Source organism: Rattus norvegicus, chromosome 8, assembly GCF_036323735.1.
Source record: "Rattus norvegicus strain BN/NHsdMcwi chromosome 8, GRCr8, whole genome shotgun sequence".
Classification (NCBI taxonomy): Eukaryota; Metazoa; Chordata; class Mammalia; order Rodentia; family Muridae; genus Rattus; species Rattus norvegicus.
In genome coordinates this window covers 22,227,775-22,299,863 of record NC_086026.1, presented here as the reverse complement: position 1 = coordinate 22,299,863, position 72,089 = coordinate 22,227,775, and the positions used below count along the sequence as shown (strand labels likewise).

Below are 72,089 nucleotides of genomic sequence, written 5' to 3'. Positions count from 1 at the left end.
AACTGGTCTACAAAATCCATTTACCAAGTTGAGACAAGGCCCATAGCCACATGGTGTCACTATTGAATGCATTCCTCCAGCTTCTCACCTAGTGGTTGGCAAAGTCTGCAGCTCTGGTTTCCTGGCCTGGTTCCCACACAGGTTGTCATTGTCCTTTAAAAGGTATACATTTTGCTCCTCTAGCTTGTTTACCTACAGTTCTCTTTGCTGCATTCTCCAGGCTATGATGTTAAGTACCCATCTTAACTACACCCATCTTCCTTGCAGACACTGGATGAGATCAGTGTGACCAGCTTATCTTTAGGTGCTTCCAGGATTCTCCCTCCTTTCTGGGAAATGAACCAGGACACACTTGGCTGCCTCCTTTACCAGCTCTAGAAAATAAAGGCAAGTGACTCTTTTTTTCATTCAAGCATCAGATTGCTCCACATCTTCCTTCAAGGGAGTCGTGGGATGTTTTTCAATTTAATCAATTTCTTCCCTGGAACACTGAAACATTTACCCTTTGTTCAAAGGAGTTGATAATGCACAACACAATGTATTCTTGGAAAGGCAGGAGACCTCACATTCTTCTCTCTCTCTCTCTCTCTCTCTCTCTCTCTCTCTTTCTCACATACACACACAGATGTGTGTGTGTGTGTGTGTGAGTGTATGCACATATATGTGCGTGTGTGAGTGGGTATGAGACAGGCGAAGGAGAGGGGGATGGAGAGGGAGAGGAAGAAGGAGAGAGTTAAGGCATGATTTAAAAATGATATTGCCAAAGGGGCTTCTTGCCACCTTTCCAGATTGGCAGAAAAAAATTTTTTTACATGAAAAGCTAGACATAAACTGCTGTGAACTGGCTTTTCTGAGATGAACATTTTGACATATGAACAAAGTATGTCCTACAGGAATAAGACAAGGTTATGCTAAGTATATCACACTGATTGACTTTCTATAGTACATCTGTGATTCTTTTACATGAATTCCTCTTTAAAGATATTTGTTTAAAATAAAGGGTAAAAGTAAAAATGGTACCAAAGCAGTAGAAAGGAAGTTCAAAGAATTTTCAACTGGAAAAGAGATCTCTGATCTCCATTGTGTCCAATAGTGTGGCTTTCCTATATGCATTAAACGTGTTTTGAGTCATGACAGGTGTTTTTCATACTTACACAGTTATGTATCTTATAAATTATTGTGTTGCCAAACATAAGTATGTAAAGAATGCACATAGATATATTTTACACAGCATCATTTTGACATTTTGAAGTGGTTTAGAAGCAGATAACAGTGTGTAAACTCACAAGAAAGAGAGTTTTACCTGGTGAAAGAGGAACACTCCTCCATTGCTCCTGTGATTGCAGACTGGTACAACCACTCTGGAAATCAACCTTATGGTTCCTCAGAAAATTGGAAATAGTGTTACCTGAAGGTCTAGCTATAGCACTTAGGCATATACACAAACGATGTTCCAACATATAACAAGGACACATGTTCCACTATGTTCATATCAGCCTTATTTAGAATAGCCAGAAGCCGGAAGGAACCCAGATGCCCTTCAACAGAAGAATGCATATAGAAAACGTGATTCATTTACACAATAAAATATTGCTCACCTACAAAAAACTAGGACATCATGAATTTTGCAGGCAAATGAATGAAACTAAAAAATATCATTCAGAGTGAGATATCCCAGGCCTAAAAGAAGATACAAGATATGTATTCATGTATAAGTGGATATTAGCCAAAAAGTACATAACACCCAGAATACAACCCACAATCTGTAGGAAGTTTAACAATCAGAAAAGGCCAAGTGATGGTGCTTCAATCCCACTTAGAAGGAGGAACAAAATAATCACACGAGGCAGAGGGAGGGAGGGACCTGGATGGGACCGAGGATGGGGAAGTGAAAAGAACAGGATCAGCTATTGAAGGGTAACATTAGAGAAGACCAGAATGCCAGAAGAATGAATGAAAATATGCAGCCTTGAGGTGGGATGCGGTAACTCTAGAAAGTTCCAGAGGCCTGGGATGTAAGAGGCCTTCACTACTCATTGGGAGTGATCTTAGCCAAAATGCTCAACAGTAGAGAGAGGGAAGTCAGAGTCTGCCTCTAGTAGATGCACAGGGCCTCAAGTGGAAGAACGGGGTTACCAACCTATATTCAAAATTTCTAACCCAGAATTTTTTCTGTCTAAAAGATCTGTAGGAACAAGAAGGGAGAAGAGACTGAAGAAAAAGCAGTCCAGTGATGGGCCCAACTTGGGATCCATCTCATGAGGGTGAGGGACACCAAGGTCTGACACCATTACTGATACTATGATGTGGTTACAGACAGGAGCCTACCATGACTATCTTCTGAGATGCCCTACCAGTAACTGACTGAGACAAACACAGATACTTACAGGCAATAATTGGACTGAAATTGGTGATCCCTATGAAGGAATTAGGGAAAGAGTTGAATAAAAATAGTATGTTACTGTTGGGGGTGAGTTTTGAGGTCCCTTAAGGTCAAGCTCAGATTCAGTACCTCACAATCACAGGAAGACAGATGTATAACTCATAGCCCCTTCCCTAGGACCATGACTACCTGCACACTGCCATGCTTCCTGCCATGCCATTTAAGGACTAAACCTCTGAAACTCTAAGCTGGCCCTAATACATATTTTCTTCCATAAGAGTTGCTATGGTTATGGTGTCTCTTCACAGCAATGAAACCCAGACTAAGACACTAGATTAGAACCTAATGCATTTTTGTAGAGTAAATTTTACAAAACAATGAAATGTGGCAAAATCTTGGGAAGATTATATAGCATTTTATATTTCCTTAAAAGCAAAGACTAACAGATCAACTTTTAGGTGTTGGATAGCATTCACAGATTCTTGAATGTTCCAATTCAGGGTTAAAGATTTCTCTAGTTGTTAACCTCTTAGACATATTACCTCCAGCTGCAACAGTATTGTGGCATCACCACCCACCTTCATTTCTCATGCAATGAAATTCCTAGTGGGCCTCGGATTAGAATTATTGCACAGATCTGTGATTAAATCCTTGCCCATTGCATGTCAGAGGTCTTACAGGCTGTATATGTAAGAGCTGTGAATTTTAACATAATGGTGGCATTATGAAGTTTGATAGAGCAATGTAGTCTCACTATAGTTATTAATGATGCGAATTCCATCGCAGCCTCTGGTTCACTGTGCAAAATAGACATGACTTGCTTTGTCTAGTACTATATGCATTTCTTCTCGTCTACAAATAGAAATCTGTTAACCACTTCCACATTATTTTGTTTCTAGGACTATAGGTCTAACCCCTAGCAATTGTTAGAACCTCAGGGAAATTGGTTTACTATTTTTGTTGTTATATAGTTGAAAACCCTCAAAATAATTACTTCAATGCCAAGATATATACACAGTCTGTATAGTTTATAGGGGATCTAGAAATAGACTACAGGTGTCACAGAAAATTCAAATATTTAATCAGAAAATGAGTTCATGACCTTTCACAGCCATATATAAAATGAGTTCATAAAATCTATAAATAAAGACTGACAATGTCTCTGTCTCTGCTATTGTTTATTCAAAAGGTCATTTCATGAGAATCACATGAGTGGCTCCTCTGACAAGGGGCACATCTTGTACCAAATTACTGTCTTAATCATAACCTTTCTATGGGGATTATTATGACTTGTTTTCAAAGTCATATTACTAAAGTCATGTTCTTTCATTACCTGCTATGCACTTATGTATTTGTTAAGACGAATTAACTCCTTTTGATAAGAAATGAAAACCCTTCACAATTACTTTCAGCAAACAGACATATCCATGACAGGATGGGAAACTGATGAATATTGCCAGTTCAAACTACCTGTCAGAGTTTAGCTATGGCCACAGTAAAGCTATTAAAGATCTCTATTCTCACCCTCAAACTTTAGGAAATTAAGCATTAGCCTAGAGCCATTTAGCTCTCTCACTCAATGTATTAACATATTCAAAGATTACCGCTTTTCATCTCTGCCTCCAGGTCCTAAAATAGCATTCCAACCCGCAGAGAAAAAATTATTTTCTTTCATTTAGTTTTCCTCCTACTAGGATAATCACTTTAAATAGATTATTATAAAATTATTTTCTGAATGACTAGATTGTAATAAAATAACATTTCTAGTATCTGAAACCCCTCCTGAGGAACTATATTTCAACATATTTTGAAAGTAATTTCACCTTTGTAAAGATTCTTAATCTTTTGGCCTTCTCACTTAGCTAAAGGTTTGGAACCTTGTTTTATCTTCAAGGCACATTCCACCCAGCTGCCACTGCAGAGCTGCGTTCCATCAGAGTAGCGCATCCTATCTCGCTGCTGTCTTAATGGGACTTTGGAACATTTTGGCACACCTCTGATAAATAAATTGTTATTACAAAACATTTGTGTGAGTTTAGCCCACAATCCTGCTTTCTTCGTCCAGTCTCTGTCAGAATCTCCCCTGATGTCTCAAGTGTGGGCAGCATGAGCCTCTATTACTGGTTTTGCCTGTTAATGCTCTTTAGTTTTCTTCAGTCTCTATCACATGGCTCCTTGATCTCCTGGGATTTTCTTTTCCAGATTTTTCACATTAGTTATTTAAAGTCATTATCTGCAAACACAAAAACCCAAGTTTGGATCTTTAACACCTACCAAAACCAAGGACATGCACCATGGTATACCATTGCTTAGAAGGTGTGAACACGAGGATCCCTGAGGCTCATTGGACAGTCAGTCTAGCTGAAACAGTGAGCTCTAGGATCAATGAGAGACTAAATATAAGGTGGACGGGGCAGAAGAGGAAGATACTATATGCAGCCTGTGGTGTTCACATGAATGTGTGTGTATGTGCATTGTGTGTACATGAAGACACATGCAAAGAGTGCACACGTTCAAAAACAGAAACACATGCAAAGAGAGAGAAGCACACATAAACTAAAAAACGGGGGGGGGAGATAAAAGGATTCTCAGATTTTAAATTTTTATTTTCTTTATTGTTTGTGGCTGACAGCAGAGAAAATGGGGTTAAAAATTAAAATGACATCTTTCTGCTGGGCATCCCTCCTTGTGTGTCCCCCTCCTACTCTGTCCTCTCATGCCTCCTCTCCATTGTTGAAATTCATATTCATAAGTCTTCAGAAGCATCACATAGCATTTTATTTATGCCTGAAAGTATAGCATTGTAGTAGAAAAATGGATGATTAATGGATTTGTCTACCTGACATGTTAAGATTAATTACACAAAATGCAAATCTATTTCCAAACAGAGCTTTTCCAGCAGTGGTCTACTTTATATTGGGCTAGAAAATAATACTATTGTTTTAGACCTTTTTAGAATGTACTGTAAACACACAGGGAAAATAATTACTATACTCAATCAAGGGGAAATCTCCTCCAAGCATCATTCTAATATTCTTTTTCCCCACAAAATCCTCTAGTCCTGACTTGTAAACTCTGTTTTTAAACATTTTTGGCTACTTTCTGTCTGGCAATGTTCTCAGAAGTATGTGAGGACAGCACTTAAGTAGACCTCTTCCCACTTCCTCCTGTTTCAATCTCAATCTTGTTATAAGGATAGTAGTCTCAATAAATACCGTTTGTCTGGAGGATGGTAGCTCTAACAAAATAAGCCGTGCTCTTGAATTTCCAAATTTATAACATTCACATTTAATTTTGACTTTTAAAATATGTTTCTCTGATGAGACTGTGATAGTACAGTCTTAAGGTGATGCTGCCAATCTACTCAGATGGATGTTACACTGGATATTGAAATATCTCAGGGAACTTGCTTGCTGACCATCCATCAGTCCATCCATCCATGTGCCAAATTGGCAGAACATGGTCCAGTGAACGTCAGAAAGGATACCTGCTGCCCTGTTTCTTGCCACATTTGCTATATTCTGGGGCAAGCTCCCAGCAGTCTGTAGAACTCTGATCCTAAGAGTGTGCCTAAGAGAAAGATATATAAAGGATTTCATCAGTAAGTAGAAGCTATATGGGATTGCCACCAGTTGGTTTTTGTCACTCATGAAGGAAAACAATATATCAATGTCAAAATAACTGGACAATGCTCTTCAAGTAACATTATGAAGACCAAGTAGGTTGTACTCAAATAATATATTTATATATTTAATTAATTTATATATAGCTATTCTTATATGTAATCTCATACAAATTTATATATAATTATATTATATGACTATATATTGCTATATATAGATATCAGTAATTAAGGCATTTTAAAGAGAGTCTTGCTCTCTGCCATTCTGCACTGAAAGTAACCTTTGAAATACAAGAACCAGCGGTCATGCCTCTGCTCCAATTAGACGTGCAGATGAAAGTAATGTGATGCCCACGAATTAAAACAGCAAAGAGACACATGTGGGAGCATTTGATTGGAGGCAAGAGTAGGGACAAATGACATAACTAGAGAATAGTCTCAAAGAATTAACAAATTTAAACAATTAAGTTTATAAAAGACAGCAGAAATCTGAAAATCTCCAGAGACAAGAGAAAATTATATGCACAGTGCAATGCTTGAACAAAAAAGATGGTCCTTAATTTAAACTCTGATGAAATCATAAAGTTATAGCATAAATTATTTACTGTTTCAGGTGACAGTACAATGTTTACCTAAGGTCTTAATATCTCAAAATATAATATTAATAAATATAATAAGATTTTATTCATCTTGTATAAGTCAAATTTTTACACAGCATGTAAAGCAAATGTATTTTTATCTCAAGTCTCTTTCCCTGAAATAGATATTTCTCAAAATTATCATGATATGTAATCATCTTTAGTCCCTTTGTGTTATTTAAAAGCCAAACACAGCAATAGAAACTTTTACTTTCTTCTATATATAAATGCTTAATTTTCAAAACAGTACATAGAAATCGATTTAGAAAAATCATAATTCTTTTATATTTTAGAGTCTATTAAAATATAAATTCACACAGATAAACTGAGGAATGTGGAGTTGGTATTTTAAGGATATTTTATTTGATACATCAGACCCCTTGAGCGTCACTCAGCATCATGGAGGTGCATTGGTAGTGACCAGACAGCTGGCTGAGGGCTCTTTCTCAAGCTGCAGGGCATGTCCTCTGGTGGCAGCTCTCAATGTGAATGGGTTACAAAGGATTCTCATTTCTCAATATGCCCCAGTAATACAGTTGCTAATTAATCCCCCAGACTCTCAAGTCAGCACAAATCTAACCAGGGCTCTTGAGAGCCACTTAGACTGCAGAGGTGTGATCCTCTATTCAGATGTAACTACTATGTAGAGAGCAGACAGAAAGTAATTTAGGTTTGAAAGTGAAGGATCTTTGTTGCTAATCTTGCCCTCTGCTATCCTACACTGAAAGAAAGCAACCACAGAGAACAAGAAGCAGTGGTCATACTCCTGCTTTAGTGAGACTTGTGGGTGAAAATAATGGCAATGTGCAGTTCTGCCCTCGAGGTACAGTTAGCCAACCCCCACTCCAGTTTCTTTCATTCAACAAATTCCTCGCTATGAACACTAGTAGCTAAGGGTATGTATTAGTTGATTCCATTGCTGTTGTCATCTTGGAATAACTAATAAAATAAGTTATAAAAAATTAGTTTCGGCTCACCATTTAAAGGGTATAGGCTCTTTTGGTGGAGAAGGCAGAGTGGAGTTCAAAACGGCAGAAGTGTATGACTGGGTCCATTGTGTATCAGTAAACTAGGCAGCAGGGAGCAGTGTCTAGATTAGAATCTAGGCCTGGCTGTAACTCACGAGGCCTGCCTCTCTATGACCTTTTCTCCAACTCGTCCCACTTCTAAGGGTTCTACAGGTTTCGCTAAAAGTACTACTTCTCAGAAGACAGTTATGCTAAGCTCCTGCCTGCGAACATAAGAGAGTATTATTAATAGTGTCAGGAGAAAGCAGTCAGTCATCTCTAAGACAGTTCAATAGGACAACTGAAATGTACTACGGTTTACATTAACCATGTTTCTAAATATAGAGAGAGGAGACAGACTATTACGTGAAGAAATTACAGCTAAAATACTTTAAATTTTTATGAAAATTATAAAGCCACAGACTCAAGATTCTCCACCAACATAATCCATAGTAAAAATAAAAGAAAATGATAGGGAAAGGTACAATCACCAAATTGTTTAAAGTCAGAGATTGAAAAGTTCCTTTAAATGTAACTTTTGCTTTAATGAAAGACATAACATATTTTTTTTCCTTTCCTTTTCTTTTTTTTTCTTTGTAGTCTTTTTTCCGACATGCTGGCCAGAGCCTAAGACTGTTTTCTCTGGTGCTGGGAGTTCCCTTACTCTTTTTATTTTTTTTTAATTGAAATTGAGTGGTTTTTTTTTTCATACAATATATTCTGATTATATTCTCCCCACTTTCCTACTCCTCCCCCTTCCTCCTTACCTTTCCTCCCATGTGGATCCACATCCTAAGGAATAATAATAAAATAAAGTAAGTTAAAAAAAAACAAACAAACAATACAAAATTTGACAAAACAACCAAATGTGACAAACAGCCAAGGGGACACAGGAAATGCATGTAGACATAGACACATGTTTGCACATAAAGGATTCCCATAAACATTGCAAACCTGAGGGCTTTCCTTCCCTTTCTCTGAAGCTTCCTGCTTGGATTTGAAGCTGCTTGTCTGCCCTTTGGCTATTTTGAACAAGGTAATTGCCTCCGTCCTTGCTTGCTTACTTGCTTGCTTGCTTGCTTGCTTGCTTTGACTTTTGTTGGGTTTTTTTTGTTGTTGTTGTTGTTGTTTTCTTTGTTTTGTTTTTCTTTTCTTCTACATCTTCCTCTGAAAAGCTGCTGAGATTTCTAGCTTCAAAATGTTCTGGAATTTTTATTTTAAAAATATAAAGTCTAGGGGACTGGGGAAAAAAATGTAAAATCTAACCAAATTGTCCTCATCGTAAACAAAACAAACAAACAAACAAACAAACAAAAAAAGGAACACCCACAGTCTCTGCAGATAGAATTTCAATGTCAGCTCCAAGCAGAAGGAAGCTGGCACCAGGTGATAACGGGACCTTGACATACACACAGGCATGTGGGCACAAGTAGAATACTTTGAGAGGGTTACATTGAGATGTCTCTCCTTTCTCATACATCTTCGCACTGCTTTCCACCTAAGAATAGAACACTGAGCATCTCTCGAACTAATTCAGTGATTACGGAATGAGAAGAATATTTGGTCTCTGATGCATGAATGGGATTTCTTACCTTAATGTACCACAGGGGTGTCAATCCTATGATGAATACCTGCCTGGTTGTTCTCTTTCCAATAAGCCCAATTAGTCTACACTTGTCTTGTTAGATTACTTTAGGTTCATGCATTTCTTTAGAGAGGACCTTTAGCGCCATGTCTTTATTACTATTGGGGCTGACTACATACATGTGTTAAATTACAGAAAGGGAAACTAATTAATATTCTCCTTGCATTTCTTGTGTTGCTGATAATTGAGGTAGTCATATTGAACCAGACAGAATACTGGACTTTTCTCTGTGCTACCCACACCAGGGCTTTTTAATCTTTATCATTTTTCTTTTCACATCCAGAAGTTACTCTGATAGCTCTCTCACAGCTTCCTTGGGAAGCAGTCTAGATTTTACACTTAGCATTCCATTTGAAAAATTAGGGGAAAAATACAAGGTTTTTAGGTGAATAAGATACAAAATCAAAGATGTGAACTGATTTCTAAAAAGACAACATAATAGGGTCATGGAAACATTTAGAATTCCTCTAATTGCCTGAGATGTAAACTCTCTGTACTCAGCAGAGTACATAGTATCAGGGAGAATCACTGAGCACAGTATCCACAAGATCCATGTGTACATCCATTCAGAGGTAGTTTTGGGAGAAATACTTGTTTTCCTTTATCAATCAGTTAATGAAGCACTATGGACACAAACTAAGCAAGAGTCTTTGTGCTAACACAGCAAATTCAAGCATGAATGAGAAGTGAATTTTGTCCTAATGAAAACACAATTTTAAAATTGATATACATGGTCCATTTACTCATTGATTGGTCTGACAAATGCTTTTTATGGAATTACAGATTGAATTATAACCCTCTAAATTTCATATCCAATTCCAATGCTTTGTATCTGAAAATGTGACCATACTTGAAAATACTTTTACAGATTTAATTAAGTAACGGTGTGTACATTAGGGTACACCTTAACATCACATGACTACTGTTATTTTAGAAAGGGAAATTTGAATGCCAGGCATGCACAGAGTGAAGACAGTAAAAAGATTCCTAGATGACCATCTGTGAAAATGAAGATGGAGAGTTACAAACTAAGTAGTAAGAACTTAGGCTGATTCTGTTCTGTTCTCAACTGAATGAACCTAACAGGATGTGGATATAGTTGTTGCCACATTCCAGAACTGAGAGGAATACACTTCTTCATCCAACTGTCAAATGTAGAGATGTGTTCTGGCAGTCTGGGAAATTGTATATGCAAACAGGCACTGCACCGTGCCTAAATTGAGAGCTTTGGATAAAATACTTTGCCTTCAGGGTATCAGATGAAATGATTAAAACAGTTGGATAAAGGGTCACAGTGGGGAAAATATCTATAAAAATAAAATCAGACAGTGATTGACACGATCAAGTAAATGAAATCACATGATATCTTGAGAAAGATAACAAAAACCAATTAGGTTCAAGTAGAAAAGGAAGGAATGGCCCGGTGAAACATGAGCAGGATTGAGCTCTGCACACACAGAGGCCCAGTAGGTGTCTTTAACTTCCTTCTGTTGACATCCTTTAAAAGAGTTTTTAGCATGTAAGTATATGATACTACATTATTCCTGAACTCCCCAAATGAAATGAATGAGTTCTACATATGTTTATGTAGGTAATTGTCATACTTTTCTATCATATATGGTTTTGAGAAAGCCTACTAGAAGTAAACTGCAAAGCAACCTGGTAGAAATACACTTCTCTGAAAACCCCTGTTTCGATTTTTAGAAATACTCCTTAGTGATTGTCTTGTTACTTAATTGAGTGAAACTTCTTTAGTTAAGTCACAAAGCAGAAAGACACAGGGGATAGTTAAGAAAATGGAGCTCTTCCTTGGCTTCAGCTACACACAGCTCTCTACTAATAATGCACGTGGCAACTGGGAACTGCAGAGTACACTTGTGATTGCATGCATACCTCTCCCAAAACAATGTATTTAACATCCTATTAGGAAGGACCCCACATTCATTGAGTTGAAAGCTCACATGTCTCTGAATAATGGATAAGTTTCCCCTGAATGATAGCAAACTTAGTTTCTAGTTAAACATATTTCAGAACATGTCTGTGAATAGAAGTTAGGAAGTTAGTCTGGCTTTAACTGGTTTTGAGAACATGTGCAATTTGCAAGATGTCAAACTGTGCCCTCTAAATGAACTTTTATTAAGAGTCACCTATTTGCCCTCTAAGCTTGTGATTAATTGAGAATTAGATACAGTATGTGAAGGGACATACTCAGTAGAGGAAATGGCTATATAAATTAATCTATTTATCTAAACAACTACTGAAACTCTGCCACTTAGCAATCAGTGAAAGAAATCCCATGAGAGGAAAGCCCAAAAAGTTATTGGTAGCCTTAAGTATCTTTTCTCTTACAACTGTCAATCTTCTCAGCATGATACTATTTAATCTAGACTTCATCTTGCTATGATAAACTGATTGATTGCCACTTTGCAATCAGTATGTATCTTTACCTCATCCGTGACTAATAGTCCAACTACATGGACACACCCAACCAAAGCCTGAACACTGGTTATGGTACTGTTTCTGAATTAGTCCATCTAATACAGTGATCATAACCTTAGAGAGTTTAAAATAATAACTCACCAGCAGCACATGCAAGTCATTTGTTGTCTAGTTCGTCCCTCAGACAGAGTTGGAGACATAACAGAGAGTGCAAGCATATATACAGAGATACAGGCAGAAAGAAATGTGCACCTTGTCTGTTGATACAGTGGCTTGTCCCTCAAACTCAATTTCACACTTCTTGAAGTCTTCTCTGATTATATTTCTCAGGCTATTTTGGTCTGGACTAAGCCCATCTCTATTTGCAGTTGGTGGTAACTGATGCATATGTGAGCATTTTTGTTCTCTATTTTTTATCATAAATAACACAAACTTTTTTGTTCTTCCCCATAATTCTTTCTCAAGTCCTAGAGTAATTTTTGATTACTCATTAAAGGCCACATGAAATGTTTGGATCACTTTAACTCTTGTTTCTGTTGTTGATGTTTGTTTGTTTATATATTTGTTTGCTTTCAGTTTATGAGACAGGATTCTTAAGTGTAGCCAGGATGGCCTCATATGCATTGAGATCCTCCTGTCTCTGCCTCCCAACTGCTAGTATTAAAGGCAATCTCTACCATGTGTGGCTTTTTTACCATCTAAAACTATCATGAACAAAATATATGTAAATAATTTGTAACAGCGTGATCCCAGTTCAACCTGTAGGTCAAGATAAGATCACTGTAAAATATGACTTTTACTTTCTTAAGATAACAGGATTCTAATGCCATTGTATTTTGTATGTGAAATGTATCAATTCTCATGATATTTTATGAAGAACGCAATAAACCCTGCTATAAAGGAGTCTATCTCCAAAAAAAAATTTTTTTTCATATGTGTCAATTTGGAGACTTCTGAAAATACATTGTTATTTTAGTTTAAATTCATGGCAGAACTGCATGAAAAAAAAACAATAACAGACATAATTTGCATGAGATGTTTAGAGGGCATTTGCTCAAATTGTCTGTGATTGATAAAAATAATGACTAGATTCAGTATAACAAAGAATCCGGAATAGCATGTTGACATAATTATAACAGGAATATTTAAAAATCCCTGGAAAGAAAACAATAAACAGAATCGTTTTCAGTTTTCTCTGGCTCCTGCGTGTTAACATGAGACATGTCTGCATACTTTTGTTATTTCAATTCAATGTCTCAAATAAAAAGTATGTTCTATTCCACAGTGCCAACCTGCCTCCATGACTGATCTATTGTTCCTTCACTGCATTCTAGTGGTGCTGATAAGTATGAGAAGAGCAAAACCAAACTGAGTGTGGAAGAGGAGGAAAGAATTTTACACAATGACATGATTTTGCTTTGGTGCACTGTGAGGAGCTGTCCGAGGAGCTGTCCTCACAGATGTGAGGAGCTGTCCGAGGAGCTGTCCTCACATATGTGAGGAGCTGTCCTCACAAACTCCATTACAAGATGGCACCGGCATCCGGCAGAACGCACCTAGTAAAAAGGGCAATACGCAGGCGCCTGGTAACTTCCCTACTCAAAGGGACACGTACGTTTTGGTACGTCATCTGGCATAATTGGCAGCAACCAGTCAGAGAGTGACACATCCTAGGCGAGGATAGTTTCCTATATAAGGGACGGATATTCCTCACTCGGCGTCTCCGCATTGTAAGCTTATGCTCTCCCTCTCAAGACGCATTAAAGCTTTTCTGCAGTAGGATCCTGTGTGTGCCGCGTCGTTCCTGCTGGCGAGACGTAGCGCGGGACATCTGGTACCAAAAACCTGGGAAAGACCTCGCCATCGTCAGCACCTTCAGAGATCCCTTGGCGACAAGGAGGATTCAGAACTGCAGGTAGATACGTTCGGAGAGGCAGCCCTCTCTTGGACTTTGGTCTGGGGTTGTCACCGCCTTGGGAAGGATTTGTTGAGGCTATAGTATTTGTCCTGGGAGCCACCCTACTCTTTATGTTCTGTTTTCACCGTTTTCGCTGTTAAAAGGACGATCACAGCAGCTGAAGGCGCGTCTCAGTCTCTCGTATATAAGTGAGCTTCGCGCAGCTCCCTTTTACCTTCGATTTTGACTGTTGAGGAGCAAGGACATGATAAGGCCGACGTAGATAAGCGGCACCGTCCAGGGAGGCGCGTGTAAGACTCCCGTACATAAGAGAGCAGCGTGTCCGTCTCTACCCTTTCACCTCACGCCTTGTCAGACGGACGTAGATAAGCCGCCGGCGTTCCTGGCCCATCATGGGATCCTCACAGTCTGTGTGGTCACGGCCTTGGAAACAGTGTTAAAGCAGAGGGACATCAAACTTGGAGGAGGAACACTTAAAAACTTTGTGAAGGAGGTGGAGAGGGTGGCGCCTTGGTTTGCCTGTTCAGGCTCGTTTACGATTGCCTCATGGAACAAACTTGGAAAAGACCTTGACAGAAAATTGGCGGAAGAGGATCTGCGCCTAGGGACCAAAGCTATATGGAAGCTGGTTAAGAATTGTTTAAAGGATGAATTATGTAAGGCAGCAGTAGTAGAAGGACAGGCCACTCTCGAGGTAGTCCGGAAAAGTCTGTCAGAAACCGAACGTAGTGAGAGGTTGGGCGCGCGCAAGAAAAAAAGACATCCTAAGAAAGAAAAAGTGCCCTCCCGGTAAGTCTGCAGACAAGGGAGCGTTGAAATTTTCAGATTCCAGCACTTCCTCCTCTACACATAAACCAGGAGGGGGAGCCAGCCTATACCCTGTGAAAGAGCTAGAAGCGCTGAACCTCGACAGTTCTGAAAGCTCTGAAAATAAAACCTTAGACTCAGAAGAGGAGGCCGAGCTAGTGCTGTTAGTATTCGTGAAACCGCCGGTATAATTAAAACCACTAGTAAGGTGGCAGATATTTTCCGAAAAATCCAAATTATCCTATTAAATAGAAGATTCCCTGTATACATTACTCATATACGGGCCCATTCTGGACTCCCTGGCCCAATGAGTTCAGAGAATGATTTGGCTGACAAAGCCACAAAAATGATAGCTGTGGCCCTGGCCTCTCCTTTAGAGGCCGCTAAAGCCTTTCATGGCAATTTCCATGTCACCTCAGAAACTTTACGCCGCCGCTTCTCTATAACTAGAAAAGAGGCACGTGATATAGTCACCCAATGCCAACAGTGCTGCCAGTTCCTCCCAGTTCCTCACATCGGGGTCAACCCGAGAGGAATACAGCCATTGCAAATCTGGCAAATGGATGTTACTCATAATTCTACTTTTGGAAAATTACAGTATGTGCATGTATCTATAGACACATGTTCTGTCATTCTACATGCCACCCCACTTACAGGAGAAAAAAACAACACGTGTCATTCAGCACTGCCTTGAAGCATGGAGTGCTTGGGGAAAGCCAAAATGTGTAAAAACTGACAGTGGCCCCGCCTACACATCTCAAAAATTCCGTCAGTTTTGTGCTCAGATGCAGGTTACCCACCTGACGGGCCTGCCCTACAACCCTCAAGGACAGGGAATCATAGAGCGTGCTCATCGGACGCTCAAATCATATTTAATAAAACAAAGAAGGGGAATTATGATAGAACTCCCCCCAACACCCCGAGTGGCCACTGCTCTGGCCCTTTTTACCTTAAATTTTTTAAATCTTGATGAAGCTGGCAAATAGCGGCTGAGTGACATTGCTCAGAGCCCAAGAGGACAAAAGAATTAGTCAAATGGAAGGATGTATTAACAAATGAATGGAAAGGCCCGGATCCTGTTTTAATAAGATCCAGGGGAGCTGTCTGTGTTTTTCCACAGGACAATGAAAATCCCATATGGATCCCAGGACGACTTACTCGGAGCATCACAGCAAGTGATCAAGAAGGGACTGGGACTCCTGCACCTCCTCACTCTTCTTCCATGGATGCCAGCAACGGTGCAGGGCGAGCTACGATGGGGAATAATGTCAACCTTTCCACTCCTGATGCCGGTGATGTACCACTAACAGGGATTTAGGGTTGGCCCATTTACCTAAGGATCCACAGGTTGAACGACTAAAAGAAAATAGGACTATTCCCCTTAAGGGCAGCCTTTGTTTTGGCATATTCAACAAAACATCTTTTGATCTCCCTTGCATTATCAATCTTCTGCTTGGTTAAGGGAGGCCACATGGGGAACTTGTGAGGAGGACATTGTGGCTAACGCCACAGTTCTCTATGGTGGTGGCCTTACATTGCGTTAATGGTAGCTGCACTGATCTTACGCCCATGGCGATGCTACTTGGAGGAAAGGGCGAAAAGGGACGGTTGTCATTTTCCTGGATGGGGAACATCAAACCTGCTGCCTCTGTCTGGACAGCTACTCATATAAAATATCGCAGTAGTTACCCGCATGCCTCGCTTTATCCCGATCCCTGTTGATACCCCGGGGACCATGACCTTATTTAGAGGAAAAAGAGATTTTGGTACTTCTGCAATTATTGCTGGCATTATTGCTACGACAGCAGTCGCTGCCTCGGTTACTGCCTCGGCATTGGCCTTGTCAAATTCAGTACAGACAACCCAAACTATCAATGATTTATCGGCCACCATCTCTGTGGCTCGGGACAGACAGGCCTCGGCCAATACTCAGACATAGGGAGGCCTTATGCTTGTCAACCAACGTATAGATCTGGTCCGAGAGCAATTAGACATTCTATGGCAACTGGCCCAGCTTGGCTGTGAGCAAAAACTCCCAGGCCTTTGTGTCACCTCCATATAATATGACAAATTTACCCAAGCTGCTAATCTGTCTAAGAGTCTTTCACAGCATCTGTTACAGAATTGGACCTCGGAGTTTGAACAGACACTTCGAGAGCTGAGAGCGACCATCATTCAAGTAAATTCTACCCGACTGGACCTGTCTTTGATGGAGGGATTGTCGTCCTGGATCACCTCAGCAGTCTCTTATTTCAAGGAATGGGTGGGAGTGGGACTTTTTGGAGTGATCCTCTGCTGTGGATTAGTGTTACTCCTCTGGTTGCTTTGCAAATTGAGATCTCAAACAAGAAAGGACAAAGTAGTGATTGCCCAGGCACTTGTAGCCCTTGAACAAGGAGCGTCAGCCGATATCTGGTTGACCATGCTCAAGCAACAGGTCGCCGGCTGGACAGCTCTTGCACTCCTAGAACCTCGGTTCTTTGCACAGGATTAGAGTGTCCGGCTTGAGCAGCCCATGAGGGGTGACGAGCTTAGCATCGCACAGGGAAGTTCTACCAAATACGCTCCCTGGAAGGCATGTCATATTACATGAGGGTTTCTGCCCCAGTTTTCCCTCCCTCGAAAAATGGCAGTGCGACGGGTCGGGAGTGCCCTGGGTCCCAACAACAGCCTAAGGGTATCTCTCTTGTACAGGTTCGCCAACTTTGTACGAGGATATGACCTCTGTCTTCGCCCTCCTATATCTGGGTGTCCTCTTTGCTTAAAAAAACAGAAAAGGGGGAGATGTGAGGAGCTGTCCGAGGAGCTGTCCTCACATATGTGAGGAGCTGTCCTCACAAACTCCATTACAAGATGGCACCAGCATCCAGCAGAACGCACCTAGTAAAAAGGGCAATACGCAGGCGCCTGGTAACTTCCCTACTCAAAGGGACACGTACGTTTTGGTACGTCATCTGGCATAATTGGCAGCAACCAGTCAGAGAGTGACACGTCCTAGTCGAGGATAGTTTCCTATATAAGGGACAGTTATTCCTCACTCAGCGTCTCCGCATTGTAAGCTTATGCTCTCCCTCTCAAGATGCATTAAAGCTTTTCTGCAGTAGGATCCTGTGTGTGCCACGTCGTTCCGGCTGGCGAGACGTAGCGCGGGACAGTGCACTGACTTGCATCCACAGCAGTGATTAAGTACTCAGAGTCTGATACAAATTTATTAATGGTGGAAAGACAGCCACAAGTCTCTCAATAGAGTAGCGGATTGACAAGACTGTTGGATTTCAAACGTCTATTCCCTTTTTTTTTAAAAAAAAAGTTCATTATTGGTAGTGGCGGCAGTGGTATTGTATGTGTGCATGTGTACATGCATGTGTGCATGCGTGTGTTTGAGTGTGTGTGCTATACACATATACCTGGTTGTTTGAATACAGAGTGCTTAGAGACCAGAAGAAGGTATCTGGAGCTAGAATCACAGCTTTAATCTGGCTTTTTGGAACTTAATTCAAGCCTTTTACAAAAATATCAAATGCTTTAAACCACTGAGCCGTCTCCCCAACTCCCAAATCTCTATTCCTGTAATAATTAGTTGTTATTATTAATACCAGCTTTTCCTTTGTTACATTTGCCATGGTCCATCGTATCTTAGATACATACATATATACATATATTTATACATACATGAGCATATGGATAACTATTAAGTTTTTCCTCTAAATATACATTTTCAGATGCATATAGTAACTATTATTAGCAGGTAACTTCATTTTTATAATTGAAATCAGCAAGTTTTATCTTTTCAAGATCTATGTCTTTTCAATTACATCACATATTTTTAAATATTATTTTATTTACTTGACATCTTGATCACTGACCCTCTCCCTTTACTTTCTTTAACAATTCTGCCATCCCCTGTCCCCCATAACCCTTCCCTTCTGCTCTGAGGGGGTGGGGTATCCCCCATCCAGGCATATCAAGTCTCTGTGAGGCTAGGCACATCCTTACCCACTGAGGCCACACAAGGCTAACTGGAACACATCCCACATCAGGCAACAGATTTTGGGATAGCCCTGCTCCAGGTGTTTGCGATCCACACAAAAAACACAATTTTCCTATACATATTTTTGATGGTGAGCCTAGCCTTTCAGGACTGAGCCACCTCTCCCACCCATGTTACTCAATCTCAATCTATCACCATGTTACGTTGCTGTCATTTTTATGGCATCAGAATTTTCCTGTCTTTTAGCAAGTCAATATGTTTGTTACCTAGACAGTTTCTTAATACTGATTACATGGACACTGTTCAGGATCCAGTGACAATGTATCACAAGGACATAAGAACTTTTACACAGATAGATTTTTGTTTATTTTTCATTATTGTTATAGGTTGCTTTCAGAAAGTTGGTGTTACTGTATAAAGATCTTTTGATTTTGTCACATGCATCATGAACTGTCAAATTTCTCATTTAAATATTGTACCAATTTGCAGTGCCATTAGCAGGGTAGAGATTACTTTTTTAATTGGATATTTTCTTTATTTACATTTCAAATGTTATCCCCTTTTCTGGCTTTCCCTCCAGAAAGCCGCTGCTTTTATGAGGGTAATCCCCCACCCACCCAACCTCTCCCTTATGAATCCCTGTCTTGGCATTCCCCTACACTGTGGCATCCAGCCTTGACACGATCAAGTGTCTTTCCTCCCAGTGATGCCCCACAAGGCCTTCCTCTGCTACATATGCACCTGGAGCCATGGCTTGCTTCATGCATACTCTTCAGTTGTTAGTTTAGTCCCCGGAAGCTCTGGGATGTTTGGTTGGTTGATACTGAGATTCTTCCTACTGGGTTGCAAATCCCTTCAACTGCTTCAGTCCTGTCTCTAACTCCCCCATTGAGGACCTCATTATCAGTCCAATGGTTGGCTGGGAGCATCCACCTCTGTATTTGACAAGCTCTGGCAGAGCCTCTCAGAATACAGCTATATCTGACTCATGTCAGTATGCAATTGTTGCCAGTGTCTGGGTTTCATGACTATATGTGGGATATATGCCCAGGTGGGGGAGTTTTTGGATGGCCTTTCTTTAACTCCCTGCTCCACACTTTATCTCTGTATTTCTTCTTATGAGTATTTTGTTCCCCCAGGACTCAAGCATCCATGCTTTGGTCTTCCTTCTTGAACTTCAAGTGGTCTGTAAATTGTTGTATCTTGTGTGTCCCAAGCTTTTGGGCTAATATACAATTATCAGTGAGTACATATCATATGTTCTTTTGTGTTTTGGTTACCTCACTTAGAATGATATGTTCTAGTTCCATCCATTTGCCTAAGAATTTCATGAAGCCATTGTTTTTAAGAGCTGAGTAGTACTCCACTATGTAAATGTACCAAATTTTCTGTATCCATTCCTCTGTTGAAGGACATCTGGGTTATTTCCAGCTTCTGACTATTATAAATAAGGCTGCTGTGAACATAGTGGAGCATGTGTCCTGGTTATATGTTGGGGCATTTTTGAGTATATACCCAGGAGTAGTATAGCTGGGTACTCAGGTAGCACTATGGTCCAATTTTCTGAGGAACCACCAGACTGATATCCAGAGTGGTTGTACTATCTTACAATCCCACCAACAATGGAGGAGTGTTCCTCTTTCTCCACATCCTTGTCAGCTTATGCTGTCACCTGAGTTTTTGATCTTAGCCATTCTGACTGGTGTGATGTGGAATCTCAGGTGTGTTTTGATTTGCATTTCCCTAATGACTATGGATGCTGAACATTTCTTTAGGTGCTTCTCAGACATTCAGTATTTCTAAGTAGCACATTATTTGTTTAGCTCTTTACTCCATTTTTAATAGGATTATTTGATTCTCTGGAGTCTAACTTCTTGAGTTATTTGTATATATTAGATACTAGGCCTCTATCTGATGTAGGATTGGTGAAAATCTTTTCCCAATCGGTTGGTTGCCATTTTGTCCTATTGAGAGTGTCCATTGACTTACAGAAGCTTTGCAATTTAATGAGGTTCTATTTGCCTATTGCTGACGTTGCTATAAATTGTTATAAGGAGCTTTTGTTTAAAAGCTAGACCTAGTACATAGTAAGTTGTTTTCCAGAAATGTTGTTCTAATTTATGATTCATACTTTAGTTCTTATGTGAGCATGCTGACTAGTCCTAAGTTTATCTCTGGAATTTCAAACAGCTTAGGAATATAAAAAGCTATCACACTGATGTTTCAATTTGACCTTAGCTCTTGTTATTAAGATCAACTTTTCTTCACGAATCACATACACTTTTAGGCAACTAATGGATCTGTGTCATCAATATTCTTTTTTAAAACACATTTTTAAAACAATTTTAATAATTTTACTTCAATTGTCCTTATGATGTTATATCTGATTGCTTTAACTACTAATAAATTAAAACCAATCAATATTTCCTTGTGTTCATAAAAGTGGCTTATACTTTCAATGTCTTATTCCATTTAAAAGTGATTCACATGAACTTCCTTTTTCCTTTTACCTAAATATATTTTTCTCACATAATAGATCCTGATTATAATTTCTCATCTATCTATTCCTTCTAGTTCCTTCCCTCTTCCCCTCCCACTCAGACTCACACTTTGCCTTTCATTAGAAAAATAAACAGACTTCTAAGTGAAACTACAATAAGAAATAATACAATATAATATAATATGTAAAACAAAAACTAATTTATTTTGGAATTGAGCAAAAGAAACATAAAGAGACTGAGAGAAGACACAACAAACAAAGACTTACTTGTGCACATTTCAGAAATCCCATAAAAACAATGAACTGGAAGCTATAATATATACATCAGGAATCTGGTGTAGACAAATGGCAGCTCTGTGCATATGGCTCAGTCTATCTGAATTCCTATGTGTGTTAATTCTCTTTACTTAGAGTTCCTGTTTCTTGGTGTCTCCACCCCATCTTCTCCTTACATTTTTTTATGTATTTATTTCCATCTGATGCAGGAGGAAGTTTTTTATATTCTCTATAGGAGAATATAATAGTCAACTTATTGACATATTTTTTTCTTAGAACAGTAGTGTTTTGTTTTGCCCTCGGTCCCTGGACTAGTAGTCTCAGGATTTTAGTCGCTCAAGAAATATGGGTGCCATCTTCTATAGTAGGCCTTGGTTGATTACTTATATGAGCTTTCTGTACACTAACATATCTTGTAGGCAAAGTACCATTTTAGATCAAAGGATTTATGAATGAGAGTAGTTGACTTTCTATATAAAAAAAGTGGAACATCAGAGTTAAAAAGGCTCTCTCTCTCTCTCTCTCTCTCTCTGTCTCTCTCTATCACTCTCAGAGCTACTTGACATCTCCATCAACTTACCATGTAGATGCTGTCTTCAGTGCTCATGCCTTACTTTCAGTTTACACAGAACAACTGGCAAAAGACTGAATTGTTTGGGGATTCTTATAGGACCTCTGTGTACATCAATTATATTAGATGCAACCCAATCCAAGTACTGGAATCTTCATTTGGTATTAAAAAAGAATGACAAAATATAAGCAGAGCATTCTCAAAAGAGGAGACTTAATGACTGAGAATCACTTAAAAGGGATATCCAATATTTGTAGTTATCAAGGAAATTCAAATCAAAACGACTTTGAGATTCCATCTTTAACCTGTTAGGATGTCTACAATTAATAATACAAGTGACAGCTTATGCTGGTGAAGATGCGGAGCAATGAGAAATACACCTCCATTCATGGTGGGAGTGCAAAGTTATATTGCTGTGGAAATCAATATGGAGGTTCTTCAGAAAGTTGAGAAATAATCTTTCTGAACACCCAGGTATACCACTCTTGGGTACATGACCAAACAGTACTATTACAGAGACAATTACTTAAACATGTTCATTGTTTTTCTATTCATAGTAGCAAGAAATTGGAAACAACCTAGATAAACTTTAACAAAAGTATGCATATGGAAAATGTGGAACATTTGCACAATGGAGAAATATTTAGCTGTTAAAAACAATGAAATCATAAAATTCATAGTTAAATAGATGGAACCAGAAGAAAAATAGCTTTCTGAAGGAGGTGACACAGATCCAGAAAAATAAATATGGTAGATATCTGCTATTAAGTCAATGATATCTAAGCTACAATCCATAGTAAGACTATATCTGGCAGATTCTTAGCTATTCTAACCTGACAATACTGGCCGGGCTTACTTCCCATTATTTTCTATCTTAGTTTCTGGTATATCCTTCTTTATTTATGTCCTGATGATACTTCACCTGTTACCCCTCAAAGGCTTTCTAACTCTCAGGGCAAAGAAGTCCCATCTTTCCGTTCTTGAGCAGCTATAGGCTATTCAAATATTAATTTAACTAATGAGGAGGTGACAAAGAACAATGTTTTACAAAATACTGAGTCATACCAATGACTGGACTGCAAACAGATCTCTGGGTACAGAAATCATCTAAGAATACAAAATACACAAAATATCACTCCCAAATCTTCCCCTTTTAGTCCAATACTATGTTCTTTCTTTTACATTAATAAACTTAATACCCATAAGAACAATTTTGAAATCTATCAGCTAACAATTATATTTGCAATGCCAAGTCCATTTATACATGGCAACCTTGGAGAAAGTACTCCATTATCCATCTTATCTTGGTGAGTTTAAAGTTCTGTATTTTATCACTTTCTATTATAACTTGTACTTATCAACTTATAAATATCATTTTTTATTTTAAAATATTTTCTTAAATCCTTAACAATTTAAGATTAATTGTGAGACTATAAACATCTACCCTTCAACCCTATCAGAGACCTGAGAAAGATATATATTACAGGAATAAACAGGAAGTGCAAACAAGCAGCTTCCAAAACTGTAGAAATGACAGGTAGAGCTGGCTGCCTGGACAGTCACTCAGAATTTTCTCTGTAACATTGGACTAGTAAATCTGACAGATTTTTCTGTGAACCAGAAGCTGTCAATTGTATGCCTAGAGAGAAGGAAAGGGTCTCATGTGGAAGGATAAGAGCATCAGTAGACTGAAAAGGAAGTGCCTTGGCAAGACCAAAATGGACGGTAACAGGGCATGTGGTTAGGAGGTAGGCTGGTAGGTGGGTCAGGCCAGTATTGTCAGGTTTGAATATGTCCTGCTTAGTAACTAAAGCTTTTAATCAATATAAATGTCTCCATATCATTACCTAAAGCAAGAACACTAATAGAAAAGCCCTTAAGGTCCTTTCATCTGTTATCACCTGGAGAGTTAACCCAACTGTACTCTTTCCGGTGTTAGGACCCAATAGTATGTCTTTCATCAGACACACTGCCAGCATTTTCTCTGGACTTTCTATCCTTTGAATCTGTGAAACATGAATGTTTGCCTTTTATAAGATTCCTAGAATCTAATAGTTTTCTACAGTAGCATAGAATACAATTAATGTTGTTCTTAAAAACATTTGAAAGACAAGCAAAACAAAGATTTTAAATCTAATTAGCAACAAGGTTATGACATCCATAGAAGATGTCTGGATACACTCAAACTAATAGAAGAAAAACTAGGGCAGCATCTCGAACACATGGGCACTGGAAAAATTTCCTGAACAAAACATCAATGGCTTATGCTCTAAGATCAAGAATCAACAAATGGGATCTCATAAAACTACAAAGCTTCTGAAAGGCAAAGGACACTGTGGTTAGGACAAAACGGCAACCAACAGATTGGGAAAAGATCTTTACCAATCCTACAACAGATAGAGGCCTTATATCCAAAATATACAAAGAACTCAAGAAGTTAGACTGCACGGAGTCAAATAACCCTATTAAAAAATGGGGTTCAGAACTAAACAAAGAAGCCACAGCTGAGGAATGCCGAATGGCTGAGAAACACCTAAAGAAATGTTCAACATCTTTAGTCATAAGGGAAATGCAAATCAAAACAACCCTGAGATTTCACCTCACACCAGTAAGAATGGCTAAGATCAAAAACTCAGGTGACAAAAAAATGCTGGCGAGGATGTGGAGAAAGAGGAACACTCCTCCATTGTTGGTGGAATTGCAGACTGGTAAAACCATTCTGGAAATCAGTCTGGAGGTTCCTCAGAAAATTGGACAGAGAACCACCTGAGGATCCAACTATACCTCTCTAGGGCATATACCCACAAGTTGCCCCAACATATAAAAAAGAAACGTGCTCCACTATGTTCATAGCAGCCTTATTTATAATAGCCAGAAGCTAGAATGAACCCAGATGCCCTTCAACAGAGGAATGGATACAGAAAATGTGGTACATCTACACAATGGAATATTACTCAGCTATCAGAAACAATGACTTTATGAAATTCATAGACAAATGGTTGGAACTGGAAAATATCATCCTGAGTGAGGTAACCCAATCACAGAAAAACACACATGGTATGCACTCATTGATAAGTGGCTATTAGCCCAAATGCTTAAATTACCCTAGATGCACAGAACACATGAAACTCAAGGATGACCAAAATTTGAATGCTTCACTCCTTCTTTAAAAGGGAGAACAAGAATACCCTTGGCAGGGAATAGAGAGGCAAAGATTAAAACAGACACAGAAGGAACACCCATTCAGAGCCTGCCCCACATGTGTCCTATACATATACAGCCACCCAATTAGACAAGATGGATGAAGCAAAGAAGTGCAGACTGACAGGAGCCGGATGTAGATCGCTCTTTCGAGACACAGCCAGAATACAGCAAATACAGAGGCAAATGCCAGCAGCAAAACACTGAACTGAGAATAGGACCCCCGTTGAAGGAATCAGAGAAAGAACTGGAAGAGCTTGAAGGGGCTTGAGACCCCTTATGAACAACAATGCCAAGCAACTAGAGCTTCCAGGGACTAAGCCACTACCTAAAGACTATACATGGACTGACCCTGGACTCTGACCTCATAGGTAGCAATGAATATCCTAGTAAGATCACCAGTGTAAGGGGAAGCCCTTGGTCCTGCTAAGACTGAACCCCCAGTGAATGTGATTGTTGGGGGGAGGGCGGCAATGGGGGGAGGGTAGGGAGGGGAACACCCATAAAGAAGGGGAGGGGGAGGGATTAGGGGGATGTTTGCCCTGAAATTGGGAAAGGGAATAACACTCGAAATGTAAATAAGAAATACTCAAGTTAATACAAAAAATAAAAGAAAAAAAGAAATTAATTTTCAAATGTAAAAAAAAGAAGATGATGTCTGGAATAATTCTGGGTAAATATTCTCTAAAGTATAAGTACAGCTTCAAACATATGCTATTTATACATAAAAGATAAATTTTTGGCTACACAAGTACTTAGTTTCTTCTTATTTTATTTTAGATGTTTCACTAAGTACTAAAACCAGTGATAGAATGAACATGGACTGTGCTCATAAGATTTTTTTCTACAAATTTAATAATAAAAATATTGCATAATATTTGTTACACATTTCTATTATTGGAGCCAAGATGAAGAAGAACACATCAAGTAAAATGACTGGCAGACTAGATTCCCCACATGTTCAGGATATATGTTCTGTGGTTAAGTTCTGAAGCATGGGGAAAATATAGTTATCTCTAAACCGTGATGGGAAAAATCAAAAAATAAGAATATTAAAAACTTTTATGAACAGTCACTGTGGAAAACTGACTCATCTACTGAGGGATGTCCTACAAACTCAACTCTTTCACAATCATAAATAACCAGTTACCTCAAGAGTTTCTTTCACTATTCAATAAATAAAAATATCACATAACAAAAAATCTTTGCTTTAAAAAATTTAAGAAAGATTTTTTCTTTTAAATAATATATGGGTTCAACTTGATATGCAAAATAAATCATGAATTTGCAGGTCCCCAAACCATGTATCTAATATACCACATTTCTGAACGTTGGAGTTGGTAATGTCTGGTCTTCTAAACTGTCTTCAAGAACACTGTGTTTTTACTATTTTCTTCTCTTCATGTCACAGAGTTAGAGTAGTCTATTCCAGACAAAGGGTCTTAAAAGACACTCTTTTAGACAAGTACGCTTGAGCAAAAAAAGTAGTATTTGGCCAACTCAAACAACACAAGATAGATTTAAAAAAATAGTACTTGAAAATTCCATACATTTATACAATGTCTACTGATGTCATCAAGCCCCTATTCCCTGTTTCCAACCTCCTACGGCTACTCTTTCTCCTTACTGACTTCATGCCATTGTCTATTGTTGTTGTGATTATTATTCTACTAAGCTCCATCAGTTTTGATCATGTGCACATGGGTGTGGGCCCATGCAGAGGGTAATGGGAAACTTATTAATAGCCAAGTTCCTGAAGAAGTGTGACCACCTTTAAGCATTCACACTTTCCAACAGCTCCTTGGCTAGGTGTTGGACCCTGAGAACGTATCCACAGTTTATGCTTGAATTTTGACAGTACTGGCTTAGTCTCAAGAAGGTTATATAGAAGCAGCCAACCTATTATGAGTTGGTGTATGTGCCAGCTGTGTCACGAACAGGACATAACATTTCACAGCTCGAAGTGTTTAAACACAAGACACAAGTTTGTTCATGCTCTACTTCTGTTCAGTAAGTTTTTTGAAGTCTTACCTAAGGTAATAAAACAAGAGAATGAAATAAAGAGGGCACAACAATAAAAGTAACTCTAATTGTTGATATATGATTTTTCAGACATTTAAGACTCTAGAGTTTCCACCATAAAAACTCTTAAAGCTGAGAAACACATTCACGAAAGAGACAGGCTATAAAATTATTGCATGGAAATAAAAAGCCTTCTCATATATTAGGAAGATTTTGTTTAATTTTAAGAAAAACATTTCCTATGACTTAAGGCACTGGACCACATCACAGAAACACTGTAAATTATACAGAAGTTGTGCTAAAACAATTTTGAAGCATTCAGTATTATATTCTTGTGTGCTGTGATTCACAGGCAATTGACATTACCATAAACACATGTAAGATTTCTTCAATTATTTGGGAACTGGAAGCATATCATCAATGACCTGGATATCTAGAATTTCTACTTCAAGGTTTAATATTATACCCTATAAATAAAAATTATTTGGCCTTTGGAAAAGATTACTTGCTTCTAAGAGTCAAATGCTTAGCTGTGGCATTTCTTAAATTGACTTATTTTTTTGTAAGAAGTGGCTGTGGAGACAATTGAGTATGATAGGTATTTTACCTCCATAGTTTAGAATTATACAAACTCCTGATAGAAAAAAGTTATGATGATTCACTCTAATGATTCATGAGACCCAAGGGCTTGTGCATGGCTCTGGGTTTACCAGAATGTTTACAAGTAACTGTCAAGTAAAGGAAGAATGGGCTCATTCAGAAATACATCTCACATAGTGATTGCCTTTCAAATACACACTGCCTGAACACGGCACCTGAGACATTGGAAATTAAAACACTTCTAGGGTAATATATTAAAAAATAGCAAGGTGGTGCTATGACTATGCAAGAAACAGATATGATCCCATGCACCAATTATTGTATTCAAAATATTAGGCAATAGTAGAGCTTCATCTTTCCTTCTATTCCTCTAGTACCAATACTCCTGTCTCATTCCCAACTTTGTGGCAAAATATCTGCCACAAAGAGGTTTTACTTTCCTCTTTGATCTCATCCCCAGTGGAACACAATGATCTTCTCCTCCAATCTTTCATTCTCCAGCTCACCCCTATGTCCAAGCTACCAACACCAGAAAGCAATCAGTGTGAATGCATCAGCTGAGTAGAACAGGAAAACTCTCCCAAATACAACAGGCATTCCCTGTTAACCCACTGACAGGAAATCAAAAAGGTAGACTGTCATCCATCTCTCTCTCTCTCTCTCTCTCTCTCTCTCTCTCTGTCCCCTCCCTCCCTCCCTCTCTCTCTCCCTCCCTCACTCCAGATCCAATCCCTCAGTCTCATCCCCAGTTCTGCAACAGAATACCTATTGCAGGCTTTCCTAACCTCTGCCTTCATCTCCTGTGGATCCCACGGATCTTCCTCTCTTATACTCCTTTTTGTTTTTACTTTCTGACTTAGTGTGTGTCAAAAGCAGCCCTCTGCTTCAGACACTAAAGTCTACTACATCAGAAATAGTCAATCCCTATAAATATAGAAAATAAGATATTCTATGATACGGCCAAATTTATACAATTCTTATCTAGAAATCTACTCCTAGAAGGTGGTAGAAGAAAAATTCCAAACTAAGGAGGTTAAGGAAACCAACAAAAGCACAGGATAGAATAATTTCAGACCAGAAAATCAAAATAAGAGAAACAATGCATATGCACACTCACATTCATATATGCCATCAACACCAACAGAATGACAGGAATCAATAGTCACTGGTCATTGATATTTTTCCATGTCAATGCTCTCAATTCCCAGTTAAAAAACAAACAAAACAAAAAGCACAGAACAAAAAAAAAAACAAACTAACAAAATGGATGTGAAAATTAGAGTCACCTTTCTCCTGCATCCAAGAAACAAACCTCAACATACAGGATAAATTCTCCCTCAAGATAAAGGGTGGAAAAATATTCCAAGCAAATAAGGACCAAGCTGGTACAACCATTGTGAAATTTAACAAAATAGATTGCAACCTATAAGTGGTCAAACGGATAGGAAAAGGCACAAAACACTCATCAAGCAAAAAGTCAATCACTTTGATATTTTCATAATATCTAATCCCCCAAATAATGGGACACCCAAGTTCTAAAACACTACAAAAGAAAATTTAATTCACATATTGACACTCAAATGATGAAAGTAGGAAATTTTAAAGCCCCATTCTAATAAAAGGACAGATAATCCAGATGAAATCTCAGCAGAGAAATGCAGAAGCTAACAGAAACAATAAAACAAATGGACATAACAGATATTTACAGAACAGTTCATCCAAACACAAAGAATATATCTTCTCCAAAACAGATCACATACTGGGATGCAAAGCAAGTTTCAACAAATAAAAACATTGAAATTAATCCTTTGATTCTACCAGACAACCATGAATTAAAGCTCAATACTGACAAAGAAAGCATCACAAATTCATAGAAACTGACTCTACTAAATGAAAAATTAGTCAAGACATAAAGAGAGAAATAAAAAACATACTAGAATAGTATGGATATTAATACACAACATTTCTAAACTTATAGGACAAAATGAAAGTGGTTCTAAGGTAAAGTTCATAGCACTAAGTGCCTACATTAAAAAAACAGGAGAGATTTCATAAAAGTAACTTAACATTGTACCTTAAAGTTCTAGAAAAAGGAAAAACATCAGCAAAACCAAGAGGAGTAGACTACAAGGAATAATCAAAATCCAGATTGAAATGAAAAAGAGAGAAAAAAGAGATTAATATAAGCAATCAATGAAAAAAAGGATTGGTTACTTTAGAAAATCAACAACTTAGAAAAATTTTATCAAAAATAAACAAAAAGCAAAGAAGAAATATTCAAAATATTAAATCAGAAATGAAAAGAGGAACATGAAAACAAACACCTAGAAAACCCAGAAAATAATGGTACACTTAAAAAATTGGTTCTCAGTTTAGAATTCGCTCTTTAGCTCTGTACCCCATTTCTAAAAAGGTTATTTGCTTCTCTGGAGTCTAACTTCTCAAGTTCTGTGTATATTTTCGATACAAACCCTCTATCAGATGTAAGGTTGGTAAACATGTTTTCTCAATCTGTGGATTGCCATGTTTTCCTATTGACAATTTCCTTTGCCTTACAGAAGCTTCTCAATTTTATGAGATCGCATTTTGTTGATTGTTGATCTTAGAGCATAGGCCATTGGTATGCTATTCGGCAAGCTTTGCTCTATGCCCATGTGTTTGAGGCTCTTTCCCATTTTCTCTTCTATTAGATTTAGTGTAGCTGGTTTTATGTGGAGGTCCTTGATCCAGTTGACCTTGAGCTTTGTACAAGGAGATAAGAATGGATCAATTTGGCACCTGGAACTGACCTGGTTCCTACAGCTATCTGTACCTAGATCCCATCAGGGAGAGAGCTGGACTCTCAGAAGTGCAGACAATCCTGAGAGTTCAGAGGAGACAATTACTACTGCTCACATACCTGACCCAAGAGGAACCTCCTAGTGCCCTCCGTGCCCTCTGGCCACAGGAACCTAGGAGTGGTCAGGGACAGGAAACTTCTGGTTTTTGCCTTCATCCAAAAATTAAAGCCAGTCATCAGGAATGCTGACACACCTGAGAGCAGAGGTAAGACCAACTCTTCTTCTACAAGAGAGGCTTCAGACACACAAACTTAGGAGCAGCTCTCTGTTCCCAGATCCAGATGAAATCAAACAGGTCTACAGGAGTGTTGACACACAGGCCTATAAGAGGGTCAAGCCACTGTCAGAGAAAGCAAGACAAGCTAACACCAGAGACAATCTGAAGGGGAAAGGCAAGCACAAGAACTTAAGCAACAGAAACCAAGTCTACTTGACATCATCAGAGCCCAGTTCTCCCACCAAAGCAAATACTGAATATCCAAACACACTAGGATATCCAAACAAACCAAGAAAGCAAGATTTGGATTTAAAATCACATCTTGTGATGATGATAGAAGACTTTAAGGAGGATATAGATAACTCCCTTAAAAACATACAGGACAACACAGGTAATCAAGTAGAAACCCTTAAAGAGGAAACACAAGAATCCCTTAGAGAATTACAGGAAAAGACAATGAAACAGGTGAAGGAATTGAACAAAACCATCCAGAATCTAAAAATGGAAAAGAAACTATAAAGAAATCACAAAGGGAGAAAACCCTGGACATAGAAAACCTAGGAAAGAGATCAGGAGTCATAGATACAAGCATCACCAACATAATTCAAGAGATAGAAGAAAGAATTTCAGGGGCAGAAGATACCATAGAAAACTTTGACACCACTTTCAGGGGAAATGCAAAATGCACAATGCCTCTAACTCAAAACATCCAGGAAATCCAGGACTAAATAAAAAGATCAAACCTAAGGATAATAGGTTTGATAAGCAAAGATTCCCAACTTAAAGGGCCAGTACATATCTTCAGCAAAATTATAGAAGAAAACTTTTCTACCATAGAGAAAGAAATTTCCATAAATATGCAAGAAGCCTACAGAACTCCAAATGGACTGAACCAGAAAGGAAATTCCTCCCATCACATAATACTCAAAACACCAAATGCACAAAACAAAGAGTATTAAAAGTAGTAAAAGGGAAAAGGTCAAGTGACAAATAAAGGCAGAACTACCAGAATTACACCAGACTTCTCGCTAGAGAATGTGAAAGCCAGAAGAACCTAGACAGATATCATAGAGACCCTAAGGGAATAGAAATGTCAACCCGGGCTCTTATATGAGCAAAACTCTAAGGAAACATAGATAGAGAAATCAAGATATTCCATGAGAAAACCAAATTTACACAATATTTTTCCACAAATCCAGTCCTACAAAGAATAATTGATGGAAAACTCCAACACAAGGAGGAAAACTTCACCCTAGAGAAAGCAAGAAAGTAACCTTCTTGCAGCAAATCCAAAAGAAGAAAGCCACACAACCATAATTTCACCTCTAACAACACAAATAACAGGAAACAACAATTACTATTCCCTAATATTACTTAATATCAATGAACTCAATTCCCCAATAAAAAGACATAGACTAACAGACTGGATACATAAAGAGGACCCAGAATTTTGCTGCCTACAGGAAACACACCTCAGTGACAAAGACAGACACTACCACAGAGTATTGTCAATTTTCCAACCAAATGATTCCAAGACCAAACTAGAGTATCCATTCTAAATAAAATCTATTCTAATAAAATCGACTTTCATCCAAAAGTTATCAAAAGAGGTAAGGAACGTCACTTCATATTCATCAAATGAAAAATCCACTACGATGATGATGAACTCTCAATCCTGAATATCTATCCTAAATTCAGGGGCACCTACATTCATAAAAGAAACCTTACTAAAGCTCAAAGCACCTCAAAGATTAATAGGGGGGAGATTTCAATACGCTCATCAATGGACAGACCATGGAAAAAGAAACTAAACAAAGACATGCAGAAACTATCAGAAGTTATGAATGAAATGGATTCAAAAGGTATTTATAGAACATTTCATCCCAAAACAAAAGAATATACCTTCTTCTTAGAACCTTATGGTACCGTCTCCAAAATTGACCTTAAAATCAGTAACAAAACAGGTCTCAACAGATATAAGAAGATTGAAATATTCCCATGTATACTATCAGATCACCACAGATTAAGGGTGGTTTTCAATAACAACAAAAACAACATAAATTCCACATATACATGGAAATTGAACAGCACTCTACTCAACGATAGTTTGGCCAAGGAAGAAATAAAGAAATTAAAGATATTTTAGAATTAAATGACAATGAAGTCACAACATACTTATGGGATATAATGATAGTAATGTTAAGAGGAAAACTCATAACTGTAAGTACCTCAAAAAAAGAAAATGGAGAGAGCAAACACTAGCAGCTTGACAGAACACCTAGAAGAAAAAGAAACAAATACAGCCAAGAGGAGTAGACAGGAGGGAATAATCAAGCACAGGACTGAAATCACCCAACTAGAAACGAAAAGAACTGTACAAAGAATCAACAAAACCAGGAGCTAGTTCTTTGAGAAAAATCAACAAGGTAGATAACCTCTTAGCCTGACTAATCAGAGGGCACAGAGAGATTATCCAAATTAACAAAATCAGAAACAAACAGGAACAACAGAAACTGAGGAATTTCAAAATATCATCATATCCTATTACAAAAGCCTATATTCAACAAAATTGGAAAATCTGGATGAAATGAACAATTTTTTTTTCTTTTTCTTTTTTCTTTTTTTTTCGGAGCTGGGGACCGAACCCAGGGCCTTCCGCTTGCTAGGCAAGCGCTCTACCACTGAGCTAAATCCCCAACCCCATGAACAATTTTTTGAGACAGATACCAGGTATTAAATTAAATCAGGATCAGGTAAACCATTTAAACATTCCCATATCACCTAACAGCACAGAAGCAGTTATTAAAAGTCTCCCAAGCAAAAAAAGCCCAGGACCAAATGGGTTTAGGGCAGAAATATATCAGAACTTGATAGAAGATCTAATACCAATACTGTACAAACTATTTCACAGATAGAAACAGAAGTAACACTACCTAATTCCTTCTATGAAGCCACAATTACTCATATCTAAATCACACAAAAACCCAACTAAGAAAGAGAACTTCATACCAATTTCCCTTATAAATATTGAAACAAAGATACTCAATAAAATTCTGACAAACAGAATCCAAGAATTCATAAAAATGATCATCCATCATGATCAAATAGTCTTCATCCCAGGGATGTCGGGATGGTTCAATATACAAAAATTCATCAATGTAATTTACTATATAAACAAACTCAAAGAAAAATCCACATGATTGCCTCATTCCATTCTGAGAAAGCATTTAGCAAAATCTAACACCCCTTATAATAAAAGTCTTGGAAAGACCAGGAATTTAAGGCTCATTCCATAAATAGTAAAAGCAATATACAACAAATGTGTAGTTAACCTTAAACTAAATAGAGAGAAACTTGAAGAAATCCCACTAAAATCTGGGACTAGACAAGGCTACCTAATCTCTCCCTACTTATTCACAGTAAAGTACTCGAAGTCCTAGCCAGAGCAATCAGACAACAAAATGATGTCAAAGGGATACAAATTGGAAAGGAAGAAGTCAATATATCACTGTTCGCAGATGGTATGAGAGTAAAATTAAGTGACCCAAAATACTTCCACTAGAGAATTACTAACCCTGATACACAACTTCAGCAAAATGGCTGGATAGAAAATTAACTCACACAAATCAGTAGCCTTCCTCTAGTCAAAGGATAAACAGGCTGAGAAAGAAATTAGGGAAATGACACCCTTCACAGTAATCACAAATAATATAAAATACCCTAGTGTGATTCTAACCAAGTGAGTGAAAGATCTATATGACAAGAACTTCAAATCTCTGAAGAAAGAAATGAAGAAAGAAAAAGGTGGAAAGATCTCCCATGCTCATGGATAGGCAGGATTAGTATTGTAAAAATGGCTATCTTGACAAACGTAATCTATAGGTTCAAATCAATCCCTATCAAAATTCCAACTCTATTCTTCATTGAGTTAGAAAGAGCAATTTGCAAATTCATTTGGAAAAACAAAAATCCCAGGATAGCAAAAAATATTCTCAACAGTAAAAGAACTTCTGGGGGAATCACCATCCCTGACCTCAAGCTGTATTACAGAGCAATAGTCATAAAAACTGTATGGTTTTGGTATTGAGACAAGCACATACATCAGTTGAATAGAATTGAAGACCCAGGAATGAAGCCACACACATTTGATCACTTGATCTTTTATGAAGGAGCTAAACCCACTCAGTGGATAAAAAGACAGCATTTTCAACAAATGGTGCTGGTTTAACTGGAGGTCAGCATGTAGAACAATAAATTAATCCATCTTATTACCCCTTAGAAAGTTCAAGTTCAAGGCAATCAAGCACATCTACATAAAACAAGAAACACTCAAAAAAGTAGGAGGAAATATGAGGAAGAGCCTCAAACACATGGGCACAGGGGAAAATTTCTTGAGTGGAATACCCATGGTTTATGCTCTAAGATCAAGAATGGACAAATGTGACTTCATAAAATTGCATAGCTTCTGTAAGGCACAGGATACAGTCATTAGAAGAAAATGGCAACCAACAGATTGGGAAAAGACCTTTGCCCATCTGATAGAGGTCTAATATCCAAAATATACAAAAAACTCAAGAAGTTAGACTCCAGAAAGCCAAATAACCATACTAAAATTGGGGAACAGAGCTAAACAAAGAATTCTCAGCTGAGAAACATCGAATGGCTGAGAAATACCTAAAGAAATATTCAACATCCTTACTCATTAGGGAAGTGCAAATCAAAACAACCCTGATATTCCACCTCACACCAGTCAGAATGACTAAGATCAAAAACTTGGGTGACAACAGATGCTGGCAAGGATGTAGAGAAAGAGGAACTCTCCTCCATTGTTGGTGGGATTGCAAACTGGTACAACTCCTATGGAAATCAGTCTGGAGGTTCCTCAGAAAATGAGGATCCACCTATACCACTTCTGGGTATATACCCAAAAGATGCTCCAACATGTAACAAGGACACATGCTGCACTATGTGCATAGCAGCCTAGAATCTGGAAAGAACCCAGATTTCCTTAAGCAGAGGAATGGATGCAGAAAATGTGGTATATTTATAAAATGGAGTACTACTCAGGTCTTAAAAACAATGACTTCATGAAATTCTTAGGCAAATGGATGTAACCAGAAAATATCATCCTTACTGAGGTAACTCAATCACAAAAAGTATACATGGTATGTGCACTCACTGATAAGTGGATATTAGCTCAAATGCTCACAATGCTAATGATACAACCCACAGAACAAAGAAGCTTACAAGGAAAGACCAGTGGGTGGATGCTTCAGTCCTGCGTTGAAGGGAGAAGAGGATGATTGCAGAGGAAGGGGGGACCTGGGAGGGAGAGAGGAGTGGGAAGAAATAAGGGGTTTCAGTATCCGGTACTGAAGAGGACACGAGAGAGGTACAGAGGGTCAGGGAATAGAAAAAATATATGTAGCAATGGAGGATGAGAAACGGGACAGTCACTGGAAGGTCCCAGACACTAGGTAAACAAGAGGCTGCCAGGACCCAAAGGGGATGACCTTAGCCAAAATGTGTTGTGAAGGGGAGATAAAACCTGTAGAAACTACCTCCAGTAGATGGGCAAGCCCCCCATTGATGAATGGGTCTACCCACTCATCTCAAAGTTTATAACCCAGAGATTTTCATGTTCACAGGAGAACAGAGACAAAAATAAAGCAGAGACTGAAGGAAGGGCTATCTGGGGATTGCCCCACCTGGGGATTCATCCTTTCTGCACACACCAAACCTGGACACTTTTTTTGTTCCAAGAGGTGCTTGCTGAAAGGAACTTGGTTCCTTGGGAGGTTCGGCCAGCAACTGACGAATTCCGATGTGGATTCTTGGAGCCAATCATCAGATTGGGCTTAGGGACCCTGGTGGGGATCCAGAGGAAGAACTGCTGGAGTTGGGTAGGGGGGTGTGTTGCAACCCCATAGGAAGAACAATATCAGCCAGACCACCCAGCGCTTCCAGGGACTAGACCACCAACCAAAGAGTTTACCGGGAAGGGTTCATGACTCCACATACACGTGTAACAGAGGATGGCCTTATTTGACATCAATGGAAGGGGAAGCCCTTGGTCGTGTTTCATGCCCCAGCATAGGGGGAGGCTGAATCAGAGGGGTAGGACTGGGTGGATGGCTGGGGAAGTACCCTCATAGAGGCATAGAGGAGGGAGGAGAGGGCCGATGTAGAATGGGGGTGTGAGTGGAGATTTAACTGGGAAGTGCAATATCATTTGAGATGTAAAAGAATGGAATGATTAATAAAAAATAAAAAAATGGTTCTCTATGAAAGTAGAATTCTAGAAGAAATGCTTACATTTCTTTTTATATGCTATCTACTAAGTTAAATCAAGATCAGAGTAACAATTTAAACAGACCTATGGTTACTGGTAAAATAGAATGAGTAACTAAATTTCCTAACCAGAAAAAGCCCAGGGCCAATTTCTTTTCCTGCAGAATTTTACCAAATTTTCAGAGAAGAGTTAATACTAACACTATTCAGATTTTTCTACACAATACAAACAGAAGAAACTTGGCATAATTCATTGTATGAGATCCTTGTAACCCAAACTATATAAAGACCAAACAAAGAAAAGAATTATCTATAAATTATTTATTTCCCTTATAAAGATGGTTGCAAAATTTCTTATATATCAAATTCTCCCCTTCCCCCCCCCCAAAAAAAAATTAAAAGACAAACTTCACTCTCCAGAGAGGCTGAAATGGTTTAATACATATAAACATACTCTGTCATATAAGATAGCTAAATTGTTTTTTAAAAAATCTCACATGATAATCTCAAGGATACAGAAAGGTCTTTGACAAAATCTAACAGTCCTTCATGCTAAAAGTCTGGGCCAATAGGGATACAAGGAACATTCCTGAATATACCAAAGGCCATTTATACAAAGTCTGTAACCAAGAAGAAATTAAATGGATAGAAACTCAAAGCAATTTCACTAAACAAGACAAGGCTGTGCATTCTCTCTTTACCTAGTTAATGTAGTAATTGAAGTCTTAGCTAGGAGAGAAAGGAAAAGAGATCAAACAGACACAGAAACACAAGTAAAATATCTTTGTTTGCAGATTATATTATAGTATATATAAGTGATCCTAAAAATTTTATCTATGAACTCCTACAACTGAAAAACATGTTCAGCAGACTAACAGAGTAACAAATTCACTCACAGAAATCAGTAGTCCTTCTATATACAAATAACAACTAAAAACTGACCAAAATAAGAGAAATGATATTTTTAACAACAGACTCAAATAATATAATGCATCTTAGAATATTTTAACCAAGCAAGATAAAGACTTATATGGTCAAATCTTCAGGTCTTTGAAGAAAGAAATTGAACAAGATATAAGAAGATAAAAAGATTTCACATGCTCATGGGATGGTAGGATTAGCATAGTAAAAATGACCATTCTACAAAAATTAATCTACAGATTCAATGAAATCAGCATTAAAATTCTAGCAAAATTCACAGATCATGAAACCATTCTCAGCTTCAGTTTACACACACACACACACACACACACACACACACACACACACACACACCCAAAGATAACTAAATTAATCCTGAACAATAAAAACAAAACAAACAAAAACAAAAACAAAACTGCTGGTGGTCTCAGCATTTCTAATTTCAAGTAGCACTTCAGAGCTATACTATTAAACCCCATGTGATATTGGCATAAAAACAAATACATTATTCAATAAAATCTAATTGAAAGCCCAGATTTAAATCCCCATACCCTTGGGCACCCAATTTTGTATATAGAAGCCAGAAATACATACAGAAAAAGAGATAGTGTCTTCAAAAAATGGGCTGGTCAGACAGGATGTCTGTATACAGAAGAATGCAAATAGATCCATATACATTACATCACACAAAACTCAAGTCCAAAGTAGATAAATGACCTTAACATAAAACCAGATACTTGCAGCCTGATAGAAGAGAAAGTGAACACTGCTGCAGAAGTCAGATTTCTGGACACAATACTGGGCAGGACAGGCACTGAGATCAACAATTAATGAACAGGACCTCATGAAACAGAAAAGCACCTGTGAAGCAAGACAGACAAAGGGACAACTTGCAGCATCAAAAGAGATATTTTAACCAACTCTACCTCTGATAGCAAACTAATATAAAAAATATATTAAAAACTCAAGAAAAGAAATACCAAAAACCAAATGGTCTGATTTTAAAGTGTGACACAGACATAAACAGAATTCTTAAAGGAAGAATCTCACATGGCCGAGGAACACTTAAAGAAATGTTCAAAATCGTTAACTATTAGGGCAAAACAAAACTAGTTTGAGATTCCATCGTAAAACTGTCAGAATGCCTAAAACAAGTAATACGTGGGACAACTCATGCTGGTGAGGATGCGGAGCAAGGAGAGTTCTCATTTTTTGCTGGTTCGAGTACAAAATTGTATAGCAACTGTGGAAATCGATATGGAGGTTCCTCAAAAAAGTGGGCAATCAATCTACCTTAAAACCCAGATATACAACTCTGAGGCATATCTCCAACAGGTACTTGATCCTATTACAGAGACACTGGTTCGACCATGTTCATCGACACTTTATTGATAATAGCCAGAAACTGAAAACAACCTCTATGTCCCTCAATAGAGGAATAGGTAAAGAAATATGGTATATTTTACACAATGGAGTATTATTCAACTGTGAAAAAACTGTGGGCGATACACAGAATTTGGGGGAGTTAGAGGGATGTTATAGAAGCCTAGCATAGTGAAAACTTCCTAAAATGTAAGGTGATCAAACTGAGGTCCCCTAATAATTGAGGAGACAAAGACCCATCCAGTAATTGATAAGGACCAGCCTCAGCTTGGAGGGGTTCTGAGGAAAGGGTATTTGGGAGCAGCAAAAGAAATGATTCAAAGTCAAATTATGGGGTTCAAGCTGTCAGCCTGGTAGTCTGCTTGGAATGGCTCACTAGACAGCTCTCCATGGGCAGCACTTGGCTCTGTAGTCTGCTCAAGATAGCTTTCTGCTACAGACAGCTCTCTGCTCAAGACAGCTCCCTGCTTGAGATAGTTCTCTCATGTTAGAAAAATTCAAAAAGCTCTCTGAATAGCTCATGGGTTTTTCTGACCAAAGTCAGAAAAGTTGCTACTAAAACTCTTGGATTTTCTAGAAAAAAAAAACTCTAAAAACACTGTGTTCACTCTGCAAGCAGTACTCTCTGGGTAGCTGCTAGAAAAAATAAATGTAAAAAAGCTGTATTAGCTCTCTAAGTAATTCTTGGGATTTCCGGCCAAGGTCAGAATTCCTGTTAGAAAAATTTTAAAAGAGCTATGAAAATTTCTAAAAGAGTTATGTTCACTCTCCATGGATTTTCCAACACTAATCAGAAATCCTGTTAGAAAAAATTCTAAAAGAACCGTGTTTGCTCTCTAGAGATATCCAGGCAGCTCAGCTCTTTCTAGAAAAACATTCCAAAACATAAATATGGCTGTCTCCTAGCTAATTCATACAGACCAAAAGCCCATTCTTTTATTTACATATCAATCCAGGCCCAAGAGTCAGCATTCTGCAATCTTAGTCCCTTGAATCTTAATAGGGAGTTTCTCTCTCTCTCTCTCTCTCTCTCTCTCTCTCTCTCTCTCTCTCTCTCTCTCTCTCTCTCTCCCTCTCTCTCTCTCTTTCTCTCTCTCCCTGCCCCAGAACATTGCAAAAGAATTCAGAGATCTGCCTGTTTTTGTAACAACAAAGAATAAAATTAGCCAGGAGACATCTTGCTGAGCAGTCACAACACCCCAACTCTCTTTATCTCCTTCGGTAATATCTTTCTGACAAGCTAGGTCATAATGCAGCTGCCCATGCTTTTGATTTTTATTTTTTGGAGGTCTGAATCTGTGAAACCCCTCATATAATTCACATTACATGCTTATATTTACCTAGTTGAGAAATTATATATTTTTGAACTCATGTTTTCAGAGTTTTTTCCTACAACCATAAGGACTGTCCTGAAGGTCAGAGTGCTTATGATTTTTGTCAAGAACATAGAACACACCCTAGCCTCCTGAACTTGTGCTGCCTATAATTATCATGGAGACATTAACCTTTACAGGAAGAATATTTCCCTAAAGAAATTTTACACAAACAAACATCTCATCCAGCAATTGTCAACACACAGAGGCCCATGCCCTTCTGGCTATGTTTCAAGGTCAGAAATCATCTCACTCCATTCCTTCCATGATCATGCGGGTGGCAGGTTATCTCTCACTAAGCAAGGCTTTCAATTCTGTGACTGGGTTGTATTCAGTTAACTTGTTGGCCAAGAGCGTCCCATAGAAATCCCCAATAACCTAGCCTGTTGGAAAGATAATAGGTTGCTATCTGTACACTGACGGTAGAGACCCATTGTTGAAGACAGCACCCACACAGCTCAAAACTCACTTAACATTTGGAAATAGAGATGGTGCCTACTAGGAGCCTTCATTCTTACATTCTACTGTCTTTAGTGTGGAAAGGTACTAGGCTACCAAAAGAGGAATACCAATTCAGCCACAAAATCTTTTACTTACACTCTGTCTTGCCTACACAAGACTTTTGAAAGTAGCCAACCAATGTCTTATTTGACTTAAGATCCACTCCACAAGACAGAACCAGAACATTTGACATTGTTTGGGTAACCAAGAACCAGAGACTAAACAGTCCAGAGACCTAGGATAAAACTAAACACTGCTGGTCTAAAAAATAAAAGTATAAAAATTAAGATTCCTAAAAATATTCTGCTATCCTCATCAGTTATCCGAAGAGAAGTTCCCTCCTATAGCTGTTAGGAACACATAGAGAGACTCACAGCTTGACATTATAAATATCTGCACTTAGTGACCAGGAACAGGTCACCTGATATGGCCACATGAAACTAAATCAGACTAGGTTGGGGATGGGGGGGGGAGACAAGAAAATGAGACTGTGACAATTTGATTGAGAGCAACCAGTTTTTTTTATGACTTTATCAGAAACAAATATAATGGTAAGTGCCAGAATCAATAGTTATAGTTGCCAGGATACTATGATGTTTACAAGTTACACAGGCTATACAAAGATTAATGTCTAAAACCAATTGTCCTGTAAAGCTTCATGCTTCCTTAATTACTAAGGTAATATACAGAGAAACACAAAATGGCCTGAATACTTCACGGCTTGAGAGGAGCTCATTGGTCTCTCAAGAACTAGAAGGCACATTGTGCCCTAGGAGCCTTGGACTTTAACCCGAAAAACCAGTGACTCTCAAAGCAGTTAGAACAAGCCAACTCCATGGTTCTTGCGAGACTATTTACACACACACACACACACACACACACACACACAGAGAGAGAGAGAGAGAGAGAGAGAGAGAGAGAGAGAGAGAGAGAGAGAGAGAGAGAGAAGAGAGAGAGACTCTCCTTGGAATGCACAGCTCTACTTGCAGTGTCTTTATCAAATCCCTCCCCTCATACCTCTGCGAACCCTGTGGAAGACGGGGCAGAAAGAGTGTAAAAGCCAGACAGCATGGAGGACACCAGAAGAAGGAGACCCTCTGAGTCACTTGAGCAAGGCTCATAAGAACTCAGAGAAAAATGAGGTAGCAACCAAAAGACCAACATGGACTTCACAAGGTCCCCTTTGTATATATATATTTTCAGCTCAGTATTTGTATAGGATTCCTGACTGTGTGAATGAGTGGGTCTTTGATTATTTTGTCTGCTCTTAGTATTCTTTTCCTTCTGTTGGGTTGCATTATCCAGTCTCAGTGTGATAGTATTTATTTTTTCTTGTTATATTTTATTTTATGTTTAGTTGTTATCTCTTAGAATCCTGATTTCTAATGACAGAGTAAAATGTAATGAATCCAGAGAGTAGGGTAGTAGGGAGGAACCAGGTTAGATGAAGAGAAAATGGTAATAGGGATACATTTATGGAAAAATATCTACTTTAAATAAAAGAAAAATATATATATAATTTTAAAAAATACATAAATTGTTGCTCTATCATATATATATATATATAACTATTTTGCTGTTTCTGTTCCACTACTAACAGTAAATACAGAGTCAATAAATAAAATGTGTTAAATGCAAAAAAAGAATTCTCTAATAAATTAAAAAGGAGAAATAAACAGACTGCAGAAATAAAATATTACCTGTTTTTAAAAGTCTAAGACACATCAATCCACATGATTAAAGTGTCACACATGTCCCTCTGCTGAGTGTACTCCTAAGATGTAAGAATTCTAATCAGCTTACAACATCATACCCAATTTAAAACTTTGGAGATTAAGAAAAGAAACCCATATCCCTAGCTAAAGCTGTGTGAAACGTGCCCCAGGTAGATGATGAAGGGCCAAACTCTCAAGCCTTAAATCTGATTTGTCTTTAAAATCAAGGACATTGAGTTGAGCCATTACTACAGGGCAAGACTTGTTCTGAATTATTCCACTGATCAGCTATCAGATATCACCATGACCCCGACAGCCAGGCTACAATTGGGTTTTTCCTTTTCAAAATTCAGAATTAAAGCTTTAAATTGTAAATAATTTCAGATATGGCTACCTTCTGTAGCCGTGCAGGATTTGCAGAAGAGGAAGGGGGCAGCAATCTACCCACAAAAACTTCAACCCAAAATTTGTGTTGTCTACAAGACGTACAGGAATAAAGACAGAGCAAAAACAGAGGAAACAAGCAACCAATGACGGTCCCAATTTGAGAGCCATTCCATGTAAAAGAGCCAACCCCAGACACTATAAATGATACTCTGCTGTGCTTGCAGACAGAAACTTAGCATAACTGCCTTCTAAGAGGCTTCATCTAGCAGTGGATGGAGGCAGATGCAAAAACCCACAGTCAAATATCAGGCAAAGGCTGGGGAGTCTTAGAGAAAAGTGGAGAATAGAAGTGAGCACATTAAAAAAAAAAAGAAGTGAGCACATTGGAGGGGTCATGTAACCACAAGAAGACCCACAAGAAGAATGGATGGTCACACATTTGTAGCAAACATGCAGTTTGATGTTCATGGGGTTCCCCTGACAAGAGGAAAACGAGTTGTCTAGGTCTCTGTTCCCTAACATTGGATCCCCTTCCTCAATACTGGGACTGCCTATTTGAGCCTCAGTAGAAGAGGATGTGACTAGACCTGCTAGGACTAGATTCCAGGGTGGAGTGGTACCCAAAGGAGGCTCCCCTTTTCTGAGAATAAGGGGAAGAAGAAATGGACGGAGGGATTTGTAAGAGTGGGAGTGGGAGGAAAGGGGAGGGGGGCTGTGATCTGGAATTAAAGTGAATTAAAATAAAACAAAAAATAAAAGACGAAAAATAAATCATTGAGCTACATTGTAAAGATAGAATTCACACCTGTGTGTCAGACTGTTTCTGCTAACCTCACTGTGAGGGGGAGGAGGAGAAAATTGAGAAATAAAGATGTGATTGTTGGAGAGAGCCTTGAGTGGTTTCTGGGAACAGTCCTTTTTCAGAGCAGTTGTTTCACATATGTAAAATGAGCTTCTCTCAAAGATGAAAGGGATATTGCTAGTTGTAGTAGTTAAAAGACCGCACAGTGCCAGCACATACAGATAAGACGCTAAGTCCATGGGAAATTCCCACACTAATGAAATCTACTCAGGAAAAAAAAAGCATTTATTTTTTTACTAAAATCTGTGAGGCAGTTGAACCTGACCTATATCAAGAGGGATTTGTCTTAGTAATGTATCACATGAATCTTTGTGGAAGACAACAATATAGTTGTGGAAGTCAAAGAATGAAGCTGAGGGTTTGCTCCTTGCAGAAAGGAGGTACAAGTAGAGACTTGGGATTACAGGACTCCCTGAAGGGCAGGGCTCAGAGGGAAGTGGCACCCTGCCCTGTTCTCTCTGTAGGGCTTCCCTGGGAATGTAGACTCTCCTACTCCAGACAAATCTGCTACCTACCTGTTGGCCAGATTCCAGGACAGCTGGTAAAATGGTTACCCACTCTCTTGTTCTTTGTTAGTTTGGCCTGGAGTTAAGCAGTCACAATAACAGGTTGCCTTTATTCTCAGGTACTTTGATCCACAAGGTCTATCAATCAAACTGACATGAGGCTTAATTCAAACCCAAGGACAGCAGTGTCAGGGCATCCCTATCTCCCACAAATACCCTAAGTACCTATAATCAAGTTTTGGTCAGTGTCACTTACAATGCTTATGGCTTTGATTGTCCTAAAGTGGCACATTAATTAAAAATTCCAGTTTCATGATAAAATAAAGTAGGAAAAGGTTGTTTTCATTGATTTATATTTTAAAATGTATGCATTCTACAATCCTAAGAATCAGACTCTGCCAGTGCATCAACTGTGTGTGTGTGTATATTATCTCTCTCTCTCCCTCTCTCTCTCTCTCTCTCTCTCTCTATATATATATATATATATATATATATATATATATATATATATATATATGATCGTATCAATAGCAATTTTTCAGAGTACACTTTCCAAACCAAAATAAATAAATAAATACAAGTCTGTAGTGAGAAAAAGATGACATGAATCACGGAGGGGTCTCTGAAAGGATTTGGGGAGAGGAAAATAGAAAAAAATGCTTTGGTTATAATTACAATAAAAGGAGAATTTAGAAATATCCACATAAGTGAGGAAAAGAAAGAAAAGAAAAGAAAAAAAGAAAAGAAAAAGTGAAAAAGTCAGCTCATTTATAAATCCAGAAAGAAAGCCTACAGCTTTCTCCCCTCAATGCTTGTAGGAATAGTTAACTTGATCATTTGGTTTAGAACTACATTAGCCAAAGCTGTGAGATCATCTAAACATCATTGTTCAGTCTGTGTAGCTTGTGGTACTAATTTCAAAAGTCCCCAAATCTCACACACTACTCTTAGTTTTCCAAAGCAAAAAATTGTATTTTTGCACATCTGTTTATTAAAATCCCAGAAACCATGCTTCAGTGAACAGCAGACACGTTTCTTCCCAAACTCGTGAGACAGGGATGTGCAATCTACAGAAAGGTGAATTTTGAGTAACTCTACATCCAACTCTGCACTAATAAATAGCAGCTTCTAAGGAAATCTTTCTTTATTTAAATCCTGATTTCTAGCTGTACTTTCTGGTTATGTAGCTGCTGTATCCAAGCTCATCTGTGAAGAGCAGTGCATTGGATGATGACGAGGAGGAGGCAGAGGATTTTGGCATTCATATAAAGAATGAATTGTGTTTATAGCTTAAGAGGTCTTGTATTTCATAGATCCATTACAACAACAACAACAACAAAAATGAGGCACTGTATCAGTGATCCAGGAAATGTTCTCTTTCCAGAGACAACTATCCAGAAGATTAGACACAGGGTATCATTTACAAATTAATTTTCCTCATGTTTCAGAAGAAAAGATACACAATATCTTGTCCAAGGTCAGGAGAATTTTCCCTAACAGGATCCCTTGATTTCATTTCATGAAAACAAAACTCAGGTAACATTAGCTTCAGGGGATCATTGTATAGAACCATATAGAAACTACCTAGAAATCTTGGAATACCTAAGAAAAAATTCACAGATCATATGAAGCTACAGCAAAGGAAGACCAAAATGTGGATGCTTCATTCCTTCTTAGAAGGGAGAACAAAATACTCATGGGAGAAAATACAGGGGCAAAGAGATGAGCAGGGACTGAAGGGTCATCCAGAGACTATACACGTGGGGATCTATCCCATATGCAGCCACAAAACTCAGTCACTATTGCTGATGCCAACAAGTGCTTGCTGACAGAAGCTAGATATGGGTGTCTCCTGAGAGACTCTGTCAGGTTTCTTAAAGCTAATCATTGGACTGAACAAGGGGACCCCAATGTAGGAGTTAGAGAAAAGACTGAAGGAGCTGAAGGGGTTTGCAACACCGTAGGTAGGAAAACAATATCAACCAACCAGACCCCACCAGAGCTGCCAGGGAATAAACCACCAACAAATGAGTACACCTGTAGGGACCCATGACTCCAGCCACATTTGTAGCAGAGGATGGAATTGTCCAGCATCAATAGGAGGAAAAGGCCTTGGTCCTGTGAAGGTGTGTTTCCTTAATGTAGGAGAATGCCAAGGCATTGAGGTGGGAGTGGGTGGGTGAGAGTGGTAGCATCCTCATAGAGGCAGGGGGACAGGGAGGTGGTATGGGTGAGGTGGGAAAGGGGATAACATTTGAGATGCAAATACATAAAATATCCAAGAAAAATAAAATTTAAAATTAAAAAAAGATGAAACCACCTAGAATACAAATCCATCTTTAACTCCAACAGTTCAATCATTCAATCAATAAAAATTTTGAGTATCTATGAAGCAAAGTTCATGATGGTAGCAAGTTCAATGATGTTTGTTCTGTATCTTTAAGGAGATAACAGTGTAGCTGAGAGGATAAAGAAACAAACTATTTTTAATAAACTTGAAATTATCTAATAAATGAAGCACTAGTCATGACTATAAACTTGAACTCCTTTTTATTCAGTATAAATGTAAATTAAGGCACATAAAAATGCATGGAATAAACAATAAGAAAATGATTCTTAAACTTATTAACAGTTTTAAAATCATTAGGACATAAACACTGAAGACAACAACGTCTCAGAAAAAAGACAATAAAGCAGAGAAGCAGTTTCTTGTGTATTTTAACTCACGACACAGAGTGGAACTTAGACTTTGGGTAATTATACATGGCATCCCGTCTATAGGACTATCTGCAGGCTTGTTTTTGAAGCAGTGGCTTCTCCACAGACTCAATTCTTATAGAAGTGGCCTTTACCGTTTACTGATTCAGCTGATGGACACAGCCTATGCTCACACACTGATGCACTGATTGCTATTTGTTTCTAGAAATAAATGTGGCTTAACTGGGCTTTATTTATTGATTAGTTGAAATGGCCCAGACTGCCAATAAGTTCTGAGAGAGAAAACAAAGTATGTGTTGCTAGAGCAAGGAAAATTTTTACAAATCTCCTCCAGTCTTATTGGTCCTGAAGCAAATTTTCCGGTGTCTCAGGACGCCCCCTTTCCTTCAGTTTTAAATGAGACTGTATGGTTATGACAAGAGAAAAACAGCCAGGGAGTGAAGCCAAGTGAATGCATTCAGCCAGCCTGGCTTTACCAGCTTGCGGCTGGAGGCAGCCACAGATGGCAAGGAGCCTAATGTTTGAACACATAGGATTATTCTGTTTTTAATGCAGGATTTTACCCATGAACTTCGTTTTGTATCATACTTTGCTGCTGGCATCATCTCAGCTCCCAGGCAGGGAAGTTTCAGACACTGCTGTGAGCCACTTACCACATCTGCTCTCAGAAATGGAACTGAAGATGGAAGTGACACACAACTGGACTTGTCTGGTGGAAGCCCAGAAAGACGCATGTAAGCTAAGGAGGACATGGGCCCCTCCCTGATTAGGAATGCTCTAGTGTAATGATCACACAAAGGGTAAGTCTTAACTCTCATCCTGTACAGAGAGCTGCTTGCCTGATCCAGATACTCATTCTTATTCAGTTCTGCTCTCTTCATAGACAAGGGGAGATAGGACTCCATTAAGCTAAACACTTGATTTTGGTTAATAAGTGTAAAGTTTTGGGTGGAAATGAAGCCATTCTCACCCAGAGTTGAAGATCCTTTAAAATATCTTAGTAGGTCATACTTTGTTTCATTGTTTCACACAGATAGTGTTTGACACAGATAGTGTTTGACAGTGCTTTCCCCAGATAAAAGTGAAGCTTTGAGCCATGATCTATCATTAATCTCAATATTCCACGATATTTGAAATTGTTTCTAGTTAGGGTGTGGGTTGGCCTCTAGCACACACCTTTAATCCATCTGGCTGGAATACATGCCATTTGTACTCACCTTTAATCCCAAATAACAAAGGTAAAGTTAGTTTGTAGAAGGAAAACTCTATGATTGAAAGGAATGTCTAATTTAGTGACAGAAAATATGATAAATCAGACCAAGATTTGATCCTCTCAAGAATCAAATAGGATACGCCCAACTCTGAGAAGAAGGGAAAGGAAGGGGCGCCTACTTAAGTGAGAGAGTCCTGGAGGAAGAGAATACTGTAGGGTAATAAGTAGAGTTTAGGGAGAGCAATAGACTAGAGTTGAGAGAGAGGGGGTAGTGCCACATTGAGCGAGACAGAGGCAGTTTTACCAGGAGAGTTTTACAGAGACAGATTGAATATAGAACAAGATAGACAAAGATAAAGACAACATGAACAAAAGAATGAGAATGAGCCAGAAGACTAGAAAAGATTGCTAGACTTAGCTTGAGGCCAAGCACAGCAATTCAGAGGCTAAGAGAAAAGCCAGATTGAATAAGTGAACTTGGAGAGGAGTTTGAGCCAGAGCAGCTGAGTTAAACCAGCCAGCCAAAGCTCAGAAAGACCTAGAAAGGGTGAGCTTATTCAGCAGTCAAGTCTCAGAGGCTAAAAACCTTCTAGGCTTAGGTTTGTACTGAGGCTAGAAACTTCTAGGACTAGGTCTAGGTTAACAAACTGAGGCAGAAACCCTCTGATATAAAAATTACATCAGGGGAATAAAAAATACTTTTTACATCTTAAAGTCTAAAAATCAAGGTCAAATGACAATACTGAAATTCAATGCTGATATGCTGTTTTCTAAGGTTTAGAGTGGTCCAGAAGTATTTGATTCAAAAATTGTTCCTAGAAAATTAGTGAAATGATACACTGGTTCAATAATGGAATTGCATTAGCAGTACAAAGCATTTATGCAATTATTACAAAACTCCATGGGGACCCGATAGCCATGCTGGCAAGAGAAGAAGGTAGGCAATCTTTGCCTTTCTTTCTCTTCTTCAAATCCAATCCTCCCCCTCACCCCAGCTCTGTAACAGACCTCCCATTCATCTCTGCACCAGTCTCCAGCACAGATCTTCTCCTACAACCTTTCTTACCCATTTCCACACACCCCTTTGCCTCAGTTGCCAATCACAAAGGCAGTCCCTAGGATCCCACCAGACATACTGGCCAGGGAAGCAGGTAGGCAATCTTCATTCTTTCTCCTCTTGTCCAATACCAACCTCCAAATTTATCAAATCATTGCCATTATGGTAGCGGACCACCTACTGTAGTCTCCCCTCCATCTCTGTCCTATTTCCTGGGACTTTGAAGATCCTGGTGTCACACACTGCTAGCCTCCCTCTTGTGGACCCCATTCATTCTACTTCCCTTTGTAGCCTACAGTCATTCCTGTGTGTCAATTCACAATATATAGAAATACACATTACCCAGAATCCAAAGTGGCCACACCTGGTTGGGTTCTCAACAAGGCATCCTGTACCCTCCACTCTTTGAAGAATGAGAGATGGCAACAGAACCAAGTAAATGGAATACTCACCCAACAAAGACCAGACATTAGAACATAGAATTATAATCACCCAGTCTCAGATATCTAGATGCCAGTATAAAAACACAATAAAAAAGCAACCAGGAAAATACTTCTCCATTAGAGCTGAGCAATCCTTCTAGAGTAGATTCAGAGCAATACACTAATGCTGAATAACAAAATACAATAAAAACTACATAAAAACATCCAGGCCAATATGTCTCCACTAAATCTCGACAACCTTATATGACTAGGCTATGAACAATGCAATATTATTGCTGAATCACAAGACAAACTTCAAAATAGCCTTTATAAATATGTCAGAGATCTGTAAAGAGGATATGAATAGGTCCATAGATGAAATCTGTAAATATAACCTCAAACAGTGGAAGGAAATAGTTCAAACTGAAAAATGAAAATATAATTAAAAAAATAAAAACAGAGAAAACTGGAAATGAAATATTTAGGAACTTCAGAGACACACTCCACCAACAGAACATAAGAAACAGAAGAATCTTAGATATTGAAGACACCTTAGAAGAAATAGATACTTCAATCAAAGAAAGCATTAAATCTAAATAAAATAAAATAAAATAAAATAGAACATCCAGGAAATGTGAGTATATTAAGTAGGGTGGTCCATTGCTGTGATGAAACACCACGGCTGAAACAACTTGAAGAGGAAATGGTTTATATTATTTATTTCACTCACAATTCCATATAACATTTCTTCATCTAAAACAATGAGGACAGCAACTCATGCACGACAGGAACAGAAAACCAGAAGCTCACACAGAGGCCATGGAGGGATGAGTCTTACTGGCTTGCTCTCCATGGTTTGCTCTGCCTGCTTTCTTATAGAACCAAGAATCATTAGTCCAGGGGTGACTCCATCAACAATGAGCTAAGCCCTCCATCATCAAACTCTAAATAAGAATATGCCCTAAAACCTTGCCTACATTCTGATATTTTGTAGTTATTTTCTCAATTGAGACTCCCTCATCTTTAATAACTCTAGCTTGTGTCATGTTGACATAACAGGAGTCAGGACAATGGAACAGTATGAGAAAGCCGAAACTTAATAAGATTAGAAGAGGAGAAGAAACCAAGGCCAAAGATACTGAAAGTATTTAGAATAAAATCTTAGAAGAAAATGTCAGTGACCTAAAGAAGAAAGTGGTATCAAGAAATAAGAAGTATATAGAACACCAAATAGACTGGATCAGAAAAGAAATTCCGCACAGCATATAATAATCAAAACATGAAACACACAGAACAAAGAAAGAGGGCAAAGCAGTTAGCATTTAAAGGCGGACCTATTACAGTTACACTTGGTTTTTTCAAAAGACCTGAACAATTTTTTTCAAACTATAAGAGACCACAGATGCCAGCCCAGACTACTACACCCAGCAAAATTTTCAACCACAATTGAAGGAGAAAGGCATTCCATGATTAAACCAAATTCAAGCAGTATCTATCTAAAGATCCATAGCTGTAGAATGCATTAGATGAAAAACTTCAACCTGAAGATGGTAACCACACCCAAGAAAATACAACAAACAAATAGTATCAGACCTGCAAATCAAAGATGAGGGAAGTGCTACACTATAACAAGAAAGTTAGAATAAAAAATAATGTTCATAAATAGCTTTGAAAATCAATATACCAATAAAACAACAAACAGAATGGATTTAAAAACAGGCTCCATCCTGCTGCTGCATCTAAGAAGCATATGTTAAAATCTGGAATGGACCTCATCTTAGAGTAAAAGGGTGAAAAAAAATGTTTCAAGAAAAGGGACCTACCAAACCAGGTGTTGTAGTCATTTTAATATCTGACAAAATAGACCTGAAATCAAAGATAATCGGAAGAGATAGGGGAGATTATTATACTCTTAAAAAGAAAATAAACCCACAAAGAATATGGCATAATTCTAAATACTTATACACAAAACTCTAGAGTGCCCAAGTTCATAAAATAAATACTACTAAAGTTTAAATGGCATATTGACCCTCACACAGAGTAAACTCAGGTGACCTTAATACCCTATTCTTGGCAATAGACAGGTCATTCAGAAGAAAACCAAACAGTAAAATGCTGACATTAACTGATGCCATAAACCATACAAATATTTATAAAATGTTTCACCCAAACACAAAAGAATATATATATTTTTCTCAATAGTTCATGGAACTCTCTCCAAAACTGACCAGATACTAGAACACAAAACTACTCCTAACAGTACAACACCACTATAATTAACACCCTCTGTCCTATCAGTCCACCATGGATTAAAGTAGGCTATTAACATCAACAGAAATAACAGAAAGACTACAAATGTATGGAAACTGACCAATTCTCTACTGAATGATTACTGGGTCACAGCAGGAAAAAATAGAAATTAGAACATGAAATTTAAAAGGGAAATTTAGAACATGAAAATGAAAACATGAAAGACCTAAAAGTAAGTTCTAAAAAGAGAAATTATTAGCACTAGCACCTAGATCTTATATTAATAATTTAATCATACACTTGAAATCTCTAAAACAAAACAAAGAAATAAGAGCCAATAGGAATAGACTGTAAAATATGATCAAACTAATGGCTAAAATTGATAAAGTAGAAAAAAACAACAAAACCATAGAAAGATTTAATAAAACACAAAATTGGTATTTTGGGGGAAAATCAATAAGATAGACAAACTTTCATCCAAACTAACAAAAAAGGCAGAGAGAGAATGTTCAAATTAACAAGATTGGAGACAAAAAGTTGGGCATAACAACAAATGCCTAGAAAATCCAGGTAATATTGATATATTTTTTAAAAAGCCATTCTCCATCAAATTGGAAATTCTACAAGAAATGGGTAAGCTTCTAGATTTAAAGCACCTACCAAAGTTAAACCAAGATAAGAAAACAGACCTCTGACTTCTAGCCTAATTTATTTTACAAGGTAACAGTTACCCTGATACCCAAATCACATAAAGCCCCAACAAAAATATTAAAGTACAAACCAATTTCCTGTATGAACATAGACAAAAATTTTTTCAATAAATATTTATAAATAGAATCTAAAAACACAACAAAAAGATCATGTACTATGATAATGTAGGCTTCATCCCAAAAACTTAGGGATGGTTCAAAATAAGAAAATCAGGAAAATAATTAACAATACAAACAGATTAAAGCCAAAACCACATGATCAGTAGAAGCAGAACAGCATTTAACAAATGGTTAAAAGTCCCCTTCATACCAAAAAAAGTCCTAGAGAGATTGGTAATACAAGAAAAATACCTCAGCATAATAAAAGTAATGTACAGCAGTCCTTACCAACATCAACCTAAGTAAAGTGAAACTAAAAGCCAATTTCACTAAAATCAGGAACAAGATAAGGTTACTCACTCTCTCCATACCTATTCAATGGAGTACTTGAAGTCTTAGCTACAGCAATAAGACAACTAAAGCATATCAAACAACATATAGGAAGGAAAGAAGTCAAATTATCTTTATATGATAGTATAAATAACTGACCCTGAAAATTCAACCAGAAAACTCATGTATCTGATAAACACTTTCAGCAACATAGCTGGATAAAAAATTAACACAAACCAGTACCCTTCCTAAATACAAAAGACAAATGTATTTAGAAAGAAAATGGGGGAATGATACCTTTCACAATTGTCTCAAAAATGTGAAATACTGATAAAACTTTAAGACATTGTAGGAAGAAGTTGAAGTATATACCAGAAGACAGAAAGCTCCCCCATGCTCAACGATAAGCAGGATTAATATACTAAAAGTGACTATCCTATCAAAAGCAATCTACAGACTCAACATGAACTTCATCAGATTTTCAACACAGTTCTTCACAGAACTTGAAAAGAAAATTTTCATCATCCTGTGAAAACACACAGGAAGGAAAAAGAGGAAGGAAGGAAGGAAGGAAGGAAGGAAGGAAGGAAGGAAGGAAGGAAGGAAGGGAGGGAGGGAGGGAGGGAGGGAGGGAGGAAGGAAGGAAGAGAGGGAGGGAGGGAGGGAGGGAGGGAGGGAGGGAGGGAGGAAGGAAGGAAGGGACAGAGACACAGAGAGGGGGAAGGGAGGCACAAAACCAAACCACAGGATAGCTAGCTAAAGCACTCATAAATGATAAACTGCTGCTTATGTACACTCACTATCTGGAATTGTGCTACAGAACTATTGTAACAAAACAGCAAATTGTTACCATATGAACAGACATGTTGATCAACAGAACTGAAATGAAGTATTAGAAGTAAGTTCACACACATATGAATATCTGATTTTTGACAAAGAAGACAAAAATATATGCTGCTGAAAAAAAAGGGATAGCATCTTCAACAAATGTTGTTGAGCAATCCAGGTAACTGCGTTAGAATAAGGTAAATAGATCTATTTTATAGCCTTGTACAAAACAGGCACACTGAACCTGATAGAAGAGAAGGTTGAGAATAGTTTTAAACTCACTGACACAGGAAGTCATTTCCTGAACAGAATACTAATGACAGAGTAGTAAGAAGGTCAGAGGTACTTTGCTAGAGAGATGTACTGATACTGTTTGGTAACTAAGAACCAGGTACTAGATAATCCAGAGACCTGAGATGCAACCAAGTACTACTAGTCTAAAAGGATAGAAAATAAAAATAAAAAATAAAAATGCTAGAGATTTGCAAACTAGATGTGATATATCCACGCCTAACGCTTTGTTGTGATATTGTCAAGTGTACTGTTTCAAAGTCTTACTGTATTTAAATGTGTAAACAAATAAATCACTTACCTTAAAACTTCAGAACTCTTGACCCAGAACCATCTAAGTCAAGCAGACCCTAGGTTTCATTCTTACCTTAACTGCATTGTTTCCCTGATGGCCATAACACTGGCATGGACCCTCACCTTCTACCTTGGTGACATGCCTGCTAGATATACTGGTGCATTAGTGGCACAATGGTTGTGGAAGTAACCAACCATGATGTGATTTCAGGCCCTCAGCATGAGATGAAGCGAATACTTAATATCTAAAAATTAGATGCCTTGGTATCTAAAATCTAAGACTAAATAGGCCACAGGCCTGGAAGAAAACCAAATACTACTATTTTAATAAAAGAATATAGCAATAAAATGACTTCTAACTATACTGCCTTAATCAGCCATAAACAGAAGCTTGAAACATGCAGCATATGAAAAAATACAGACAGCAATAGGCAGAAAATGTACAGAGAGTAAAGAGACCTGGGAACACTCAACCTTAAATGAGATGTCAAACCCGACCTTCAGGGCTCAGGCATACCTGTGGAAGAGGAAGCAGAAAGAGTGTAAGAACCATAGGAGATGGAGGGCAACAAAGAAACAAGGCCTTCTAATACAGCATGACCAAGGTACATGCGAACTTCGAGACTGACTGCATTCACACAGTCCAACATGATTCTGCAGCATACGGGGCCTACTGCTGAAAGAAGAGGACACAAGCTCCCATCCCTCATCCGGAAGCTATCTCCAATTTATAATCATTCGCAATTGATTTGTTTTCTCTGCGGGATACTCACTGAGTGAACAAGTCATTCCTTTTGCTTTTTTTCTGGTGTTTCACTTTGCTTTATTTTGTTTGGTTTGGTTTGGTTTGGTTCAGTTTGGTTTTTTGAGACAGGGTTTCTCTGTATAGCCATGCCTGTCCTGGAACTTGCTCTATATACCAGACTAGCCTCAAATTAACAGAGATCCAATGGCCTCTGCCTTCAAAGTGCTCGGATTAAACACATGTACTATCACTGCCTAGCAACATACCACTCTTAAGGGTAAGTCCCATACCGTGCAATAGAGAACCAACAAAAAATGAACTCAAGAGTCTTTGAATGTTCTTCGTCTCCTAATATGTCAGAGTATATTTTCCTTTTTAAATCTTACAGATCCATCACATCTTTATTATGTCTTCTATTTTCATGTTTTTATTGGATTTCTGTGTATATGAATGAGCATGTCTCTGCAGCCGTATATGTTTCTTGTAGGGTTTGTGAGTGCTATCTCTTCCTTTTTTTCTGTTTCTTTGTGTTGTTCTATTATGACGTGTTTTCTTTTATTTGTTTTATTTTGTTATCATTGCTTAGATGCCTGTTTCTTTTCTGAGACTGAAGGGGTGTGAGTCTGAATGAAAGCAGATATATGAAGGAACTGAACACAATTGGGGGAGCAGAAATCATCATCAAAATATACAAAAAAATCCATTTTTTGTAAAAGAAACAAAAAAACTCATCACAAAATGGGTGTACAAAAGAAAGAAATATAGACAAAAGGAAAAGGAAGGGAAGGGAAGGGAAGGGAAGGGAAGGGAAGGGAAGGGAAGGGAAGGGAAGGGAAGGGAAGGGAAGGGAGGAGAAGATGAAGGAAGGAAGGAAGGAAGGAAGGAAGGAAGGAAGGAAGGAAGGAAGGAAGGAAGAAAAACATGGTAGAGTAAAAGAACTGACTTCTAAAACTTTTCCTCTTATCCCAACACTTACTGAGGCATCTTCCTAAGTATGCACACACACACACACACACACACACACACACACACACACACACACACACACACACACTGGGCGGGGGGGGGAGAGGAGAGAGTAAATAATTAGACACAGACTGTCCTATTAATCAATGGTAAGAATTGCAGTTGTTCAGAAATTTACAAATTGTTTAATAAAATGTAGTTTGAAATATTTAATTTTTTTTTTGGTTCTTTTTTTCGGAGCTGGGGACCGAACCCAGGGCCTTGCGCTTCCTAGGTAAGCGCTCTACCACTGAGCTAAATCCCCAGCCCCAGTTTGAAATATTTAAAGCAGTGATAATGACTATGCCTTATCTGTAAGGTAACTGCACACTTTTTGCTGGAAATCAGGTGATGCCCCATCATCCTGACTGTGATATGAAGTGGACCTCTTCCAGTCTATGCTAGTACCCAACTTGTGACATTTTCTAGAGTCCTTTACTGTGACTGTCCTATAGTTCTCCAGTGTCAATTTTTCTCCTGGTTCAGTTCTTTTTGTCACAAACATGCTCCTCACATTTATAATAAAGTAGCCCTGGTTCCCCTTACAGTATATATAGTTCCTTCAGAACCAGTTCATGCAAACACTTCCACACTCAACTAGGCCATCTAGGACTTCACTTCTATTATTCTTGATTTTTCTCACTCACAATTAATACTTTTTTAATTTCTTTGCTACCCTTTCATCTTTATTGGACTGCTTTTTTTTTTAATCATCCACTTTTGAATTGTCATTCGGCTTTATTACTATGAGACAAGGAGGCATTTAACTGCCTAGTTTGCTGACTGCCCCCAAATCTAGGAACAGATGGTCTGTAATCAGTTCTTGGCCAAGAATCTCAAAGGAGCATTTGATTGGACTCTAAGTCTACACGTGTGATAGTGATTGGTAGATAGGACACTAATACTGTCAAAATGTCATGGTGATTAAGTGCAGTCATATTGCTGGGGGCTGATCGCATTTAACTAATTGCAAATACACTGGATGAACATTACAAAAACTTGTAAAGTGAGGACTTACTAAGATTGTATTTGTTTATTTTTCTGAGTCTCTGTACACCACCGATGTGGATATCCTAGTCCTGAGCTCTACAGAATGTCCACGCTTAGCATTCCCAACGGTTGCGAATATGAATACATGCTGTGATACACAACTCCCGTTCGAGTTCCATCTCCTGTACACAGTCTAGCACCTGTTATGACTCAGAGAAATAGTGTATAGGACACAGGGCCTCATTCCAGGTGGAAGATTATTTCAGAACTGGTGTTATATAAAATCTCCAACAGGTGGTAAAAATTAAAATGGGGCTGTCTGGAAGCAGTTTTCTCATTACAGACTACGTTGCTGTCTGTTAGGTGAAGTCTGGACTCAAGGCTATATGTGTTTATTTAAGAAAGTCATTTCATTGTGCATCAGTTCTCATCTATACAATAGAAGTATTTATATTTCACTTTATTTGCTAAGGTTGCTGGAGGCAGGACAAAAGCCAGCAATGATATGAAAGCGGTTATTTTAGTGTATCAAGTGGAAGGCGTTTGTGATGAATTAAAAAATGAAAAGCCTGCAGCTTATTTACATGGAAACTTTGGGAATCCACTCAGTACTTAGAAAGTGTAAGCATCCTGCCGTGAGGAAAGATTTACTATTAATTAACTTACATGATTGCAATTTAAAAATATATTCGATATGAATGCAAAAGACAGATCTCCAAATTACAACTTCATCATCTCTGTGGTGTGACTATTATTATAAACTGTCCATCACTGATGAAGTTTCTGTGCTTAAATTTTGTTTCTAGGGTTTTCAGCAGATATACAAAACAGGTCAGATACTTGAAATCAACACATAGCGTCCAGAGACCAGAAACCCCATAGAGCTTGTTAAAAAGGGAATGAGCCTCCCATCTGCAGATCACCGTGAATCTGAGTTTATGAGCAACGAGTCTGGTTTACAGCATTTTTAAAGCCTTCCTGCTGGTCCTGATGCATGCTAAAAGCTACAAACAAGCAGTCTAAGGCAGCTAACACTCTGAGAATTGATTGAATATTGTTATTTGAGAGGGTACTGAAGAAAATATTGACAACTGAATTATAGCACCTAGGGTATTAATTTTAGACTTTTAGGTGAATCCTAGAAAGAGTCACATTTACATATTAGTACAATTAGGAAGCAGTGTAGTAGATTGAGGATTTGTCAAAGTGCTTGATGGGGACACAGGGAGAAAGGAAAACATGTTAACATATCATGGTTAACAGGACCCCAAACAATGAGGTAAAAGTGTGAGTGAAAAAATATTGGATATCATTCTGCTTTTACATCATCATTGGATGCCGAGTAACTCTTGAAAATAGGTAGCAATGGTCCAATGCCTATAAGAAAAGATAAATGGCTAGGACAATGGCTCAGCTGGCAAAGTGTCTGCTAGGCCAAAAGTGAGGAGCTGAATTCAATCTCTAGGAATCACACTTTATGACTGGGATGGTGACATAATCTTGCAATCCCAGTACTGGGAGCTGGAGACAGGCAGGCACCTGAAGCTGTCTGATTAGCCAGCTTAGCGGAATCAGCAACATCTATACTAGTGAGAAACCTTGTCTCCAAACCTAAACAACAACTAAAACATATCAAAACAAAACCCATGATGGAGAGCAAAATACCTGAGATTGTCTGACTTTCAGACTTATGTATGTACACACTCCACAAATGTGTGTGTGTGTGTGCGTGTGTGTATAACCAATAGAGCATCATTAAAATTTTAGTTTATTTGGACAACTTTGTGTTGCTGAATTGCTTTATTTTTCCCTACAAAGACAATTAGAAAACAACCCGTATTGTATTCTTTTGCATATGTATGTATATACATGTGTGTGCAAATATACATACGTGATTTATATACAAAATAATGTATATAATACAGTTTATATATTTATACATATATAGTTATATAGTTTCATTGTTAAAAAATCACACACACACAGACATACACACACACACATATATATATATATTTACTACCCATGTACACCAAACTTTTTACTGCAACGTTACTTAAAACACTTATAAATCACATAAATACGAAAACGGTGGCAAGAATTTTACCTTTCTTGTTCAAACTAAGCAGGCTTTAGCTCTCTTTGCATAAAATCTATACCTCCTGCTTTACCACAAAACTCACATGTTTAAAGACAATATCCTGGATATTAAATGTACACTTCTAGACTACAGGTATTAGTATTATTTATGAGTTAAGTCACAGACAAAATGTGTCTCTCTCAAGCACAGACTGATTGTATAGATTTTCTGTGCTCTTCAGGACCTGGTAGACTCTGATAACCTTATTTCAGATGTAACCATCACCATAATGCAAAATGGCTCCTCTTAGCACATCTTCAGACTTATAGATATGTTAGGTTTCCATATTTGTATGTTTTTAATTCCATGAATTTCTTATTAGCGCATATGATCTTGACTACATTTTATTTCCATCTGTGTTCTATTCTCCTCCATTTTGTACAAAATCTTCTATACAATGGATTATAAAAACCATGACTTTAACTATAGCAAATATACTTTGCTCTACATCTAGAAACCTCATTCATTTTTATCTATTCTATAAAATCTCTCTCTCTCTCTCTCTCTCTCTCTCTCTCCCTTCCTCCCTTCCTCCCTCCCTCCCTCCCTGTATATGTGTGTCATTTTAAAAATGAGTCCTTTCATAGACTCTCGCCCTGCATTGCAAGCTATTCTCAGTTTCACCATCATCCTCTCATCCTTCCTGAGTTCTGACACTGCAGTAAGGTCACATTACTTCCAAGTAATTTTTGTCATTATTCTCAGTGCTGCACTCAAACTAGGGACTCATGGGAGAGGCAAAACTCTATCATAAAGTTTGTTCTTCACTCTTCACCTGTGCCTGTTAAAAATCGATTTAACTTAATGTTGAATGATATTCCAATTTTTGTTCATCTGGATGTGTCTTTTCTTTATAATATTAGCTTTTTGAGATTAGAATTTTATTACAATATTGTCCCTTCCCTTTCTTCTGTTTAAATCCTCCTATGTACCCCTTCCCATTCCCATTCAAAATCATGGCTTTTTGCACTAATTGTTGTTGCATATATATTATATATACTTATATATAATAATAATACACTACATTATGTTATTTACTATCTTAGTATATTAATAATATCAATACAATAATTATTATACTTATAATAAATATCTGAAATTGCTTAGAATACAAATTATATATAATTACATAATCATTATATACTAATATATGATAACTATTGCATATATTTTATATGTAACATATTCAGTCTAGATAATTTTACTTGTATATATATTTTTATGGCTGACAAAGTTTGGCACTGGGCAACCAACGATTATGAGTAAATAAGTATTTTTAAACGAATTTATTTTTTAAAAATACCTAGGAGTGAGCTGGAGAGATGGCTCAGCGGTTAAGAGCACTGACTGCTCTTCCAGAGGTCCTGAGTTCAAATCCCTACAACCACATAGTGGCTCACAACCATCTGTAATGGGATCCGATGCCCTCTTATGATGTGTCTGAAGAGAGAGACAGTATATTCACATATATATAATAAAAATACCTAGGAGTATGAAAGCTAGAAAATACAACATTAAATTTTTTCTTTAATGCTATAAAATTTGTAAAAGATGCAAATTGGACATATTTAAATAACAAGTAAATTGCTGGGTCTTCCCAAACCCATTTCCTCACGTTCTTCCCAAAGCTGTTCTTGTAAATTTGTTATTTTCACAGGTGAGAAATTACATAGGCATCTTCATATTTGAATTGCTCCTTTGAAATTTGGCCTTATATTTCTTCAGGTGGATTTGCATAGCTCTACCCATTCATTCCAAAGTGAAGAATACATATTCAAGCAACAGGTAAGGCATGAATCACTAAATTCCTCCTATAATGAGTGCTGTGAAAGCTTGGTCCCTCATATTGTATGTTTGAAATTATTCTAAAAATTTTAGACATCCTACTTTATGCTTACAGGTAACAATTTCTATGTTCAAATTATTCACACAACAGTGTTGACATGAAGTATATAATCCAAAGTTAACATCTGTTGTCTAACGCATTTCCAAAATTTTACCTAAATTAGTGTTAAATTTTTAAATAAGAAAATCAAGTGTTTCAAAACATGGACAAATTCAAAGAGATCTGCAACATGGAGAGGTCCTCATTTAAAAGAAAAAAGAAGATGAATTTAGAGTTCTCTGTCTTTCATTAAAATCTACAGGTGATTTTGTTTAGGAATAAAAATTTTATCAGTGAAATACAAATTTTGCTTCTCTTAGCTGTATAGTTGTTTTAAATTGAGTTTTAAAGAAAAAACAATATATTAAATCTGCTATGCATGAATTGTGTTCTATCAGATTCCATATGCTGAAGCCTTAAGCTACAACCTTTCAGAATTTGAAGTTTTTAAGATTAAGTGCATAAAGAAATGGTTAGGCTAAAGTGAGACCAGTAGTGTGAGCTCTAGTCAAGTTTTCTCTTGGTGTCTTTGCAAAAGTAGAGATGTGGTTAGCACAAATCTGCACTGTGCACCACAGAGGAAGGGGATGAGGGACACAGCTTAAGGGAGCTGTCTACAAGTCAAAGAGGATAATCTTGGTACACCCTTTTCTTTGATTTCCAACCTTCATACCTCTGATAGAATAAATCCCTAATGAAAACATTAGATATTATTCAGGCAAGATAGGAGGTAACTTCTTTAAAGAAAGGCTGAATTATGCTAAGGAACTAGTTTTTCTTGATGAATTAGTCCTCCAGAACAGTACTTTATGTGTCTCAGAAAGAATTTATTCTAAAAATCACAGATCCCTATAGCAGGTGGCAATGGTAGGTGTTATTGATTCAGTATCTGAGGGAACCCAAACTAAGTATCTCTGTTTATATTCACTAGTTTGAACAGAAACATACATGCTCACTTGTAGCAATATCTACCTGCCCCACCTACTTCCTTTCCCTTCTCTTTAATACTCTCTGACCACTTGGCATTCTTTACCAAATGAAACAACATTGCACATCCCATCAAATCACAGGCTGCAAGAGATCCTTCCTTACATCTCAAAGTCACCCCTTACATCTGAGGAATGATGTCAGACTTGTGGGTTTGGTTTGTAGTTTGCTAAGAGAAATCCAGGCTGACGTAAGAAACTGAGATTTGGGGGTTGATGGTTATTGTAGTTAATCTCATCTATGAGTTGACTTACTAGAATTCGAGATTTAAACTTATAAAAGATTAAGGACTAGACGATGCTTAATAAGTACTAAAACAAAAACCACTTACTGGGGAAAATGAAGACTATAAAGAGTGATTAGTAAAAACATATCCTCTAGGAAATACAAAATATAATTGAGTCAGACGAGATAAAACCTAAAAATAATTCAATTCTGAGTAGATTGACTGCAGCAATGACTGAAATCTATCGAGAATATTAAATTATATTCTGGGTGTGATTTTCAATACTGTTCTGAGCATAAAATCAATGAATGCCTTTTTCCTTTTAATAAAAATAGATTATTTTTTCTCACATAATACATCCTCATTATGGTTTACCTTCTACTCTTCCCATTTCTTCTTCACCTGCCTCTCAGTTAGATGAACTCCCTTTCTGTCTCTCATTAGAAAATGAACAGGATTCTCAGGGATAACAATACAATATAATATAATAAGATAAAACAAAAACAATCATGTAAGAGTTGGACAAGACAAAGAAATGGAAAGAAAAGAACACATGAAATGACAGAAGGACCAGAGACTCACTCACTCATACAGTCAGAAATACCCTATAAGCACTAAACTGGCAGCTACACTATACAGGCAGAGGACCTGGTTCCGACCATGTCACCTCAGTTGCTGTGAGTTTACGTGTACTTTGATCATGGTGATTTACTGAGCTTTGTTTTCTTGTTGTCCTCTAGCCCTTCTGGGTTTTAGACTCATTTCTGCTTCTTCTTCCACACACAGGATTACTTGAGCCCTGTAAAGAGAGAATTGATGGAGACATTAAGTTTAGGATTGAGTTAGAATGAGTCTCTCTTTCTCTGCACAATGTCTGGCTGTGACTCTCTGTGTTTGTTCCCATCTGCTCCATGAGTAAGCTTCTTTGACAACTGTGGAGAAAGGCGCTGATTATATTTTTTTTTCTTGACCTGGGTTACCACAGTCAGAATGATTTTTCTAGTTCTATACATTTACCTACATATTTCTAGATTTCATTTTTAATCTTTAAGTAATATTCCATTGTATAACTATACAACATTTTCTGTATCTGTCCTTCTGTTGAGGGACATCTAAGTTAACAAAAAAAAAAAAAAAAAACCCAAAAAAACAAAAAAACAAAACCCTGAATACCAAGAAAACAAATAACTCAAAACCAGGATACAGATCTAAACAGTTAATTCTTAATAGATGAAACCCTAATGACTAAAAACACCTTTTACAAATGTTCAATGTCCTTAGTCATCTGGAAAATATAAACCAAAACTTCTTTGAGATTTTATACCTGTCCGACTGCTAAGATAAATGACAAAATGACATCTTATGCCAGCAAGGATATGGAAAAATGGGAACCCTTATTCCTTGCTTGTGGGAGGGCATCCTTGCGCAAGAACTAGGAAAATCAGTGTAGCAGAGAGACAGAAAGATGGGAATAGATATACTCCAAGATCCAGCTACACTACTCTTGGTCTTATAGTCAATGAACACTTTTCAACCGTGTTCATTGCTGATCCATTCAAAATGCCAATAATTATCAACAACTTAGATATCCCTCAGTAGGAAAATGGATAATCAGTGAATACTTTTAATCAAAATGGATTAAGATTAACACAATATTGGCCCATATTTCAGACACGGGATTGAAAACCCAGCACCAACACTCCATGTGTCTCTGAGGCCAGACAGGGGTCTACAAGAAAAAAAAAAGATCCCAGAACTTCTTTCATCTTCCTGTGGAAGGTGTCGTTCTGAGTCATTGAACCAAATAATTTCCTGTAGCCTTCAAAAGCATTTTATAAGCAGCTAGGAGTTTCTTGTCTTAACAGAATATAATTGTAAAGTTCAGCTTATAATGTCTGGCTTCCAAGAGCCAGCAGTGAGAATTAGGTTTGTCCAACATTGAAGTTTTCTTATAGAGTGCTCTGTAGAGAATTAGCAAGAGTCAACAGCCTAAGAAAATTGTTATATGTTTTTAATTGTCCTTAGTTCAACTGTAACCTCCATTAGAATAGCCTGCTTCAGAATGCAGAATTGTGATGGCCACTCCATGCCTGCACATAAAAGTCTCTCTCTCTCTCTCTCTCTCTCTCTCTCTCTCTCTCTCTCTCTCTCTCTCCTGATATCTTTTCTTATTCCAAGCATAGAGCCACTCTGAATGTCTTTAACATGATTCAGCAGTGTTCCCAACATCCTTTAAGGAAACACCATGGCAAATTTATCTCTGTGTTCAACTTATTATAATCCTTCATAAATTTATTTAGAAAATAGATAAAATAAAAGTAGATAAATGGATGACGGGAGATTAGAGAGAGATAAATGATTAGGTCAATAAATAACAGGTGATAGTTAATAGGTGAGAAACATACAGTAATTGATACATAGGCAGAACAAAAAAAATGAATTAATGGTTGAAAGAGTTGGTAAAAAAGAGGGTTGTAGAAGAAGGATTTTTATTGCTACTATCTCTTCTGCATATGTATGTCAGTGTTAGGTTCATAGCTGAAGACTGATGATAGCAGATCAGATGAGTTATGACACTCCAATAGCACTGATGTGGATTTATCATCTTCACATATTTTATCACTCATGCAGGGGATTATCTACTAATGTGCAGCACTGTGATAAGAACTGAATGAAAGAGAAGGAATGTTGGAAACTGCATAGAAATGACTGACATCTGCCTCTATGGCTATGGCTGGCTGTGCTGTGGAGAAAGTGGATTATTCCTGAGCACGGGCTTCTTCTTTGAATCTATACAATAGGATTTTGATAATTTTTATCCTGTTTGTTTTAAAATGTGCTTCCAAAGAAGTTATATCCCAAGTACCACTGCACCCAAAATAATACTGCCAACAAATTTAGGTTAAGTTGAAATTGGAAGATGTAGAAATAAATAGCACCCTCTTGTTATACTTGTCCATAACATCTACTAACTATCCTTCTACACCAGATGTCAAAAGGATGATAGAAATAGGATTCATAATAATACAACTGAATATAGAACAAATGTCTTCTTGACATAATACAAACAACAATACTTTATTCAGTGCAATAGAGTCAGCAAATCACGTGCATATAAGAATATGTACAGTGTTTTAAACAAACAGCATTGAGTTAATGAAAACAAATATCATACTTGTCAAAGATTAATTCTTAGTAAGCCCAAAGTTATAAATCCTAGTTTGTTTGTTTTTTTTGTTTGTTTGTTTTTTTGGTTGGTTTGGTTTCACTTTTTTAGCAGTCAGAAAAGCAGTCACAAAGATAGTAGTTACTAGACAGGCATCTAGAAGGACTTTAAGGATGTTTATAAAACTGTTTTTAATACTACTCTGCCAACATGCTTTGCTCATTTGTGCATTTTAAAAATAGCATATACTTACAATTTATGCTTACTTTTATAAATAGAAAAATAGTTAAGTAATATTTAAGGATGTTATCAAAACCTTAACAAATAAAACAAAGAATGGAACTAATATAAGAATAAGACCAAGGAAAAATGTAAAAAAAGAGATTTAAATAGTAGTTTTGACATATAACTGTGCTACATTTATCCACTGTGGCTCAATAACATAGAACAAAAGTTGGTTTCTATAGGAAGAAGGGCCATGACTCTCATTTAATTGGGGCTTGCTTACAGTTTCAGAAGTTTAGTCCATTAATTATCATTATTGTGCGGAGCATGGTGGCATGTAGTCAGACATGGTGCCAGAGAAGTCGCTATCTGAGAGTTCTAAATCCAATCTAAATCCACATCCACAAGTGGAAGGAAGAGTGAGACACTGAGATTGGCTTAGGTTTTTGATACCCCAAAGCCCACCACCAGCAGCATACTTTTCCCAATGTCACATCCATTCCAACAAGACCACACCTACTAATACTTCTCAAACAGTGACATAGCCTGATGCCCAGTCATTCAAATACAAGACCATATGAAGTCTACTCTTATTCAACCCACCACAATAAGATTAATAAGGATAATCTATTAATAGATCTCTAAAGATCTCATTTGTAAGCAAGGGATACATCTTTAGAGATTTTTACCTTAATTTTCTCTTTAAGAATCCCTTCCTGTGCCTTTAAATTCCCAAAGAAATTCAAGTATCAGCATAAGAAGAGAAGTACTAATGAGGTAAATTTCACAAAAGATGAGAGACCATGGTTCTTTTTTTTTTTTAACTTGAGTATTTCTTATATACATTTCGAGTGTTATTCCCTTTCCCCGTATCCGGGCAAACATCCCCCTCCCCCCTCCCATTCCTTATGGGTGTTCCCCTCCCAACCCTCCCCACATTGCCGCCCTCCCCCCACCAGTCTAGTTCACAGGGGGTTCAGTCTTAGCAGGACCCAGGGCTTCCCCTTCCACTGGTGCTCTTACTAGGATATTCATTGCTACCTATGAGGTCAGAGTCCAGGGTCAGTCCATGTATAGTCTTTAGGTAGTGGCTTAGTCCCTGGAAGCTCTGGTTGCTTGGCATTGTTGTACATATGGGGTCTCGAGCCCCTTCAAGCTCTTCCAGTTCTTTCTCTGATTCCTTCAACGGGGGTCCTATTCTCAGTTCAGTGGTTTGCTGCTGGCATTCGCCTCTGTATTTGCTGTATTCTGGCTGTGTCTCTCAGGAGCGATCTACATCCGGCTCCTGTCGGTCTGCACTTCTTTGCTTCATCCATCTTGTCTAATTGGGTGGCTGTATATGTATGGGCCACATGTGGGGCAGGCTCTGAATGGGTGTTCCTTCAGTCTCTGATTTAATCTTTGCCTCTCTCTTCCCTGCCAAGGGTATTCTGGTTCCCCTTTTAAAGAAGGAGTGAAGCATTCACATTTTGATCATCCGTCTTGAGTTTCATTTGTTCTAGGCATCTAGGGTAATTCAAGCATTTGGGCTAATAGCCACTTATCAATGAGTGCATACCATGTATGTCTTTCTGTGATTGGGTTAGCTCACTCAGGATGATGTTTTCCAGTTCCAACCATTTGCCTACGAATTTCATAAAGTCGTTGTTTTTGATAGCTGAGTAATATTCCATTGTGTACATGTACCACATTTTCTGTATCCATTCCTCTGTTGAAGGGCATCTGGGTTCTTTCCAGCTTCTGGCTATTATAAATAAGGCTGCAATGAACATAGTGGAGCACGTGTCTTTTTTATATGTTGGGGCATCTTTTGGGTATATGCCCAAGAGAGGTATAGCTGGATCCTCAGGCAGTTCAATGTCCAATTTTCTGAGGATCCTCCAGACTGATTTCCAGAATGGTTGTACCAGTTTGCAATCCCACCAACAATGGAGGAGTGTTCCTCTTTCTCCACATCCTCGCCAGCATCTGCTGTCACCTGAGTTTTTGATCTTAGACATTCTCACTGGTGTGAGGTGAAATCTCAGGGTTGTTTTGATTTGCATTTCCCTTATGACTAAAGATGTTGAACATTTCTTTAGGTGTTTCTCAGCCATTCGGCATTCCTCAGCTGTAAATTCTTTGTTTAGCTCTGAACCCCATTTTTTAATAGGGTTATTTGTCTCCCTGCGGTCTAACTTCTTGAGTTCTTTGTATATTTTGGATATAAGGCCTCTCTCTATCTGTTGTAGGATTGGTAAAGATCTTTTCCCAATCTGTTGGTTGCCGTTTTGTCCTAACCACAGTGTCCTTTGCCTTACAGAAGCTTTGCAGTTTTATGAGATCCCATTTGTCGATTCTTGATCTTAGAGCATAAGCCATTGGTGTTTTGTTTAGGAAATTTTTTCCAGTGCCCATGTGTTCCAAATGCTTCTCTAGTTTTTCTTCTATTAGTTTGAGTGTGTCTGGTTTGATGTGGAGGTCCTTGATCCACTTGGACTTAAGCTTTGTACAGGGTGATAAGCATGGATCGATCCGCATTCTTCTACATGTTGACCTCCAGTTGAACCAGCACCATTTGCTGAAAATGCTATCTTTTTTCCATTTGATGGTTTTGGCTCCTTTGTCAAAAATCAAGTGACCATAGGTGTGTGGGTTCATTTCTGGGTTTTCAATTCTATTCCATTGGTCTATCTGTCTGTCTCTGTACCAATACCATGCAGTTTTTATCACTATTGCTCTGTAATACTGCTTGAGTTCAGGGATAGTGATTCCCCCTGAAGTCCTTTTATTTTTTTTTTTTGTATACATAGATTTTACTCTGAATAGCTATGTCAATATCATTATAGACCAAAGGAGAAAGAAAGAAAAGGTGGGATAACCACCACACTGAGTTTCTGGTTTCTAACAAGACTTCCCACCTGGCAGATTGTCAGGCCCTCCACAGCAGACAAGACACTCACCATATTTTATCATCCCAAGCTGCTACTGAAGTCAAAGTTGCAAAAGCTCCTTAAGCATTGCCTCTGCAGCTGCCAGGGATCCCAGTGCTGCAACAGTGAGCAGCCCCTCTTTCAGCTGCTTCAGCTGCAAGTGCCAACAGCAGAGTTTACATAAAGCACTAGAAAAGTCAACTCTGGCAAGTTACACACCCAAGCAAGCTAGTATAGCTCCAAAAAGTAAAGGACACAGAATTTTAAAATGCAAGGAGTCTGCGTGTTTAGCCATGAAACAGATGGCATTAAAATACTTCTGACCTCCTCTCAGCCAGCAGCACTTACTAGGAAAAAGGAATCCCTTTCTGCTGAGGCCTTCAGGAAACTGTAGACAAACAGCAATCTGGCCCTCACAGAGGTGAAGGCTCGCATGGCTCTCAAACACAGACTGCATGCATGCACACTGTTCTTTGCTGAAGCAAAGGGGCTGTGGACAGATAGCAAAGGAAACCCGCTCTTTTCCCCAGCAGCCTTAAATAGACCAACTTTCTGAAGACAGTTCTCCAACATTCAATGTTTGGGGACCACATGTGTGATTTAAAATATATAGACTCTGTGGCATTTCCGACCATTCAGCTCATACTTGAGGGCACAGACAGCACTTAATAATGTTATCAACTGACATTGAGGTCAGATACAGACAGAAGGGGACAGGCCATGCACACAGTGGGGAGGAAGCTCTCAGGGCTCCCAGCAGCCTGTCTCTAGTGCAAGCCTTGTCAGTCTCACTGGGTGCTGTGCTAGAACGAGTTTCCCCAAGGTGAGTAAAGGCTTCAGCCCTTGTTCTTCCCTCCCAAGTCTAATCTGCATTTTAGCTAGCACCAGGAGCATCTTGGAACTGGAATGCTGGTGAGTGGCTTCTCCTCAGGCTCAGGCCAGAGGCTGGGTCTCTCCCTGTAGCATCACACACTGATAAGCTCACCGCACCTCTGACATGGACGGAACCCTGTGGGCCCTGCCCTATTCCGTTAGCAGCAAGATCACATACCTGCTGAAGCCTCACCTGCAAACTGCCATGAAGGCCGCATCTCTCAGTTGAGCAAACCTCTCCAACTCCTCCAGGTTAAATGTTCTTTCCCTAACATTGTTTCTCCTAAGATCTATGGTATCTATAGTGTCCCATCTCATATTTCAAGTAGTAATCGCACACAGGATCAAAAGCCCAAGCACTCAGCAAAGACAGCATGCTTTCTACACAGGGGGATTAGGAAGAGGACATGTCCATCTCGGAGACCACAAACAATCCCAGGGCCATGCTCACCACACACACACACACACTACAGCAGCTGAGTCCAATCTCTCGTGCGTTGTCAGCACCAGTGCTGACCCGGCTCCATGCCTTGCTGGCCTAACGCATGCCCAGGATCTGCCTGCTCTTTAGCTGGTAGTTCTTCTCAATATCAGACAGGGCTTGAGCACACAGCTGGGCAGCATGAAGCCTCTTCTTCAGGTCCCTGCACTTGGACTTGGCGAGCTGGCTCTCGGAATTCTCACTCCTTGTGGTGTTCTCCTTGCTCTCCCCATGGAAATGAACCTTCTTCTTCAGTGCTGAAGATGGGAGATCAAGTTCTGAGCCGCCAGCCAGACACAGGAGCCTGTGCTCCTTCAGCAGGCTGTAGTTCTTCAGCAGACTCTCGGCTCTGGCCAGTTTGTCCTCGGCAAGTCTCTCTCGAATACAAAGTTCACGTTCTTTCTGCTCCAGGCTGTCCTCCCGAGCTCTCAGTGCTCGCTCTCGATCCTGCAGCTGCCTTTCCTTCAATTTGAGCTCACTCAGCACAGGGCTGGAGTCCTGCAGCTTCGAAGGCTCGCCTGAGCGCCGTCCCCTCCTCTCCAGATTTCTCCTTTGCTCTTCTGCAACCAAGTCTGCTATCAAAGGGCTCTCCAGAATTTCCTCCACTGAAGGTCGATGGTAGTCCTTTAAATTCAGCATCCGAGTGATGAGGTCATTCAAGCCATCAGAGTAGCGGTAGGGGATGCGCCGGAACCTCCCTTCCCTGATTTTCCCCGCTAACTCTTTCTGGTTGAAAGCTGTAAATGGAGGCATTAGTGCACACAGCTCATACAGCAGGCAGCCCAGCGACCAGATGTCCGACTTCTCGTTGTAAGACAAGCGGCTTATTTGCTCAGGAGACATGTAATAGGGTGTGCCAACAAACGTCTTTGCAAAACTTGTGTCGTGATTCAATATTCTAGCTAGTCCAAAGTCCCCAAGCTTGACATTGTGCTTGCTGTCCAGGAAGACATTGGCTGGCTTTAGGTCCCGGTGAAGTACAGTGTGGCCACCATCGCTCCTTCTGTGACACTCTTTCAGGGCCAGTGTCAACTGAGTCATCACTCGAAGGACAAACTCTTCCTCTAAGTATTGTCTATCCTTGGTCCCCTTTGTAATGACACTAGCCAGGTCCCCGCCCTCACAGTACTCCATGACAATGTATAGGGTTGTGTTGGTTCTGTCGATAATACGATCGTAGTAACGGACGATGTTTGGATGTTTCAGCTCACGAAGCAAGTTCACTTCAGACACAAGCATTTGTTTCTCCACCTCTGTCATGGAGCCATAGTCAAGTTCTTTCCACACCAGGATCTTGCCGTCGCTCTTCCTCCGAATCTTCTGACAGCGGCCGTAGGAGCCGGTGCCGATGCTGTGCAGCACCTCGTAGTCCTCCACCCGGGACGGCATGACGAGCGGCCACCCCGGCAACCACACTATCGCGCCGCTCGGACTCCAGGCTCGCCCGCCGCACGCCAACAGCGACGACCCCGGGGACCCTAGTCTGCTTGTCTGAGCGGAGCAACCAGCCGCCCGGTCAACCCCCTGAAGTCCTTTTATTGTTGAGGATAGCTTTAGCTATCCTGGGTTTTTTGTTATTCCAGATGAATTTGCAAATTGTTCTGTCTAACTCTTTGAAGCATTGGA

The 72,089-nt window shown here is 38.4% G+C and overlaps 1 non-coding gene and 1 pseudogene across 1 annotated transcript; both read right to left on the bottom strand.

Annotated features, from left to right (window-relative positions):
- Positions 1-39,956: 39,956 nt before the first annotated feature.
- LOC120094431 (U7 small nuclear RNA) lies at positions 39,957-40,019 on the bottom strand. The gene has a single exon (XR_005488746.1). It is a non-coding gene; the product is annotated as a U7 small nuclear RNA (small nuclear RNA).
- Positions 68,976-71,974, bottom strand: Nek2l1 (NIMA (never in mitosis gene a)-related kinase 2-like 1; annotated as a pseudogene).